Here is a 69,305-nt window from a genome sequence, read left to right as displayed (position 1 = left end):
TTTCGGGACCATTTTGTCTTGTTTTCTTTATTGGATTCCTTTTTTAATTTGGTATCCAATGCTCTTGTGTCTTTTTCCACCGATTATTGGTGGTCCTTGAAATCCACTCACATGATTTTTCACATGGTGGTCCTTCTTTTATTGGTGGGATGCTCACATGTTCCTTTTAACTTTGTCGAGGAATCTTTGGCTTTCGACTTCCTCGAAGAAAACGTGAATGTGGTCCATCCCCACTTGTACTTGTATCGATAAAGTGTTTTCGATCAGATCTCGGCTTGAATCCTTTACCGAATCCGGTTCTTTCTGGTTTTGGCATTCTGGACAGATGTTTGCAGACCATCTTCCTACATGTGCCATGTTACAGAATTTTCGACGAGTTTCTTTACTTGCCGGCAGCTTGCTGTTCCACAAAAGATTTCTCTTTTTCTCGAATAAATCTTCTGCAAAACTGGTGGTTTTCCCTGTCATGGTATTTAACAGGAATGATCCGTTCACTGAATGGTTATAAAATTTGAACGGAAACTTGACTTTGTCCATCTCAGTGAGACAGACCCATAAACCCCAAGCTCTTCTGGTAGACGTATCATCTTCAGAGATTGAAGCAACCAGGGGTGTTTCTTCTGTTGGAGGATCTTTGATAAATTTTTGAACATTAGTATCTGGCTTCCTTAGCTTGATGAAATGAAAGGCTTCGTGAAAACCTTTCCCTGCTGGTTCTGGTGCTGCACTGAAAAAGTATAGCTCCAAAACATCTCCTCTGGACAAATAATCATTATTCGCCTAAGTTTCGTGAACAGCTTCCTGGATCCACTTTGGTAGACCTGATATTTCCGGAAAGCTGGGTGATGTAGTATAAACTGAGGCAAGAGCCCCAAATTCATACCATGCTTTAACCTCCTTTGGATATGAATTCTGTTTCATCCATACCCTTGGATATTTCCCTGAAACATCAACCCTATTGGTAGCTGGGTTAATGCCAACTCTTGTTTTTAATTTCTCCCAATTCTGTTGGTAAACCTGAAATGGAGAAATTATACCTTCGTTATTACCAACCTTAGCTTTGCCTTTGTCAATACGAGGCCTAAGGTTGATCTCTCCCTCTTCAATCCCCGAGGTGAAGGGTTGACTTGAGGACTCAAGATAAGGATCAGGAGTCTCAATTTTTGTTTCAGCCGACTCATCTGGTGATGATCCCGACTTAACACTTGTGCAAGGGGTATTTGAATCCCCCGCTACAGGTATAGAGTCCTGTACTCGAAAACTCTCCATTTGGGAAACCAGTGGTTTCTCAATGCCTTGGAGGATAGGCCTTTGCATTACAGACCATAACTGAGTATATGCCTGTAAACAACCTGTAATTCGATCAGAGACAATTCTCTTATCAGCTTGTTGTAGCCTTCCCGCAACTTCTGCGTTAACGGCCAACTTGTTAAACTCGGTTTGAAGCATTTCAAGGTGTTCCCTCAAATGCCTCTGCATCTTGATAATAGCATCAATGTCAATGTTGTCCATCTCTTGTTAAAAAATCTGTAAGAATATTTTCATGAGATTTAATTATCACAATATCAAAAATATAATTCTGACATAGTGCTTGCCATCGTAATAATCTAGCCTTCTCAGGTTTAGACTCAATTCTATTCCTTAAAAAAGCTTTAACTTGTGTGTTATCAACTTTCAAAGTGAATTTCTTTGCAAGTAGAAATAATGGCCATTTTTCAAAAGCCCTCTTTACTGCATAAAGTTCCTTTTCGTTGATATGCCATCTTATGGCTTCTGCATCTGAGAATAACCCACTACAATATCTGCATGGTTGTTCTTCATCCGGTGTGAGCTTAGTAAGAACTGCTGCCCACCAATAATCACTGGCATCAGTATATAATACCAGATCATCTTCATCTTGAGGAATAGCCATTTTCCTGAAGATTTTTACAAACTTCCTTTAAATGGATAAGTCCTTCTGTGTGTTCTTTTGTCCATATAAACCTTGCATCTTTTTTCAATAATGGACTGAACACCTTCCTGTGTTTTGCTAGGTTTTTGATAAACATCCCAGCAAAATTAACAACTCCTAAAAAACTTTGAAGTTGTTTCTTGTCTTTGAGACTTTCTGGAAAATTCTGCACCTTTTCGACTATATGGTCTTGCAGAATTATGCCTGACTCATCGATTTCAATTCCAAGGAATTCAATCTTTCTTGTAGCGATGACTGCTTTCTTTTCAGATAAAACAAGTCCTTCTTTCTTGCAAACATTAAATCACCAAATGCTTGACATGTTCATTCATATCTTTAGATGCTATTAAAACATCATCAATATAAACAAACATAAACTTAAAATAATCTTTGAAAAGATTATCCATTTTCCTTTGAAATATCTGGGGTGAATTAGCAAATCCCATTGGTAATACTTCCCAAATATAATGTCCTTGAGGTGTGGAGAAAGCTGTGAATTTCTTGCTTCCTTCCTCCATCCGAATCTGATAAAATCCGGACTTACAATCAAATTTAGAGAATATCTTTGCGTTACGTATGAAACTGATTAGATGTTCTCTGCTTGGTATAAAATACCCATCAAACTCCAGAATTTTATTAATTTCTTGATAATTAATAACTAATCTGGGTTTACCTCGTTTAATCTCACCATGATTTCTTACCAGAAAACCTGGACTGCTATATGGTGACATACCTGCTTTGATCAAACCAAGATCCAAATGTTCCTTGATTATAATCTGCATATCCCTCTGATCAATGATGTTCATTGGGATGGGTTTACAACGGACAAATTCATACTCTTTGCCTTCCTTAATCTTAAGGCAAGCCCTGAGTTGATTTCTGTCCCACCATGCCAAGGGATCTTCATTGTAATTTTCTCTGATCCTTTTCTTGACATCTTCCAATGATACCTTAGATTCGAACTCTACTTCATTTTCTTGTAGAGTTATCTTAAGGCATTCTATATCTTCTGGTTGGAGTTCCTTATCTGTTCTTAACTGGAGCATTGTTTCCCCAAACCTTTTAGAATCCTTCATTTTTGGGTTCAGAAGTTTTCCTGAATTACCAAGCTTGCTGCGAAACTGAATTGGCAATTTTCTGTAAAATGCCTCTCTAAGTCTCTGGACTATGATTTTGTGAGCACATGGTGTTGTGAACACTAATCTTCTAGTCTCATTTTCTTGTGTATAGGACTTGAACATTTGTAGGAAATTATTTCTTAACAATATGTCAGCTCCTGTATCATGAAAATAAATTGGTGGTGTCTTTATCTTGTACCAAGGTGTTTGTCCAGCACCGCCAATCATGATTTCAGTCATCTTAATCCCTTTACATAAGATTAAGATTCTTCTGGAAAAATCTCTTCCAGCAATCTTGGGTAATTCTTCTTCCAAATTATTTGGAAAAACTCCTCGTTTTGCTGTACAGATTCCAGCACCTGAATCAATATAAGCTGCAAAATATTCTGCTTTATATTGTTCATATAACATTCCTACTGGAATGTATATGGAGAATGGACTTGTGGTCATTGGATTTTCCATATTTTATCCTCTGCCATAAACTCCATTCCATACTCCAGACGTTTCCAAGGTTTATGTTCCTCAAGAAACTCTAGTCCAAGAATCAGTCGATCTGATTCTTTCCCTGGAATACCTTGGATATAGACTTCCAATTCCCCGATATTAATCAGTCCTTGGTAAGTTCCTATCGTAGGTTGTTCCAAATAGTATATGTTATTACAAGGAAATTGATTCCTTTGATTCGTAATATCAAATACTATTTCTACTTCTTTCCACCCTTCTGGGCATCTAAGTTTTCCTATTGTAGAAAAACTTTTTAGCTCCTGTTGGGTTTCTATGACATGCTTTTTATCCCATATGTAACTTGTAATTCTATCTCCTTGAAAAGATATTCTTCTTGATTCCAATCTAAGACTTTGATTCCTCTGTAGAATCGGTTTGTCTTGGATTTGTATATCTGTTTCCTGTATTAAAGGAAACTCGACTCTTTCTGGATATATTGCCTGAGCAACTTTTCCGAATATCTCAGGGATTTCAATAAACTCATTTCTAATAAACAATTCAGAATGATGTGTATTAGATAGAGCATATGAAATTTGATAGGTAATAGAATATGGCCTATTACTTTCTTTCATCAACCTTTTTTCCTTGAAATTCTGATGCAATGTCAAGGCTCGGCTGAAATCTCGATCTGCCAGGTTGTAGGCTATTCTCGGATAGATTACTCCTACAATCTTTCCTGCACAGAGATTTCCTGAGATTGTTCCCAGTACTGAATCTTGTAGATTCCCCATTCTTTTATCGCATATAGCAATATCAATTGGTGAATCTATCCCTTCTTTGAAAGTAGCCTTTATCATAATTTGGATTGCTCCAATATGAATCCAGGACATGGTCCTTGCTACCTCTATCTTGAGTTTTTGTAATTCTTCCTTAATTTCTTCGGAAGGAATTAACTGCATCTCCATTCTATTTCCTATAAGTTCCATCGGGATTGCCATTTCCCTTCTAGAAACCTTATAGATTAGATGATGCTTTCTGTTTCTTAGGCCAAGACTTCCTAAGAACTTTTCTACCTGTCCTGCAGAGAAACCTTGATATCTCTGTAGACTCGGATTTTCTCTCATGATTCTTTGAACCATGTTATGAGATATTGTAGTCTGGCTGAAAAACCCAGACAGATCTTCATGTGTTTCGTGTCGAAACACCTCGTCTTCAGTCAGATTCCGATTCTGTTCCATCAGATTCTTCCTGAAAAACTTCCTCTTCTTCATATATACTTTCATCTGAGGCGATGTCCTCAAATTGGTATACTTGAATAAGATCTTGGTAGTAAACTGCTTCTTCAATATTCGGGGTAGGATCAAAGCGTTTAATACCTCTTTTTTCATTTTCTGGACAGTTGGTTGAGATATGACCTCTTGCTCCACATGTCCAGCAATTGCAATCCTTGAAACTTTCATTGGCTCGAGTATGAGCTCTTCTGAAAGTTTTCTTTGTAGGTGTTCTTCCTGTGCTTCGAGATGAACCCGATGCTTGGGATGATATCCTACTCCTTGATGGTCCGCTTCTTTGTCCAGATTTATAAGATCTGGCTTTCTGTCTAGACCATACAGTTCTTGGTTTCCAAGAACTTCTTCCACTTCGTACATAAGGATGAGTCCTAAAACTTTTCCTTTTATGCTTCTGTGGTTTACTCCCAATAATTGTTGGAAGATCATTTTCCTTGCAACACAAAGGAGTTCTTTTATTGATACCCCTTAGTCTTTTGTAATTCTTTTGTAATGCTGCCATGTGACACCATTCTGCCAATTTTCCTTTAAGGAAAGAGGCTCTTCTTGCCAACGTATCTGGATTTCCAGGTACGTATTCCCTTATGAGCATTTCTCTCCAGGGGCTTGGCATTTTTGCGAAGAAAAACTGCATAGCTATATCTTCTTCGACTTCTGAATTCCATCTATATTTAGTGAATAACATAATGTATTCATCTATCAAACATATATCGTGTAATTCAAGACTATACAGAGCTTGAGTATATTTTTTCTTCTTCTCTGTATCTTGACTGTTGAAATAGTCTACCCCTATAAAGTGTGCTTTGAATAGGGTAGCCATCTTTCCAGCGATCTCACTAAGAGATTCCCCAACTAGGACTGACTCTTTCATGTCTGATGAAGTCATGTCCCAAGCAATTTTCACTGATCCCATAAGACTCATTTCCAAAAGTTTAATGAATCCTTCTTTGTTGAGATCAAGTGTTCCTGCTGCAATTCTCATAGCAGATGTCCAATCGTCTATGAGTTCTTCTCTGTTTTTGAAGTCTAATACATCAAGGTTAAGCATAACCCCTGTAAGGATGTATAGGATCCAAAACAGTTTTCCCATAGGGTGTTTGGTGAAAAGGAATTTGATTTCTCCTTGCCCTTGTCCCTGCTGGGTGTGATCTTCCACCAGTATGGAAATCAGATTGAGCTTCTCTCATGTTTACATTCTGAGATCCCACACTTTCTCTGGGTGGTTCTTGAGAAGATGACCAGGTTATAGCAGGTGGTGTTTCACCTACTGCAGTGTTCATCTTTAGATCTACAACTTTGAGATTTGCGAAAGATTCCGCAAGCTCTTGTAGATCCTCCAGACCAATCCTTTCTAAAGTTGTCATCAGATAAATTTCTTTTCTGAGACTGATTTGATTAGATTGATCATCTTTTCTTCTTCAGTCAAAGGTTTTGACACCACTCTGGCCTTCCCTTGTTGATGTAACAAAGGTTCAGTACCAAAAGATGGTGGTAACCAACCTCCTGAAGTTCTTCTACTAGAACTTGGTAGTTGTTCCAGTTTCTGAATTCTTGTTTGAATATTCTTTAATATTCCAAGAATTTCTTCTTGGGTTTCAAGGATTTTCTCAACTCGTTGTGGTACAAAATATAGCATATTGCCATAATTTTGGACTGTTTTCTGAATCTCTCTAAGATCTAAAGAGAGCTTAGAGGAATCTGGAACTATCTCCAGAAACTTATTCTTTTGAATCATAAGTTTACTTGAGATTTTACCTGAGGGTGCTGTAGCTTCCCTGTCTGTTTCTGATATCTAACAATAGTTAGATGACCTTGTTTATATTCCAAAATATTGGAATATTCCTTGTAAATCATTTTTCTCGAACCGTAGTTCGGATTCATAATTTTTTCGAAATTCTCCTTCTCATACAATTAGTTACTAGTAATAATAAATTTTGTGTTTGAAATAAATCAACCTAAGACTCTGATACCATTTTCGGGGGAGCGCGGGGATCAATTAAAATCAATTAGACTTAACTGGGAGGAAAGGGTATTTTTGGTATATATTTAAAATTTTTCTCTTACCAAGGTACTAGAACCAAAGTTCTTTTTCAAAAGGTACTGATACACAATTTACCCATAAAATAATTAAACATATATTTTGTAAACCCTAAATTGTATAAAGTCAAAGTATATAATAAATGAAAAATAAAACAGATGTTCATGTATTAATCATGTAATAAAATAATTAAACATATATTTTGTAATACCCTAAATTCTATAAAGTCAAATTATATACTTCGAATTTCTTAGACTTTTCATGTATTTTACCTATATGATTGCACATTACACGTATACATACACAAAGCAGTTCGATCCTGGGTGTGGGGGCAGTGCTCACACCCAGGATCAAGGGTTGAGATTCATATCATGGGAAATAAAAAAATTTAAAAAAAAAAAATTGGGCCAGAAAAAATTCTGACCCTTGGATGTGCCTGCAGGGATAGGTTGAAATAATCCCACAAAGCACCAGCACCTGCCTTCCAGCCTCCAGGCAGAGTCACAAGGACATTTTGGTAAATCTCGCGCACTTGACAGTTCCGCAGTCTGGTTGCTCCCATATAGTAGGATTTGGATCCAAATCCCATATGGTATTTCCTTTGTCTGCATTGCATTCTTTTCCACTGTAACTCTCCTCCGTCCACTTTTCACACACTATCACGCAGTAATTACATATTATCGTATCAAACACATTAATAACCAGTGATATGCTTACACACTACTATATGTATATATACATGTATATGTGGAGAGAGAGTGAGTTAGAGGGGGTCCGGTGAAAGGTAAAAGAGTTGTGTACGTTCTTTCAAAGTTTGGTCGGAGATGGCGACTAAATGGATGAAATCTTTGCATTGCAAATCGAAAGCGTTAGACGACGTCGTCCACCACCGCAGTTCCAGCACCAAAACACACCCCCATTTGTTGTCCAACTCTTCCAGTTGCAAAAACAGCGTTCAGAATCTCAGAGACGTTGTCGAAATCACCAAACAATCAAAATCCAAGATGCTCAAGCGACAGAAGATACGACCTCAGACACCGCCATCGAGAAGACCCGTCGTGAGAAATCCCGAACCCGGTTTACATCCCCCTGATAGGACGCGTCCCAGCAGCACCGAGTCATCGTTTTTTCCTTCTCTCACCGAGCTACCTGAAGGCCACGCCTCGCGTAATGTGGTGGAGATAATATTCCACACCAGCTGGGGGGACAAGCATTTCTCAAGTCGGGTCGAAATGGTGTTCAAGATCCACAATTTGACACGTACTATAGCCCGGTTCGAGGAATACAGAGAGGTGGTGAAACGCAGGGCAAGCTGCAGCACCGTGGGCGGCGACGGGCGTGAGGACCACGCGCGATCCGTAGCCGATGGGAATGAAATGATGAGATTTTACTGCCTGGGCGCAACGGCTCCCGGCGGCACGTGCGTGGGCGGAAGCGACATTTTATGGGCTTTCCACGGTGGCAAAGGGGCTGCTGCCGTTTGCACATTTTCTGGCAGCGGAGTGGCTCATGAGAGTGCGGGAGGCGGAGGGGGGAGGCGGGCCATGCTTGTATGCCGAGTCATAGCGGGTCGGGTCCGCAAGCAACTGGATTATGAGTCTCTGATCGACGGGGGAAACAGATTCGATTCGGTAAGTGGGGAAACCGGTGGATTACTTGTATTTGATTCACGCGCCTTGTTACCCTGCTTTCTTATCATCTACAAATTGTAAAAAAAAAAAAAAAAAAAACTAACTTCATTTGTAAGTTCAGTTCTCACTTTGCTCCGTTTCCGATCAATTCTTGCGGTGAGAGAAAGATTGTATTTTGAAGAAATTAATATAAAGTTTGATTTTTTATTTTAATTTTTGCCAGATTATATTCTGTGTGGTATATTGTACATATTTTCTTGTCAACCCCGTAAAAATTTAACGTCTGTAATAAAGCCAAATATTAGCAATTATTGCATCCAAATTTAACTTTCTGGATTATCTGTTACAATTGATGAAGGGATTACCATACAATGGAGTAGATTTTTCGTTTTTATTTTACAGTGAAATGATCTGCCATTCATTTTATTCAAATACATCTAGATTATAACTCGGTTCACTTACAACAGAATCTCCATAGTTCTGCCCGCCATTATTTGCCATGTGCATCGAAATCTGTATGAATAGGTCTTTTATGATATGGTTAGACGGGTCAACCGTATCGATATTCACCATAAAAAATAACATTTTTTCATGGATGAGTCAAATAAGAGATTTGTTTCACAAAATTCGATCCGTGAAACCATCTCACACAAATTTTTGTCAATTTTTAGACTAGAATATCGATTTGCAAGTGGTTGAGTTTTTTTGGTCTCCGAGTTGTTCAAATTTTATTTTTATACTGTTGGAACAGCCCTATGAAACATCCATTGGGATTATTTTATATGATATTGTATATGGTAAACATACCAAATTAATTAACTAAGTTGTAAAATAACAACTTAATATCTAGATATGCATGAATAATAGTTGACAATTATCTTATTTTCTTGTGGATATTGATCGAAATATAAAGTGTGGGGTGTATTCTGATTTTTTTTAATTTTTTAAAAAAATTAAGTTATATTCATATAACTATTGTAATTTTTATTATAATAGTTCAATACAATAATAATTTTCAGACTCCTTATTTTGTCCGATTGAATTATTCGTGGTCGTTGACCAGCTAATAATTCGAATTTTATTTTATCGACGAAGAAGTTACGAATTTATTTTTATATAGTTATGTCCTGTTAATTATATATAATATAGTATTGTAACAAAAGAGAGTTTTACTTACATTTATGTTCACAACACTCTCTTATCTAATTAACAATTATTAGGTAAATTTGCCCTTCCATTAACTTTTTTTATGTTGTAGAATGATTTATTTTAAAAATATAGATTTAGAACATTTTTTTTTTTTACATAAACTAATTTTTTTAAAAAAAAACAACTAAAAATTTAATATTTTAAAATTTTACCATAATATTTTTGCCATACAAATCTAAATATAAAATGACGAAATATTTTTCCCAAGTTTTAACAGAAAATATAAAATAGCAATGTGGAGTTATTGTCATGAAATGGACATTTCTTCTTACCGGACATGTGATAAAATAGTAGTACAATGCTAGATTTGGTATCTTTCGAGCACGGAATGTGGTGCGCCGATGCATATGCTTGAAAATACAAACAAGACATTTCACCCCATCCGAACCTATTTTTTTACAACACAGGTATTTCTTCAGTATCATGATCATCTAACTAATAATACTTTTGCTCCGTCTAGGCAGACAATCTTTTAAATTTCTTTGATCTGAGCAAACAGATCACAATTTAATATAGTGCTTATTTCACTTGTGTGAAACTCTTAAAAATAAGTCTCTTGTGAGACGGTCTCAAGAATATTTATCTGTGAGACGAGTCAACTTTACCGATATTCACAATAAAAAGTTATACTCTTAACAAAAATAATAATATTTTTTAATAGATGACTCAAATAAGATATTAGTATCACAAAATACGACCCATGAGACTGTCTCACACAAGTTTTTGCCAACTCCCAATACATTTTAGCATACAGCTATATACAAATAGGAACAGTGTTGGAAACAAGAAATGATTGGACTTGAACCTCATATTTGAGACATATGCCTCAGAATAAAAGAACATGGTTGTATCATTAATACATAAGCAGCATTTCAAACAAACATTTTACCCACAAATTCCTACTCTGACATATGAATAACCATGGAGAAATGAAATGGGGAAAGGGAAGATTTCCAAGTGACAGCCCAATCAATAGAGCAGAGGAAAAAGTTCTATTGTGACTCCACAAGGACATAAACCGGCTTCCCATTTAACCGCTCCCGTCCCTGAAATAGACATTCAAGGAATGAATAACATGAACGATGCATAACATATATCGATATGATATAACTTTCAAATTTAAGTTGTTATCATAAATTTTTTATAGTTGTGAAATTTTATTCAATTTTAAAATTTCTGGTTAATTTTTTTTTTAATAAAATTCGAAATTATTATCATTTTTTTAAAAAACAGTAAGGGTCAAACATGAACAAGAACTAACCGAACATTCGATCAGGGGCATCGATTAGTAACCAACTTGCTGGATACAGTAGAAGAAAACTCAATCTGCTCGGAAACAGCAGTAAATAAACAATGCTCTGGTGTATGTAAAATGTCCCATTTTCGCAAGAGTAGTGGTGATACCCGGGGAGGCCTGGGTCATGGGTATTAGCCATTAGGTGATCCCGGGTCATGGATCATGTTATGATTTGTTTTGGGCCAATCAGACAAATAGTCAGGCAAGTGAATGTCCGAGACATCATCCCGGGATTCTAGACGAGTTCTCGGATGATGGCTTTCTACCAGGGTTACCTCGATAATAGCCACTCGCTCGAGTGCACAAGTATGAGATACCTTATCTTGACATTATTACAAAATCGCATGGATTTGACAAGGAGATAGTATGTGCAACCATCTTGCCATAATGAAGTAAGTGAGCATTGAAAACAATATCATCATTGACTTTCTATCTATAACTATCAGGTTTGTTTAAACATTAAAGCATTCACGGACATATATCTTGCTCATATCATTTAACCTCTAGAATAGACATCACTTGTACACCATTCTCTTTGCTAAAATAGTTCTTTTCATTCACATTTGACGTAATTTTATATGCAACTTTGATTTGATATCGCAAAATTGTGTGCATGTGTGCGTATATAAGGTGTTGCTATCTTCGTCAGTGTTCTAAATAGCGGTCGAGGGCCGCCTACCGCCTAGAGGTGGCTGCCTAGGCACCCTAGGCGGTAGGCGGCCCTCGACCGCACAACTTATGCATGAGGCGGGTGTTTTAGGCGGCCCAAGCTATACGGCGTTGGGGAGGTGAGTCAAGGCGGGTCGAGGCGGCGAGCAGGCGACGGGCGAGGCAGTCAAGATTTTAAGTTGTAGTCAACAATTTTAAAAACCTAGTCAACAATTTTAAAAACTTAGTCAACATTTTTAAAATTTTTGTCAATTCAACTAATTTTAAATATCAAAACCATTGCACACCTCACTTTCTTTATTTTATTTTTAGTTTTCACTCTCAAATCTCAAGTCTCAACAACCACACATAGTCTGCCGCCCGCCATCACCAGTCAGGATATTTAGGTTAGGCATTACATATTTATTATTTATCATACTTTTTTTTTATAATATTTCAGATTTTGTGATTTCCAAATTCAATTTTTTTTTCGTATTATTTTATTATTGATTTATTGTTGAAGATTAATATGATGATGAATCTTTAATAATTACACATTATCTAGATGAGATATTATATTATATGAAAATTCTTTGTGCTTAAACATTATTTAATTGCATATTTTACATAAAAAATGATGATTATTTGTGAATATATTGCATTATTATCTATAAAAAAATTAATTAAAAAAAATTCAACCGCCTGGGCGGCCGAGGCGGTAGGCGGTCACCGACCGGCCCGCCACCGCCTTCCGCCATTTACAACCTTGATCTTCGCACAACAAACTTGAAACTTTAAAAGCTAGCGCTGTTTTCAGTCAGAAATAAATCCCGACGTTGAAAATGTTTGCTGTAGGAGTTGCACATTACCATTACGAATTGGATGACATAAGAGGACAAGGAAGTAAAATGCCCAATTTCCCAACATTAGGGACCAAAACTCCTGAACCTCAAAGTAAGAATCTGGGATGGAATATTGAACCAGCATAGTTTGAGTGAGAAAGTAGAAGAATTACCTTGAGACCTGGTATTTCAATGACACAGGCACATTCAAGCACTTCAGCTCCAGCGCGTTCTGATGAACAAGAATTTCACAACTCAAATCAATCCAAGCATGATTCATGCAAAGAGATAAATGTTATCATGTTCGAGAATGGTAAGATCCAGACAAACTGAATGTTCATCACACACACAGGTTGACAGCAGCGACCACAACATTATGCTAATTAGACAACACCATTAGTCGATACATACAAAGAATGTGTTCTCCAGGACTAAGTGTACAACTCAAATCAAACCAGCCTGAGTTCAGAGCTAAATCGACTCAGTGAAACGCAAATGCTTGTGTTTAAATGTTACTTTCTTGTCATGGCATAGAACGTGATTGAACACACTTCATGCATGACCTTTTCTTCAGAAATTGTAAATAATATATTAAAATTTCAAAAGAACAAAGGTTGTGCTCGGATATCAAATCCATGATTTCAAATTACTTGACCTGTTTGGATGAACAAAATTCAAATTAATGTTAAATACACACTACATCAAGTTAATAGATTTCAAATACACCCTTGATAGGTAGCATTTGAAATACATTCCTTAAATTCTTCCCCGGATCAAATATATTGGACTCGAGCTGAAATTTAACTTGGCATGCATAGGACCTGGCTTATAAAAATTATGCCCGGTTCATAGGCATCACATGGTTTGACTTCTATAAACCATATCTAGTTTGTTTTGAGCCAAAACGAAGACCTGACCCTATTACATGGGAGTTGATCTTTTTATACACAAAAACGATAAAATATACGTTTCGGAAAACATTCTTCTATTATAACCAGGTAACTCAGAATCTGACATGGATTCTTATGTTTTAACTAAAAGAAAAACAGAAAGAGGACAAACTGACCCTCATGCCCAATACACTAGCCAAAACTCTCAGGTCACCCTAGATTGAATACTTCAATATCTACTGAATAACAATGAAGCAAGGATTGGGCATATACATTGAGTTAAAGTAAGTGGACACATGGGAACGTTGAAATTTACTTGTCGATGTCTTAAATACAAAATAATGTCAAATCCACAAATAAGCATGATCAAGATAGCAGAGTACCTAATAAGTTCATGGCTGCACAAAGTGTGCCACCTGTTGCAATTAGATCGTCGACTACTATGGCAAGCTCACCGGGCTCCACTGCTCCAACATGCATCTCAAGACAATCGCTTCCATATTCCAAGTCGTACTCTTGCCTGAAAACTTTACCTGTAATAAAAAATAATGATAATACAGTGGAAATTGAAGCTACTATTATGATAAGATCCAAAACTTACAAATATTATTGTGTGTTACAAGTACACAGTAAGTTTGAAGTATGAAGTAAGTTAACAAAATATGGTTTTAAATCTAAAAGGCACTAAGCCACCCAAAATTATGCACTTTATCAGTGGGGATTCAGATGTTCAAGCGAGAAAACATCTAAAAATAACATCAGGTCCATTATTTCATTAACCAGATAATCTAACAATTCCATGGAATATGCCACAGTAAAGTAGTTCTGCTAACACAAGGAAACTATATTGGAAATATTACCTGGCAGTTTCTTTGGCTTTCTCAATGGGACAAACTTTGCTCCAATTGCTAAAGCAATAGGAGGACCAAATATAAATCCTCGTGCCTCGATCCCTGAGTGGTAAAAACTTACATGAAAAAGGAGACAAAAAAGATGCGCCACCATTGTCAGTGCAGAGAGACATGGCAGTGATATCAAGATCGAAAAAATAGAAGAATATGGATAGCAAATTGGAACTTTATAAAAAAAACTTCACATTTTAATACATTAATTTGGCAGGTTAACCATTTAAGATCCTTCATCAGCTAGAATAATTAAGTAAATGCAGGATTGTAAATATTATCATCAAATATATAAAACTCACGAGAGAAAAAAAAAAGGAAGAGTTTTGCAGACAGGGCATCAATGATAGTAGACAGTTTTATAACAATACAGAACTTACTAGCCTGCATCACTTAGTTATATTAACAAGTCCACTTGATTTATTAACAAAGCTAAAAAGTCCAAAAAAATGAACATGTTTACTTAATCCAAAAATATTATTTGTAATTCCCCCTAGTGCGCAGCTTAAAATAACATGCTTTTCTTTATTATTTCATGCTTTTGCTTCTGACAAGATACTATACACATTCAACTAACAGAAGCCTATACAATATACAACCAACTAGTAGTATCTTTTGAGTACAACACTACTAAATTTTCTGTCCAGTTCACATAAAGTTGGTGAGTTAAGATTCCTACATGACTGAAACTTTCACAAATGCAAGAAGCTGACAATAACAGTAGATGCACGTAAAGACGAAAGGAGGAGCAGGCATAGGTGTAGATCGGCCTTAATTAAAATCTATAGGGTACAACACGGAAGGGTCTACCAACCGACCGAACAAAACACCAACAAACATAAAATGTTCTCAGAGTATTATATAAAATAATGCATGGTAAGTGGACGGTTTTCATATAATAACATTATGACAAAGGTAACAGATAGTCAATGAAAACACCCTTAAAATAATACGGGTGTGAGAATCTTAATTACATCATAACACCATACTTTTTCACTTGAATCCACATAGACAACATCGCGAAAAACGGAAAAAGATAAAACCAAGAAATGTAGCATCACTCTTTGATGCTTTTAAAAAGTTAACACATAAAAGTTTCATCAACCATTGTATAACAGTGGAACCATTACCAGTGGAAAGAGACAAAGGGGCAACTAAATAAAGTGGACTTTGGACATCCTGAACAATCTTTCCACCAATAATTGATCATCATTGTTTCTAAGTAAAACACAATGCCACTCAAATATAATCATACTTCACAATCATGATATTGTATTCCCATGTATTGAATACACCCAACAGTGCATCCCCATTACCACACCAAGATAATGCAAGAGTTAATCAACAATACATTAGATAGAATATAACAAAATAGAATAAAATAAAATATGATCCCATCATTGCCGGGACCTACACCCTTATTACAAAATTTTGGGTTGTGGAAACCCACACTACAGCAACAACCACCACCATATAATCGTTAATCTCCAAATAAGATTGAGGCGGTACATGCCCCATTTCATCACTCTGAACCTCTCATATTTATTGTTCATGAAAATAAATAAATAAATATTCATCAAAACAGCCCCATTGTAGTCAACAATTGAACTTCCCCTACCAATACCCAGTTCCACAACTATTTACTGCAGAAGTTTACTGTCATTTATCAGGGAAAAAGATACAGACATTAGCCTTCCAAAAATAACTTCCAATAAGGTATCTTTCTACTCCAATCCATTCATGTAGCGAAACTATAATGAACAAGACCTACAGCTAGAGTGGATTGACTCGATGACAAACAAAAACCAGAAAGAAATTTCTGCCCGCCGTGGATGAAACTGCAAAATTTTAGTTCTAAACGGGACCACACAGAAAAAACAACAGTAAGAGAAGCGAAAGGAATGTAAAATTCGCAGGTAATAAATGAAAGAAGACAAAAATCAAACATGTACCAGCGACGACAGAAATGTTCTTGCTTTTATAGCGCTCAACGAACAAATCAACAGTGTCTTTGAAGGACTTCGGGTCGAGCAAAAGCGTAGTAATATCCTGAAACATTATCCCTGGCAGAACCCCATTAGAAAAACATCATCAGAAAACACGCCACGAAAGGGGTGAAAAATGGAATCTTGAACCGGAAAAGCTCTCGGACAACACCAAGAAAACAAACCCATTCGAATAAACAACAGAACCGCACGAATGATGCGTAAACCTGGCTTCGGGAAGTTGGGTACAACGCGGATTGTCGATTGAATGGCAGGAACACGTGGATCATCGGCTTTGAGAGCTGACATTGTGCCCTGAAACAACAATAATCAACCCACAACTATGAATGTGTGGGCGTATTTTGTTTTTATCTCAGTCTCCTGGCTGTTGTGGGTATTTTAAGAGTGGGAACTGAGGGAAGAGAGTGAGAATGACAGGCGAGAGCAAAAGCTCAAGCCTTTCCATTATTATTTATAGAGAAGCGAGGGTGAAAAATGTAGAGTTTATTTCACTTTCCCCCTTCAACTTTAGATTAATATCCTACTGCCCCCTTCACCTACATATTATACCTTTTTTGCACCCTGCAACGAAACTAAAAATGAGTTCATTGCCACCATGAATTAAGTAAAGAAATAACAGAGGGATTGGTGTCCTGCTGTATATTGTTTTTATTATCTTTGTACTGAAAGCTACCATCTGATTAAAAAAATAATGGAAAACGTTGTCCTCCACAGCCTGCATGTCCTTTTCTTCTCTTCTCTATTACATCTTATATGACATAACAAGTAACAAATGTTAAGTCACTAGATGTTCTTCGACACCGGATGTTTTATCGTTAAGATTGGAACTTAGACTCAACTCAATCCCAAAAATTAGCTCAAGAAAAGAGGATTTTCCAAGCTCACATATGCAACTCTCATGTTATTTATTCAACAGATGTGAGATAATTAACACACCCCTCTCACGCTCAGTAATGAACATCTGAAGCGTGAAGTTTACAAATGACCCAATTATGAGCAAAACGGGTGGCCTAATTATAGGCAGTCCAACACATAACGGTGGAACCCGGGCTCTGATACCATGTTAAGATTGGCAATTGGACCTAACTCAACCCCAAACTCAAGAAGGGAGGATTGTCTAAGCCTATAAATACAACTCTCAGGTTATTTATCCAACCGACCTGAGACAATTAACAGTTATGTCATACTTTATAACTTTGATTTTTTTTAAAATATATATATATATATATATATATATATATATATATATATATATATATATATATAAATGAAAAAAAGAAAGAAAATGAATGGTGTGGCATACAAGTGGGAATCAACGCATAGGAAATCTTGGAAGATTTCTCTTTGCCTATTTTAGTTTTTGCTTAACGTGGCTATCTCTTTCTTGGTATGTCACAAGTTGCTTTCAGAAAATCTAAACAATATTCTGTTGCCAATTCAATCCTTTTTAAATGATAGGTACGTAATATTTGATAATCCATCCTTCATTAGGCTCTAATTTAATGACTTTGTGATACTAGGAAAAAAAAGTAATTAATTTAGTTTTCACGTTTTAAATTTGATTTCCACCTTCGAATTTAAGTGAGCTGACACCTTTCAAATCAAGTCTTTGTCTTTTTTACTCTTTCCCCGTTTGAGTGGATTTTTCAAAGTCTTGATTTTGCTCTTAGAATGTAGCTCAATTTGTCCAATGTATTTATGGTTATTATTTTTGTAAAACGACGATGAAAAAAAAAAGTTAATTACTACAAGATCTTGCTGTGTAATCGCATTATGCAGTTGTTTTATACATGGTAATGGCTAGCACGCAACTTGTTGCTTGTATATCATTTTCCTATTCGTAATAATTTGGTTTTGAAAGGAATATTGTCACTACGAAAAAATTAGGTGATCGCAAAATTTTGCGACGGTTTTTATTAAACCATTGTAATTTAAAAATTTGTGATAGTTTAGTCAAAAACCGTAGCTACACATGTTACGTTGCTAATTGACGACAATTTATATAAAAAATCATCGCTAATTAATGACAGTTTATCTACTCAAAATCGTAGTTAATTACGAAGACGACGGTGACTTTAGCGACGGTTTTAAGTTTCATTGCTAAAACCGTCGCTAATCAAAACTGTCGCTATTAGAATATTTTTTTGTAGTGTGTATTTGAATTAATTTTGTTATTTTATAATATGGAAATACTATATTTAAAAGTTTTGTAATTCTGAATTAATTTGACTTGATCAAATAATGAGTTATAATTTTTCGTCCAATTTTATAATATGGAAATACTATACTATAATTTTTTTCGTCCTATTTGATATAATTAATAGAATATATTACGAAGGTTTTTTTTTTTTGTCAGTTACGATGTGGCCTAAATCATTTAATGTTTATGTATTAAACGTCGGAGTGGTCCTGAACTATGGAGGTTGAATGAAAAAAAAAAGTTGTTGACCAAAACAGATTAGATGCCAAAAAGGAAAATAAAAAAAATTGATATAACATAAATCTATATAGTCTTACATTTTTAAGTAATTGTTTGAAATAAGTTTAATGCTTATATGAAAATTAAATGATAATGTATTATTATTGGTTTTATTTTATACCAAGATGTTTCTCGAATAAAATTTTCATGTATAAATTGTATGATTTTCTTTCTTTCTTTCTTTTTTTTCAGGAAATTTGTACGGATATTTTACGTTTTAATAAAACCATATATTTGTTTTGTGCTTAAGATTAATGGGAGAAAATTATTTTTTGTAGTCTATTAAATTGTTCATTTTTTGGTTTTGATAATTCATCATTTACCGAAGTCACATCTACATTTTCTGGTGTTACGTCAGTATTTTTTGTTGTTTTTTCAACAATTGGTCCGAAATATCTAAAAATTAAAAGTAGTCTATCAATAAAAAATTTGAAAATTTAGTGTATCAAAACACAAAAATAAACAAGTTAGTGGACTAAAAAACAATTTTTTCTATTAAGGAAGCATAATTTCAGCTATTTTTTTTAACATTTTCACATTTTAAATTATCAACAATGGAATGGATCCAATTTTATTAGCTTTCGTTATTTAGCTAAGTGACATTTTTTTCCTTCCAACTTCATACGGTCTCATCAATATATCGACACCCATGTTTAATTTACAGTTGAAAGATTAGATACACAATAAAACATTTTATTTTATTCAAATTTAATGCCAAACTAATTGAGGTCATATTAAAACTTTTATTTTCTATGAAGCTAATATCGATTTAATTGCTCCAAAATGTGAAATCGCTCACCTTAGGCGTCCCTCACCCCCGGGCCGACAGGATTGTGAGAGGAGGTAAATCACGATGACTCAGCCAACCAGCAGCAGCTAGACCTTATGCTACGCCGCGCACAAGGAGCTCCCCCTCATTGGAGGGAATTTAACTCCCACACTGCCGCTTGCGAGACTCGATCCCTGATCATTGCTCCAAGATTCGCTACTGCTGACCAACTGAGCTAAGCCCATGCGGGCAGGGCCGGTCTTAGACTTTGAAGGGTCCGGTGCAAAAAGAAAAAAAAAACTCTTTGAAAGGTAAGGGCTTTTTTAAATGTAAGGGTGAAATTTGAAGTGTCAAATAAATAAGCCCATTATCCACTATTAAATTTTAGAAAATTTGAAAATAAAATCCAAAGCTCATATATCCAACTCCATATACCTTTGACCCCATTTTAATTGGGGCCTTATCCAGTTGGAGGCCCTGTGCGGTGGCCCCATGTTGACCACCCCAGGGCCGCCTCTGCATGTGGGCTCTAATATCGATTTAATGAACAGAGAAAGGCGACACGAAATGGAATGCGGTTGGATCTCAAATGGTTTAGATTTTAAGACAATCAAAGGTTGACATGTTTTTTTTAAGGAGAAAAAGATTTAATCATTAGATAAATCCAACAAAGCTATATCCATTAGCCAAAATGGGTACAAAACATCAAACCAACACGAAGGTGAAGGGTGAGACAAGGCAAAATACGTGAGACTATGCGCTACTCGATTAGCACAGCTGCTAACGTGACTAATCCTATTAAATCTACAAGAATCAAGAAGATCCAATATGTTGGAAACTATTACTCCTTGATATTTTAGACAAACAGTATGTGATGTCGTCTCCTTGACAGCTAGAAAAAGCACAATAATCAAGACAAGCTTTCTGAAATTGTTCAAGGTAAGAGAAGACCCAATTTACCTTAATTTCTTTGTTAGGAATCTGAACATTGTGCTTTACCTTGCATAATTATGTCCATATAGCCCAAGCTAGCATGGCAAACTGCTCAAACTAAGATTTAAAAAAACAGTTCTTTAAGCTAAGGTCACAATAAATGAACGGCAGTAGCTTGCCTTTCTTTAGGCAAGGCCATAAGTGATGATGGATCACAGATTATCCTCCAAACTTGTTTCGCCAAAAGAGCCTGATTGAAACCATAGAGGCTCCTGAATCCCATATCACCATAATGCTTTGATCTACACATTTTCCTCCACAAACCCAATGCAAGCTCCCACCTGATGATTTAGAGTTCCACCAGAATTTAGAGCAACATTGTTCCAACTCATTACACAACGAAATAAACAAGACATTGCATACGATGGAATATCCTGTAATACCGATTCGATGAGAGTTTCTTTACCACATGCAGAAAATAATTTAGAAGCCCATCCATTGATTTTTTTTAGCAATCTTTCTCGTAACCCAGCAAATTGAATCCTTTTACTCCTCAAAGATAAGGTTGGTAGCCCGAATATAGCTCGTCCCTTTATACCACTTCGATGGACAAATTCTTTGGATTGCATTGATAGTATTGGATGAAGCACTTGGGCTGAATGTGAGTGCTGATTTTTCATAATTCTCCAGTTGGCCAGACGCTTTTTTGTAGATTTGCAAACATTTTCTAATATGAAAGCACTATGTATCCATAGCACGAGAAAATATAAGACTGTCATCTGCAAAGAATAAATATGAAATAGAAAGGCGTTGAGATGCAACCTTTACTCCCTGAAACCATTTATCATGCTCTGCTTGAGATAGAATAGTCGAGAGCCCTTGAACACATATAGTAAACAAACACGGCGATAAAGGATCCCCATGACGTAAACCACGCTGAGGGATAATCTTACCATAAATAGCATGATTAATTCGAATCGATTAAGCCACTGATGAGGTACATCTGATAATTAGCTCCACCTTTAAAAAATTATCATCACCTGCAAGTAAACTTAACGAAATACGAAAAACTTGAAAATAGTGCAACTATAAATATGTATATAGCTGGGGTGAGTAGGTTTTATAAAGCTTAAGGCAAGTGTATGAATTATAGGGTGGTTGTAAATTGGATGGATTTGCACATTGATTAATCATGTTTTTTTTTATACAAACAAAGTTGGTAATGTAAAATTAAGAAATCATCACAAAATACAAATTAAGTTGATATACTACAAGGACTCGAAAATTTCAAATAAAGGCTAAATTAAACTATAGATATCGAGATATCAGATAAAAAATCATCAGAAAATATCGTGCATGAAAAGTTACTTATAGAATTGAAACAATTAGTGAAGTAGCAGCGTGAGTTGCGAGATCTGGAGCTCAGCAACACCAAACAAAATTAACGGCGAGCCGATAATTTTGAAAAATGACATTTCCTCAATATGTATATAAAAAACGGCCTATGTTTGTTAAAATAGCATAACACAGCTGAGTTGCATTATTACATATTTACAGCAAATGGAGGATATTTTAAACAAACTATAGAAATAAGCTAAACCGGTAGAGACAAAGGCAACAAAACATGATTTAGGTCACATCAGGGTTGTTGGAAGATACGAAAGCCCGATCAGAAAAATGAATTGGTTTTTCGACAAGAAATTGAGCCAAAGGTATCGGACTTTGCACGCACCCCTCGACGAGGCAACAGTTTTTCTTATGCTCTGCCTCAAATCTTTACAGATTTTAAGAAGAATCAATATATATGTATTTTGAAAAGGAAGCAAAAACATGAAAGGAATGTTTCTTTTTTCCTTTATATTCTTTTCTTTTTTCATGGTCTAATTTGTTCAAGCAGTATCTTATTATCTATAGAAAAATAAATGTAAAAGTGTTTATTTTGACGATCAAACTAGATTTGATAAAAACAAGTGATTGTTTACGAGTTAATTTTTTTTTTTTTTTTGTAATAAAGAAATGAAACAAGCGTCTAATGGGAGAACTAGGGGGAAAAAATTCTTATTAAAATGGCTAAACATTAAAAATCAGTAGTAGATAATATTTCTGTTATATTATTTTCAAGTTAAATTAAATACAAAATAACATATTTAACAATCAAATTGTAACATTTTTATTAATAAAGAATGGATTTAAATTGTAATGGAATTAAAGAAATATATTAAGTTTGGGAAAAAAATAATTTAAGAAATATTTGCCATAATATAGTTTATTATAAACTATGACAGAAGAAAAATGATGTGAAATAAATGACACAAGTGAAAAAAGGATGGAATTTTGGTGCAGAAATAACTGTTCTTATCATATGGCACACTTCAAACAGGTGCAAGTGTGCAACTCCTAAGACTAGTCTCACGCATTACAAATCAAAGTAAAAACAGCGTCTAAGAGTAACGTCGTCGCCTTCCACGACTATGCCCCGATCCCTTACTCTTAAAGGGAGAAAAGCGATCACTTATTACTCTCATCTTGGATCGATTCTTGTATTCTAGCGATTTAATAGCTCCGCGCATGATCCTTACGTCTTCACATATCTCTTGTCTTGAAAGGGAAGCTAATCCAGGCAGAATCTCCTTTCGAAAATCTTTCATTCTCCTGCCTCTTTTCAACTTTGTTCCATAATCCTTTTCATTTGAGAAGTTCACTTCAGATGGAGTAGATGTCACACTATACGCGTCTAAGCTGATCTCCGGTTGCTTCAGCACCATTGACTCGTATGACTCAGATGAACATTGTGGCACGTCCCTTACAACATTTGAGATTTCTCTTCTTCGAATGGAAGTAGGAACATATTCTTGATCCTTGGCTGAACAAGCAGACGAGAGATATAAAAGTGAGACAGCTCCATTTTTTACCGAATTATCAACTTCTGGCAACTCGTTATTCTTTTGATTGGAGGCCTGAAATTTCCTTTTGGGTTTAGCTGAAGGGATAGTACTCTGCTGACATAATTTCTTGGCAGGAATAGAGGACTCGTGATCATGGAATGTGGTAGATGATCTATCCATAGGAACACCACATTGCCCCTTCTTTATGTTGCTAGATATGTCCTCCGGTGTCATATCAGACTTGCTTGAGATGGGAAACTTATTGCTCCCTGCGCCTTCAGCTAATCCTTGACTCGATTCACGGCGTTTCTCTGCATTCACTTCATGCATAGATATCTTCTGACAGCTTCTTTGGGGTAACTTTAGCTTGAATGCTGTATTGTCACTGCAGCTGCCGGGTTTTTTAGATGTGGATGGTGGTCCACAAATTGAGGAAAGTTCAACACGATTAACTTTACTGGTATCTTTGCTTGGAGACGTTGCCAATGTTGAATCCATCATCTCTTGCTGATCTGAATTAGAAGAATCATTCGAGCATTTTATCTCTTGTTCGTTTCTGTTGAGGCTCGAAAAGGTACACTTTGACGTATAGGATAGCAAGGGATCAATTGAGTTGAAAGGCAACTCTTCCGGAAGAGCCCTGTTAAGGTCCAATTCAACCACTTCATGAGAAGTAAATACCTTTCTCCTCGTTGACTTAACTTTGCATGTGAGATCGTCATGGCATTGTTCAACCCCTGCAGAAGTAGAACACAAATTAAAATCGAACTAAATAAAATTATCACGATGTTCTATCCTCGATTGAGGAGCCGCAGAAAATCTTGGAGTAAAGGACACACCTTGGATTGCCGGTTTCTTATCCTGAAAATTTGTTCTGAAATCTGCCAGCGGATTGATTCTTGCATTCCAGTAAAAACCATCATTTTTCCTACTGGATTCAAGGTTGAGCTTATAATCAGAGAAAGTAGAATATTCTGGCGATGTAATGGTAACTAAATTGCCCTCAGATGTTTCAATAGAATTCTTTGGAATCGTGTAGTGTTGGGAAGGTGAACAAATAATCTGATCCTCCCGAGATTTTTCAGCAAAACATGCTTTCCAAGTTTCTGTATTCATACTCAGAGAGAGCTCAAGTTCTGCTGTGGGAGATACTCCAATATTATCGAATTCACACTTCATTTGAACAAATGCTCCAGTAGCAACACGCCCACACTTCTCATATAGAATGTCTCCACTGAGATTAGTGTTGAAACTGAAAGGACGTTCCAGATCAGGTCTTTGCTCGGGTTTCAAGCACGTGCTGGCATGGTCTGGCAAAAAAATGTCCTTCATATGTCTTGGCATGCAAATCTGAGGAACATGTCCGTATTCGAAATAAGTATTGTGACAACTTAGACATACATACGAATATATATATATATATATATATATATATATATATATATATATATATATATATATGTTAATTGTATAATTTCTTTTCCATGCCAAAATTTTGAGTTACAAAAGGACTAACAAAAGAATTTGAGCATTCTTCACGGAGATGAAACTGACTGCTGACTCTTTGGTCCATTTCTTGCATGTGTATCTTTTGAACTTGATATAGCCGATGGAGCTCAGTAACCTAAAAATCATGAATAAATCAAGAAATTCAGTGAAGCAAAAATTTCAAGATTTCTCAAACGTGAACAAGATGTGTGACATTTCGATCTAAACAATATTGTTAGAGCCAATTAAACTACCTGCTTCCTAAATATGTTATCCTGCCCGACCATAGTTTGAGCTAGAACATTTTGCGATGATTTGTCAAATCCTTGCAGCAAATTCAGTTCAAAATCACCTTCTCTTATCAACATCCTCACCTTGGATCCTCCAGGCTTTCAAGAAGGAAATTTATGAGAATCTTCTAATATGTAATATAAACTTGTGGTCATAGCTTCTCATACCAACATAAAATACAATGGCAGAACCAGCAAAAGGATGACAGCAAATATAGCACATATTATTATCATTTTATGCAATTAACGATCAAAATTCTTGGGAAAAACATGAGAAATTAAATTGTTGAAGTCATTCTATAAAACAGAACAGAATGCATTTTTATGTCATCTACATGCCTATTCTGAGAACAGGACTAGATGAGTGCGAAGGAAAAGAAATTGTCGATGGCTAATTTATTTAACAGTTTACCAAATAAAAAAACACCACCAAGGCAGCCCGGATATTCAAAGTGCAATGGCTGATTTTACAATATAACTCAAATATTGAACCTTGCAAAACGCATACAAAACTGATCAAGACTGGAAAGATAACAATGGCTCAGGATTTTGAAAACGGAAACCGAGGATTGACAAGGGAGGACTTGGAGTTTTAGAAAATTCGTAGATAAATTATTTTTTTTTTCATATTGAACGGGTAACAGACTAGCTCCTGTTAAGTCCCCCTTTCCAAAAGACTTCACCTTCAGCCCCCATCAGTTCACAATATGTGATTCGTTATTCAATCCACCAAACAAGATTAATTAACTCGAAATTAACGACTGTTTTTTTTTTCCTTTTCATTTTTATTCTACAAAACTTTCTTGCATTTCAAACTATAGTTCAAGAAAATCATAGTAGTCTCCTTAGGTACAGGCAAAGAGATATCTCAGCTGGCCAAACAGTTCCAAGTTGGTACCGAACATAAAACAAAACAAAAAAAGGGATAAAAAGCAAAATAAAATAAAGGTTGACAAAGACCAAGACGATTTCCAGTTATTCACAATAATATATAACTAGGCAAGGCTTCCTTTATCCACTACTGCAAATATACAAATAAAGTCAACGCAGAAAAACGAAAGGAACATGCAATTTGCTGTAAGACCCTGTTTGGTTGGATATCAAATACTCCGATCAAAAATAACATTTCGACAAATTCTTGATTTTGCTTCCTGGGTGTGTCAAAGATCAAAGCAATATGCACAACACCGGAAACAGAAGATGAAAACAAGAGCCAAATCACTCAAAACTTGTTAATAAATTTTCCCATCTTCTAAAATTCTGAAGAACCATCTAATTTTATCCCAATAGAATGTGAAACCATGGAAAGATATTTCCGCCGTTTCCCGGATTTTACCAAGTTATATACAGGCAGTGTTCTACAATATATATATAGATAAAGAAAAAGAAAGAGATTGGACTTACAGAAGAGAAGAGGAGATCGAGAAACAGGGAGCGCTAAAAACAACACAAGGCGGAGACTTTAGCCATTGAGAGTGTAAAGCGCACCAAACAAACCATATTAAGAGATTCTACATCATAGAAATAAATGCTCTACGCAAACACGCACGCGTCCTTCACGCATGGGGAAGAGAAAATAGGTTCAATTTTTTTTTTAGAAAGAAATGAAAGATCGTGGGATGGATTCACAAAACCAGCGATAGGGGAGGATGGGAAGAAAAATTCCTTCTTTATGGGCTCTGTGAAGTGATTTTATGTGATTGCGATCTACGCATATTTCATATCATTTTGTGCTCCTGGGATTCTCTCTCTCTGTGTTTCGGGTTGGTGTCTTTATATATATATATATATATATATATATATATATATATATATATATATATATATAGGGAGCTTGCACTTTATTGGATTTGCTGGAGTGACCACTCTTGGATTTGCTGCGACAGTTACTACTGAAAAAAGGACAAAAGCGTGAATTCATTTCATACAATAAATTATTAAAAATAAGTAAACAATGAGATATATCAATTCTATTCATTTTTATAAACTTTATAATAAAAAATAATTATACTTTATAGATGTTTCAAATAAAATAGATATTTTACAAAATTGATTTATTAGACCGTCTCAAAGATTTTTGTGAATTATTATATCATTAATTGAATAATGAGTAGATCACATCTGAAACGATTTGAACATTTCTGTCTATCTATTAATAAGTAAATTGTGTCAATATCTCTGTAAAAAAATTTGTTAAGCTAACACCCTTATGAAAAAATTTGAACATTTTAGTCTATCAGTTATATTTTTTGAGCATGCAGACCTCTGTCTCTATTAAAAAATTATGTCAAATATCCATCAACTTTTTTTTTTTTGTATTTGATTCTTTCTTTGGCATTCAATATAGGATTTTTGTTGTTGTAATTAAATCTAAACAATTGTGGTAAGCTTTAATTTGTGGTAGAAAAAAAGAAATTTGTGAATTAATTGGCTAAGATGTTGAACTATTTCAAATTTTCGTTGAGTTAATACCATTATAAATAAGGGTATTGGTTTAATATCTTAGCCAATTAAATACAAAAAAATTCATCTTCTATTACAAATAAGAGTTTCTCACAATTGTTTCGATTTAATTGCATCAATTAATCTTATATTGAATGCGAAAAAAGAATTTAAAAAGTTGTAAGGCATTGATAGGTATTTGACGTAATTTTATTATAGAGACATTGTCTGTATGAAAAAAAACATATGGACTAAAATATTCAAATCCGTTACAAAGTATGTATTAGCTCAAAAAGAATTTTCACATGAGTATTAGCACAATTTACATATTAATAGAGAAACTAAAATGCTCAAATCCATTGCACATTGTATATTAGTTTAACTTTCATGCAATTATCTCCAGGTGAGAAAATATTTATTTACGTAAGATGAGTTGACTGAATCTATATTTGGAGTGAAAAAAATGAATTTGATATAGTAAATCATAACATTTTTCATGGATCAAAATGAATAAAAGATCATTATCTCAAAATTAACCCGTCAAAAGGTAAAAGCTTTTTTCGTTGAATAATTAACTAATCATTTGTGATATCATGTTTTGAAATATTGTATTTTGAAGCTAATATAAAACGAAGTTCAATATTAAGGACATTTACACACAAATAAATACAATTGCAATTGAAAAAGGTTATTTGGATAGGAAGTGAATTTCGGATGTGTACCAATCTATATTTCTCTACATAATAAATGATTTTCCTATATGTTAATTGAGTTAAAAAGCAGAAAAATCGACTGGACGTTTTGTGTATGTGTGGGTTAGTTTAGATAATGAATTTACATTTCATTACTTGAAATTAATAATTCCGAATTATTCTGAAAGTTTATTCTAATAAAATTATAATAAAATTAAACAAAATACTCTATATCCTATGATTAATAATAAAAAAAAACGTTTTTTTTTCCTTACTTGGTAGCCCAGGTGAGGTGCTTGGTCAAATAAAACTTTCGAAAAATTTAAAACAATCGAATAAAATTTTATAAACTCAAAGTTTATTGAAAGAAAAGGAAGGAACTAACAGAATTTAGTATATTTGATTAATTTATCTGGATTGAATAATATTCAAAACCCAACTCAATTGTTTTTATTTTGTAACAATTTTGGATACGTTAGTCCTTTTCCATTCAAATAAACGAAAATTTTGACAATATAAATCCACACGCACTAAGCCTCTCCAACCAAAATTCTATTTTAAAGCAATTTTATTTTAAAATAGTACAATTTATGTAACAAATATAATATTCATCTTTAACCCATCTACTTTCAAATCTTACTCTAAAAAATAATACTCTCGAAATATTCTTCTTTATTTGATTTATTAACTTTATTTTATTTTTTTAACCGAATGTGGACATTCTTCAACCCATCTATTTGATTTATTTTAATTTTTATGTTTAAATATCTAATTATTAAAATAATATAATAATATTATTTTGCAAAATAGTACAGCTCTGTTGAACAAGAAACCTGCGTCAAAATGACGTACCCCAAGGAGCTTTGAGAGAGGAAGGCAAAATGGATCTTATACTTTGCTTGTTTCACAATCCAAATAATGATTAAAAGCAAAACAAAACAAATATATTATTGAAAAGTAAGAGAGTATTCGAAGGTGTGTTAAGTTTCATTTTTTTAAATGGGCTTTTCTGATTATTTATTATATATTTGTCGAATATTTGGTTAGAGAAGTTAATTGACCAAAAAGCATATTGTTTGATTATTCAAATTATTTTAAAAAAAGCACTTTTATCTGGAAATTTTTTTAGTTTTATTTAAAAATAAAAACAACTTTTAACATTTATATTAACGTGAAAATGTCTTCTATTTATTTATTTAAAAACGCTTTGAATGGACTTTAAGTGGAGAGGCGGCCGCAACGCCTGCCTAGGTTTACTTATATTGAATAAACTGCATTAATTAGGTTTTAGCTGGTATTTAACCTCTTTAATTATCATTATACAATAAGAGTATGTCTCATGTGAGACCGTCTCACGGATCTTAATCTGTGAGACGGGTCAACTCTATGGATATTCACAATAAAAAGTAATACTTTTAGCATAAAAAGTAATACTTTTTTATGGATGACCCGAATAAGAGATTCGTCTCACAAATAGGACCCGTGAGACCGTCTCACACAAGTTTTTGCCATACAATAATATGAAAATTTAAAAAATTTGGAAAGCAAAAAGCTGATTGCACCAGCCGGGAATCGAACCCGGGTCTGTACCGTGGCAGGGTACTATTCTACCACTAGACCACTGGTGCTTGTTGGGGATTGGATGAATAGGTTTTCGTATTTCAAATATAACGTGTTTAATTAGGGGTGCACAACAAACCGTCTGGTCCGGTTTTACTCTACAACGGTTCGGTTTCTCGGTTTTCAGTTTTGAATATCCCTAGTACAAAATCAAACCATTTTATTACGGTTTGGTTCGATTTTTTTGTAATACAATTCGATTTATACAGCCGATTATATACTGTTAGCTAAAATTTGTTAAGAAATAAAAATATACGTCACTTTATGCCATTAAATCTAAATCACAGTATTTTTCAAAGATTTAATTTGTGGGATTTCAGCTTTTATATGTGTGTGTATAAATTGTGTTGTGTACAAAATTTTATACGAATATAATAACAATATATAACTAATTAACCATGTAAACACGGAAAATGCATGAATCCAACGGAATATTCAGTAATAAGAATGATAACAATGTGTCAACCAGCTCGAATGGAACACCAATGATCTTACGAAAAAATTAAAGAAATATATACAAAAAAGAAAAAAAAAACGTCGACTGGTGAGTGATGAAAAAGAAGAGAAAACAATCGGATTGAAAATTGAGGGTTAATGTTACTAAGTTCCTAAATCTTAATAGGTCAATTATATATATAAAGTCTTATACTTGACAATAATATATCCTATTATACATAAAAACTCTATACTTAACAATAATATTGCTGATTCGATTATTTGGTTTTTTGGGGTATTAAAACTGAAAATCGAATTTCATAAATTTTAAAACTATAACCTTACCGAAAAATGATAAAACCGAACCATTTAAACCGAATTATTCGGTTAGATCGGTTTTTGCGGTTAAAATATGCTGCTTAAAAAAAATATCTTCAGAAATTAATTGTCTATTCACTTATCCTGACTCAATATCAGGCCAGTTGGGTTTCTTTACTGCAAATCATCTTATCGCTTGTTCGATTCCATATAAGCTAATTAATTGTGTATTCTCCATTTCTTCTCCTTTTAATTTGCTTCCTTTAAGGTCTTGATGTGTTGTTGTATAAGAGGGAGTGAAACAATGAATTTTTTCTGTGGGTAAAAAAAGTGTACAATGCCAAATCAACTTAAAACTGTTCAAAGACATCCTATCAAATTTTATTCATTAACAGCTATTTAAATTAAGCAATCTCATATTTGCAAAATACCTAAAATTTGAGTGATATTGTGGCAAACAAATGTCTTGAACTTTAGGTGTTTTTCGCTAGATTAATCATCTAACCATGTTTGAATTTGTTATGGTTTGAAATCTATTGAGAAATATTGTTGTCAATATCTAACATATATTTTGGTTATGTTTTCTTATATTGAAAAAATCGTTTACGAAATAAAAATCAAAAGTTTTTACTATTTTCTGACGCAGTTTCTAAGCTAAAAAATAGCCAAAATATCATCATACATCCTCTCTTGACAATATAATTTAATACAAAAAGAAGAAAAACAATCTACAATTACATGGAAATAAAAAAAAAAAGTCATTGATCCGCAAATTCTTCAATTCTTGATTTGATCCTCTGCAAAGTCCCCTCGACTGCAATGTCAAACGCATCTTTCTTACTTCTCAACCCCAACGAACTCCCATGTTTTATATACATTAGTCTGGGAATCATTTCGACTAATTTTTCCCTCATTCTCCTAACTTCACTTCTTGGTATACTAATCAATACATCAGTAATTTTCAAGCCTTTAAACACAACATCTTCCTTTGATATAAACACAGAGAATTCATTGTACTCCTCCTCTGCTAAGTGCCACCCGTACTGCTTTTTCGCGGACAAATCCTCGAAAAAAACCGGTATACAACCGGCGAGAATGCCATCAAAAGTCGAACGCCTAGTCGGCGTATCCCCCGGAGGCTGCAGGCAGAAAATAGCCTGCAGCATTGGCTTCATCACCATTATAGGATCATGTTCACATACCCCATTTGAACAGTCCACAAATTCGCAGAACTTACCGTATGATCCAGTGCCATTAGCATTCATATTAGTGCTATTATCACATTCAAGCCTAATGCTTCTTCTGATATTGGGATTGGCGGAAATCCCACCTCCAGCAGCGAATAACATCAACGTGTTTCTCCTAGATTTCCGCACCCTATTGATCCACGACTCTAGATAAGCTAAATTTGGAGGGTGAAACGAGGTCGGGTATGGGATTGCTTTTTCTTGCCACGGGTAAGCCCTCGATTCAAGTGTCAACGCCGTGACATTGAAAAATTCAGGCAATTCAAGAAATGAGGTCCCGAAAATGGGCGGATCGTTTGATAATGGCTGGCTGAAATCCCACGCTGGGCGTGCCATGACCAAGAAATGATCGTGGCCCTGATTCTTTCTCCATACCGAAGGGTTGTCTACATGTACTAAATAATGAAATAAATCCAAGCCATGGTTGAAGCTGGAATTGACTTCAGGGCCGAAAAGGTATTTCAAGCTATCGATCCCAGCATAATAAGGGATGTAAACTGCGTTTGCGAGATTCGGATCAGAGGTCAAACAAGGGTATTCAAGCATACGGCGGTGGAAGACGAGTTCAAGCATAAAAGGGTCGGTTCTGTACCAGCTGTGGGATTTGTTGTGCGTCTTCTGGCCGAGACCATGGTTGGAGAGATAAGGGCAGAAATCGTCGAACAGAGGATATTGGGAGCAGTTGGCGAGGAGGTGGAGGTTGAATTGGGGAGGGAGGTGGCGGATGTGGATCCATTTGTTTGTGCAGTCAGATTCGGGATCGGGGTCTTGGGATTTGGCGGCGGCGGCAAGGAGGAGGAAGATGGTGGTGGTGAGTACCAGGAAGAGAGACGGCGGGGGCTGAGGAGGTGGTGGTCGTGGCATGGTGGTTATTTATGGTTGGTGGAGACGATTTGTTGGATTAATGAAATTGAATTCTACGTGGTCCCATTTTTACCGCGGATAGATCTGTCGGAGATTATTGTAACTTTGTAAGTGGTCTCATCACCGAATCTAACGGCTATAATTACACTCTTCAGATTATTTATTATTACTACGTAAATAAAAGCAAAGTTTTTTCATATTTAATTTTTTTCACAAAAAAATAATACGAAAAATTATTTATTAATATTAATGTATTCATTTATATTAATTATTTTAAAAACAAATAAAAAATAAATACATATTCTTTTAATTTTTTTAATATTCAAATATGAATTTAATGTTATTTGAAATCAGTTGAGCTTGAAAGCTTGAATATTTAACCTTATTTGATAAATCCAGATAACCTTGATGATTTATAAATTCATTTATTTATAGATTTAGATCCAATTGGCAGGAAAATCAAATATTATTTCTCACTGTTCTTTTGAGATTGGATTCAACGATAAGTAAAATCAAATAATGTTATTTGAAATCAGTTGAGTTATTTCTCGCTGTCCTTTCTAACAAATCATACTATGTAGATAGTGCTCGCGGATTTTTTTTTTTGACAATTCATAAACTGTTTGTACGGAAGACTTTATCAATTAATTCAGCTTTAGAACCCTGAGTAGTATAAGTGATTTTTCAGATAATGTCTTTCCAGTTTAGCTCAACTATCTTTTAGTCTAGTTGGTTTTCAACTGTAAGCTCGGTAGACTTAGATATCAGTTAAACTTCAAACGATCTATCTTACAAAACTTTCAGTATAGCACATGTCTAATTCAATTTAGTTCAGTTTAGCTCATTTTCAGTTTAGCTCAATTTGATAAATTAATAAAACTTAATTATATTGATCCAATAGTGAATAACATCACCTTATAGTTCTAAAAATCATCTTATAGTTCTGCTTGCTCTGATTGAATGATGTTATTGAGATGATGTTAAATTCTGATTTTTTAAATTTAATAATTTTTTATTTTTAAAAATAATTAAAAAATACAATTATAGATAAATAAAGTTTAAAACATAAGTAAAAATTACACATAATTAAAAAAACTAAAATACACTTAATTAAAAATTATACATGATTAAAAATATAGTCCGTCGAGATTTATAAACTCAAAATATAGTTTGTCGAGATTTATAAAAATTACGGTCTCGATCCCTCTCGCGATATTAACACGGTCAGAAAAACATCAGGTTGAGATTTTTTCATGACATAAATAAGACGAGATTGGGGATAAGTCATGATTTTGGAAAATTTTGCCACCCTAGTCCCGACCACTAATAATTATTCTTTAAATTTTTAATTCTTTTTAAAACAACAAGATAAATCTTGAAGTTGGATCAAACTAAAAAAACAAATTTTTTTTAAAAAATTGGGCACTTCACTGCCTGAAGAGTCTCTGCGAAAGGCCATCTACTTCCTCCCATGCGGAAATAAGGTCCTCACACCTTGGAATACCATGAATTCCATGGAGATGAAGCCGCACGATGACATGCTCATATTAAACTGTGACAAATAAAATAAGACAAAAACTTGTGTGAGATGGTCTCACAAATCGTACTTGTGAGACAGATCTCTTATTTAGGTCACTCATAGAAAAATTATTACTTTTTATGCTAAAAGTATGACTTTTTATTGTGAATATGAGTAGAGTTGACACGTCTCACAGATTGGGATCCGTGAGACTATCTCACATGAAACCTACTCTTAACATATACGTTTTTTTATTTACTTTTCACCGAAATGCATGTTTACAAGATATTGGGTGCGTCAGCTAAATATGTTGTTATGTCAACAACTTTTAATGAAACGTAATCATTTCTCTATGAGTGAGTCTCATGTGAGATCGTCTTACGGATCTTAATCTGTGAGACGGGTAAACCCTACCCATATTCACAATAAAAAGTAATACTCTTAGCATAAAAAGTAATACTTTTTCATGGATGACCCAAATAAAAGATCCGTCTCACAAATATGACTCGTGAGATCGTCTCACATAAATTTTTGTCCTGAAGTCTCATTATTTTTTATATTACGTCACTCATATGATTAAAAAATGATTAAAATTACTTTTGTGTGATAAATAAATTATAACTAATAATTTATCTCTAATGCTTCTATTTGGATGAACCCCATAAAACAGGATTATTCCATCCTACTCTTGTAGGCAGTGTCTGCATGGGTACATCTAAGGATCAGAATTTTTTTTGATCTAATTTTTTTTAATTTTTTTTCCTAAAGTTGAATCCTGACCTTTTATATGGGGTGTGGGCACTGCCCCCACACCCAAATCGAACCTTCCCATAAAACGTCTATCGCCACCCCTCCCTCTTCTTTCCTTCTCACGCCCAAAAATACAGAATCCATTTCTACCTCTTTCCCAAAGATGTTGAAATCAGCTCTCTTCAAAAGCAAGAAAACCGCCACTTCAAAACCCTTCAAGATTTTCTACGACGAGTGGTTCGCCACCCTCGCGGGCACACTCCTCCCCCAGCTTCGCCGTGCTCTCTCATCTGTTTCCACATCCCCAGCCCTTCTCACTGCCCAAGTCGACGACATGCACCACCACCTCCGCTCCTACTACGAAACTATGGACCTCGCCGCCGTTGAAGACGTGGCACAATGCCTTTACCCCGAGTGGCGCAACTCTCTCGAGAAACCATTCCTCTGGCTCGCCGACCTGCACCCTTACCTCTTCACGAATCTCCTCAGATCATTTCTTGACGATCAAGAATCCGGAGATGGCGACGTTCTTGATACAATTCAGGAGATTCGAGAATCTCGCGAGTTTCTTGACAAGCGGTGGCACGTAGCGGTGGCTTGGAGGAGCCCATCGAAGGCTTTGACGACAAGGGTCGATCAGATTGAATGTGGGTTAAGGCTCATGGTGCCCGCCCTTGCGGCTCGTGCGCGCCACGCACAGATGAAGCTGGTGAGGAGCGTGGGGGCGGAATGGAGGAGGATGGATGGAGTGAAGGTTGCGGTTGAAGAGGCATTGGCGGCGGAGATGGAGGAGCTTGTGGGGGTGGTTGTGGATGCCAACAGGCTGAGGAAGAGCGTTTTAGCCGATATATTGAGCGTAACAAGTGTATACCAGGCTGCTTTATTTCTTGAAGCACTTGCTGAATTCTTGGTTGGATTTAGAGATGACAAATTGCTCAAAGAATTTGACAAGTGCAAAATGGTCATAAATTGATTCAAGAAAATGGGCATTTTACGTACTTGAGAAATGGACATTATATTGACATCGGCATGCAGCTTAATTATAGTAGTGTTTCTTTCATGAGCTGTTAAAAATGATGTGATTTCTGTGCAAAATTTTAGATTCTTCGTCGTGTTAGCAGAAAATTTGAATTCGACATTTTCGGGTATATCAAACAAGTGAACAGAGTTTCCCATTTTGTATGTTGTGAGTGTCTGTTTTCCTTGATTTGTAACTACCAGTTTATGGTAAGTAGCTAAAGAGTCGTTTACAAAATCCTTTGGCTTATTTGGATTGGAAAGAATAACTTAATTTCGACAATTAGAAAGTTTGGGGCGAAGTTTTCGATTATTTTAACTATTCCATTTTTTTTATAAAATGTATGTATTTTTATTTTACCTTTGATTTTTTTTGAAATAATTAAATTATAAGTAAATTTATCTGGCTGTGGAGTTAATTAGAAGTGAAGATAAATGTAATAGTTTTCGGTTCCTTTTTATTCGTTTCCATTTTATTCATTGCGGTACTTATCTTATATTGAACTTAATATAAATTTTTTAAAAGGTATAATTTATACATTTCTTTATCTATACTATATTATTAAATGCGAGACACTTAGAGTGACTAGCATAGAATACACCAAAAATTCTAATTTCATAATTGCCCATCTTACGCTACTAAACCTCCTCAAGTCACTCTATATTTTATATAAAAAAAATCTAAATAAAACTTGCCCTTTAAATCGAACAATTTTTGTAAATTGAAAATAATTTTTATTAATAGTTTAATATTATTTGATCAAATTAAAAATAATAATAATACATGCAACTCGTATGAATCTTTTACTATTATATATAATATATCACAATCATATGTTAGTTCTTCGACGTGATCGGACATGTAAAAATATTTGAGCTATGAAATGTATTACATTTTTGAGTTGGTCTCTTGTGAGACGGTCTCACGAACTTTATCTATGAGATATGTCAATCTTATCGATATTCATAATAAAAAGCCATACTCTTAGCATAAAAAATAATACTTCTTCATGGATGACTCAAATAAGAGATCTGTCTCACAAAATATGACCCGTAAGACCGTCTTACACAAATTTTTATGTCCAAAAATAACTGAAAAATTGTACATTTGGCATCATTTAATATTTTTTTCACATCCACACTTTAGTAGGAACGAACAAAATTAGTTTTGCTATAGCTTATTAATTTCATTTCATTTTAAAAAAAAAATCATTTCAAGTCGGGCGTAACAAATACAATTTGATAAAGAAATATATATTATATTAATTTACTATACAAGATTCAATTAATTCCCAACTGATCTCTTCATCTATTTAAAACTAAAATAACATATTAATAAATAAAAATTAGTTATAATCTGTAAGACGGGTCAAGCCTACCCATATTCACAATAAAAAGTAATACTCTTAGCATAAAAAGTAATACTTTTTCATGGGTGACCCAAATAAGAGATCCGTCTCACAAATACGACCCGTGAGACCGTCTCACACAAGTTTTTGCCTTATGAAAATTCAGGTACCGAGTCACAAGTAAACATTATATATTAGCTCAAGACAAACTACTCTCCATAACCACGCCCTTCTCGAGAAGTCGTGTACAATTAACGTTTTCTTATTCAGATGCGATATGAATTATGATATTCCTGATAAATCTCTGGGGTCTCACAAGGTCTAACCCATGTAAGCAGGTCGAGAAAAAAGCGATGGGCCTGGCTGAAGTAGGGCTAGGATGTTAGTCGGGGATGATTTGAATGGAAGGAACTTGTGTGAAGGAACGACGTGAACTATATCGTTCGACCTGTAAAACCAAACGTAGTTCAAAGGGATGGAAGGGGTAAGGGCGAGAGCAGGATTATACGAGGTCCAAACAAGTTGTCCTTGGTGGGGTGATGATGCTTGGATCGATTGAGTGAACTTGGTGGACAATCTACCGAGTAGAGATGTGTATATGAAGATTTTTGACCTGATGGGATGAGCTCGGGTCAGATAATATGTAAACGATCAACAAAAAAAATGTCACTCGACACCAGAAGGGTTTCCTGCATGGTCACTCCAATGTTAAAATCAGTACATGACACACTAAGTGGAGAGAAAAATTATTGAATGCAATAGAATACAATATCTCATGTCTCAAATGAATTAGCAAACCTTCGTATTTATAGAGGAGAAAATGACCTTGTTTGCAGCACCTGGACACTCTTCCTAATTAGATATCTACCCACGCCTACTATATTCTGACTTTAGAGATGACGACTCATATCGTCCTTGGTTTTGTCACGGGCACTGATTTGTCTTGTTAATTATTACGAGGTATAGCTAGTGACCGATGATTATGGACCTCGCTCCCATCTCCTCATGGTTGTTCTGAGTAGGAAGGAACCGACTTGGACGGTCTTCCTGGTGACCGGGTAAGGTGAGTCACGATCGGATTGCCTGAAACGTGGAGGCGCACAAACACCTCGATATCGGTGGACAAGGTTTACGATCATTTAACTTGATCTTCTCGGGCACCCTGCCTTGCTTGGTCAATGAAGACTCAAAAGTGCTTCAAGTGCCAGGATGCCAAGGGCTTCCCAGCCTGGCCAGACAACTTTTCCACTTGGCAGTATCATTCAACTATGTCATGCCCGACCAAAAATATGAGCCATTGCTTGTGTGAGTATATATTGGTCTGATATGCTTCCCGTGTTGCTGCATGCTTGTGGTTGTTTAAACATGTTACTCTTTATTTATCCAGATTGACTTCCACCAGTCTCTCTTGACTTCCCGAGACCAACTCTAGACTGGTCCTGCATTGGTTCTCCTTTCTTGTCCGAGTTCAAAGATGACCCGGAGTCCGGACTCTTTCCAAGGCATTATCACTATCAGGCAACACATGGAGGAAGTTGGGAGATAAATCTAGGCTCGTGAATGATTGCCCGAGGTGAGGGACCAAGGCGAAGGTCCTAGCTAGGAGGCCGAGCTCCCAGGCGAGATTTGGTGTGGGCTCAGTGAGTTGAGCTCGGGAGGTGTCCCGACCTCCTTTGTCAAGTGGCCGAGGTCGAAAAGGGAGGGAGTGCAGTGTTGGAGATATATCTTATATTTTCGAATGTCTGGAAGTAGAGAGGACATCTAGAAGGATTGTACGATTTTTTGGATAAACTGCTGTCAAATATTTTCTTAGATATTATCATATCTAGTCAAGAAAAGAATCCTTGATAAAAAAGGGATTCTAATTCAAACAGGTAAGGTTAGCTTAGAAATACAAAGTTTGCCTTACACTTTTATTTATTTATTATTATTATATTCATCATATTTGCATTCTTAATCCACGCTCGAAAACCCTTTCGACTTTCTTTCACGTGTATAGGATCTCGGCCACTTCTGGTAACTATTTCAGGTATTATATCACCATAACAATCATAGTTACAGAATTTTATTTGTTCATAATAAAAAAGTTAAAAATCCAATCGGAAAAAATAAAAAATGTAGAGATAGGTCGTACTTGAGTGGTGAGCAATTGTTTAAGCACAAACTAATTTATTTTTGAAAGCAGGTTAATTTTGAGTTTGACTACAGCTTCGACGAGCTCCATCTATTTTCCCGAGAGATTACAAGAATTAACTTCCTTCCAAAATTTTGTGGATTATTTAATCCCCAAAAAATAATAAGAATCAAATCACAACCTACTAAATACTTAAAATAGTTATAAAATAACTCAAAAATTTGCACCACTAATGAGATACATCTTAAAACTAGTGCTATGGTTATATCTATTTAAAAATTCAAACGTTTGGATAAGTATTAAAGAAATTATTTTAATAGTTTTACAAAATTTGAAAAGTGGTTAATGATAAATAAATAAATACATAAATTTATTAAAATGGATTTTTATAATTTTTTTAAAATAAAATACAATACTTTTAAGGAGATATTGTTGATATTTTAAAAAATTCCATCGTGAAACCAAAATTAATTATTCTATATATTTCAAACTCAATAATATTTTATAGACACAAGTACATTATATTTCTCAAAATATTTTTAAATTTATTTGGCTCTATATTATCGAACTGTATGTTTCCCACAAAATTTTGTAATCTCTTTCAACATAGCTAACTTAGCTTTTTTAAATTTTCTTCCTCTAGCTATTTTTCATTTATATATACATACGTTGTTTTTTGTTTTTTTGTGTGAACTTCTAAAACGACGTAACTACGTACATCGATCAATAAAATGTACATTCCTTGATTATCTCCTATCTCCTCTCTCAACTTTTGTGTACGTATAGATAATATACATACATTCTCCTCGTCAGGGCATATAAAATGGCATTCGTGTCATGAAAAAGTTCTGTTCATGAACCAAAAGAAGTGCCTTACATACATAACATGTCTCATCCTAACCCATTCCGTGAATTCTGCAACTCGGAAATCCCATCCGACGATTCTGTCTCATCATGTCCCTACACTCCCTTGCTTGGCTCCTCCGCTGCCCCGTTGTCGTCGCCGAAGCACCAACGCAGGCCCTCCACGGTTATCCTCCTCCTGATTTTGGGGATGTTGGGGGTTGCGTTACTTGTAGTAGTGGCAGTGAGAAATGGAAATGCACCTAATGAGGTGGTTTCAAAGCCATCGGATTATGATTGGACGCGGCGGTCGGAGAAGATGAGGCCGGTGGCGCGTGGGGTGGCAGAGGGGGTGTCCGCCAAGAGCTTTTGGCCATTGTTACAGGTTGGGCCTGCATATCCATGGACTGCTAAATTATTGGCTTGGCAAAGAACTGCTTTTCATTTCCAGCCTATAAAGAATTGGATGAATGGTTTGATACTCTCTCTCTCAACCTTTTAATTTTTTCATTCTTCGACAATGTCAAATTACAAATCATTTCTAAGGATTTTAAGATTTTATCCTACAGTCCACATATTATACTAAGGCATGTTTCTTCTTTGTTTCTTGGTGGTTTTCCGGATGCTTCGGCTGGCATTGGTTTTGTTGGGAAATATATTGGATCGTCACGTTTCAGATCCCAATGGTAAGTACATTGTATTTATTTAGGAGAAAGGCATTAATTACGTAAAGGTACATAGGATTTGTATAACCAATGGTAAATAATGTTTAGGAAATATTTCTTTTTTTTCCCCAGAAATTAATGGTATTTCGCCATCGTGATTCGTTAGAATCTTTAATCCATGTAATTATTGCTAAAAATGACCTCCAACTCGTTAATTGATATCAGGTCCATTGCTGTACAAGGGATGGTACCACTTGTTCTATCAATACAACCCATACGGTGCAGTATGGGGCAACATTGTTTGGGGTCATGCAGTTTCAAAGGACCTCATACATTGGCGCCACCTCCCGCTCGCCATGGTCCCCGACCACTGGTACGATATTAATGGTGTGTGGACAGGTTCCGCCACAGTGCTTGAAGATGGCCAGCTTGTCATGCTCTATACGGGATCGACAAATGAGTCGGTTCAAGTTCAAAATCTTGCATACCCTGCTGACACGAGGGATCCTCTTCTCATCGATTGGGTCAAGTATTCAGGTAACCCTGTCTTAGTCCCTCCACCAGGGATTGAAGCTAAGGACTTCCGTGACCCAACCACTGCATGGTTGACACCTGAAGGGATGTGGCGCATAGCCATTGGCTCTAAGGTTAACAAGACTGGGATTTCATTGATCTATGACACCAAGGACTTTAAAACCTTTTAAGCCTCTCGAGGGGGTGCTCCGGGCGGTTCCAGGTACGGGTATGTGGGAATGCGTGGATTTCTACCCTGTTTCGAAGATCATGGAAAACGGGCTGGGCACATCGGTTAATGGTCCTGGAGTTAAACACGTTTTGAAGACTAGTCTTGATGATGACAGAAATGACTACTACGCTCTTGGAAGTTATGATAGTGATGCTGGAATATGGATCCCGGATGATCCAAAAATAGATGTTGGTATTGGGTTAAGATATGACTACGGGATTTTCTACGCGTCAAAGACGTTTTACGATTAAGCAAATAATAGAAGAATCTTGTGGGGATGGATCAAAGAGACAGACAGTGAAAAGGCTGATGTACAAAAGGGTTGGTCATCACTTCAGGTATATTAGCTTCTTCAGTTATTACATCATATTTAATATGAAACTTAAAAGGCTGTTGGAAGGATCAATAAGTAAGGCATAAACGTCTTCTTTTATTAAAAGCTTTTAAGTTTCTGAAAAAAATGATAATAATACAACCTGAAAGTCTTCCGGAATATATAAAATATTTCTATAACTAATGATAAGATAGTAATATAAATTAAATAACAAGATGAAGCATTTTACTTATCCTAACAACCTTATCGACACTTATCAACACTATCCTAACAACTTTATCGACACTTATCAACACTCCCCCTCAAGCTGGAATGTACAAACTATACATTCCTAGCTTGTCAACTATTGTTCCAAACAATGGCCTAAATAGGCCTTTTGTTAGGATATCGACAGTTTGTTCCGAAGTTGGAATATATGTTATGTTGATTGTTCCTTCATCGATCTTCTCTTTAATAAAGTGTCGGTCAACTTCAACGTGTTTAGTTCGATCATGATGCAACAGATTGTGACAAATGTTTATTGCAGCCTTGTTATCACAAAATAGTTTCAATGGCATCCTTACATTCATTTTCAGTTTTCCGAGCAACATTTTCAGCCGCAAGGCTTCACACATACCATGAGCAACTTATCTTAATTTAGCTTCTGCGCTGCTCCTTGCTACTACTGGTTGTTTTTTACTCTTCCAAGTTACCAAATTCCCTAGACAAAGGAACAATATCCTGACGTGGATCTTTTATCACTCACTGATCCGCCCAATCTGCATCAATGAATATTTCAACATTTCTTGCTTCTGTTTTCTTGAAGAAAAGTCCCTTTATTGGTGTCCCCTTGAGGTACCTTAATATTCGATAGACGGATCTCATGTGGTCTTCAGACGGGGCATGCATAAATTGTCTTACACAACTCACTGAAAAAGCTATGTCTGGTCTACTATGAGCAAGATAAATTAGTCTCCCTACCAAACATTGATTTCTCCTTTCTCCATAGGGGAACATCCTAGCATTCCCATCTCATTCAGAAAATCAATCACATACTTCCACTGAGACACTGAGATTCCAGTTTTGTTCCTCTCCACTTCCATGCCAAGAAAGTACCTCAGTTTTCTCAGATCTTTCATTTCAAACTCAGCTGCCAGCTTCAGTTTCAGCCTATCAATGTGTCTAGATCATCTCCAGTAAGAAAAATTTCATCTACATAAATAATAAGAATCGTTATTTTTCCATCCTTATGTCTGTAAAATAGGGTATAATCAGTATAAGCCTGTAGAAATTCAAGTTTTAGGATCACTTTAGTGAGCTTGTCAAACCAAGCTCGTGGAGATTGCTTAAGGACGTACAATGGCTTTTTAACCTGCAAACTTTACCACTCTTCCTCTCCTCATCAAAACTAGGAAGTAGTTCCATGTATAACTCTTCTTCTAGATATCTATTCAAAAAAGCATTCTTTACATCCAGTTGATATAGTGGCCAATCTAGATTTGTTGCTAAGGATAATAAAACTCGTATTGTATTGATCTTTGTCATTGGTGCAAAGGTTTCTTGATAATCCACACCATATGTCTTTGTGTATCCCTTCACAACCAATCTTGCTTTATAACGTTCAATTGAGCCATTAGCCTTGACATGAATTTTATCCTTGTGTTTTTGAACAATTTCCGAAGTTTCAATCATTTCAAGTGCCCGCATTTCTTCTAGGATAGCTTGTTTCCATCTGAAATTGTTCCAAGCCTCTTGTGTTGTGGTTGGGCACTTGATAGATTGGAGATTATTGCCTGAACCAGAGCTTATAAATTTTCATGTGCCACATACTTAGCCACTGGTGATATTGTGTGCAGGACCTGGTTCTCTTTCACAATGCAATTGTGACATCTAAGTCTGGGCAAGAGACATCATTCTGTAGACCATATAAATCTGGACCAGAGACATTCTACAGACCATCTATAGTATCAGTAGACTGAAATTCCGAGTTGGAGACTTGGATTCCAAGAGTCTTTGGTTCTACCACAGTATCTGAATGTTTCTTTTGTGAGAAGAGCAAAGAAAATGACTGTAGTAATTCTCCCCCTGCCGTTGACAGACTTGGAGTAGGAGAAGGAGTATGATGAGTAGGTGGATTCCAATGATATTCCCAAGCATTTGGAAGGACTAGATCTAAATTTTTTTTCTCTTCATCATGGAAAGGGGTATGGAAAGAATGCTTGTGTTTCGAAGAAGGTAACATCTCGAGAAACAAAATATCTTTTTGTATCAACCGAATAACACAGATAACCCTTTTGGGTTGAAGAGTATCCTAAAAATATGCACTTATGAGACCGAGTATCTAGTTTACACAGATTTTGATCATGGATATGTACAAAGGTGGTGCAACCAAATACTTTGAGGTCTAAGGAAGATGACACCCTATGTTCATGAGGATATGATTGATGAAGACGATCAAGGGGAGATTGAAACTCTAAGACACATGAACGCATTTTATTTATCAAATAGAATGATGTGAGAATGGCCCCCCCAAAAAAAAATCAGGGACATGTGATGCGAACAAGAGAGCGTGCGCTACTTCTAATAAATGACAAATTTTTTTTTCTGAAATTCCGTTCTGTTGGGGTGTATTAACACAAGAACTTTGGTGAATGAGACCATTCTCACTAAAAAACTTGTCAAGTATGGAGTTAAAAAATTTTGTTCCATTATCTGAACGCAATATTGGAATAGTTGCATTTAATTGCATTTTGATCATGGAATAAAAATTTCGAAAGGTTTGTTCAAACTCCGATTTTTCCCGTAAAAGATACACCCAACAGATACGAGTATGATCATCAGTAAAAGTAATAAACCATCGTCGATTGGAAGTAACCATAATCGAGAAGGTCCCCAAATATCGCTATGAATTAGAGCAAATGATCTAGATGATTTATATGAACGAGGAGAAAAAAGAACACGTGTATGTTTTGCCAATTGACAAATTTCACATTGAAACGAATCATTATTTCGCAATAGATAAGGAAATAAATGTCTTAAATACAAGAAATTTGGATGCCTTAGTTTGGAATGCAACAATAATATGTGTTGTTTGCGAGAAAGGGGAGAATTCCCAATGGCTGTTTGAACATGGTGACTCACGATAGATTCATACCGAAAGTAGTAGAGGCCAGAGCTTGCATTAGCACTGCCAATCCTCTTCCCCGAGATCAGGTCCAGAAAAATACAAGTAGATGATGTGAAAGTAACAACAAAATTCAAACCCTTCGTAAGTTTGTTGATGGAGAGCAAATTACAAGAGAAATTAGGAACATGCAAAACATCCTTAAGAACAATCGAATGTCTGAGTAAAATAGTGCCTACACTATGGACATGAGTATACGACCCATCAACAATTTTAACCTTTTGGAGATTTGTACTGGGAATATATGATAAAAACAAATTCTTACTAGATGACATATGATCTGAAACCACAAAATTTATGATTCAAGTCTCACCTCTTGCAGTTAGGTCACTGAGGGATGTGAATTTCGTACCTTTCTCAGCCAAGTTGGAAGATCCAGCAGTACCAATAAAGAATTTACAAATTTTCTCCATTTGTGTCTTCGAGAAGCCTGCTGCATGTTGGTTTTCATCTACGTCTGAGTTGGCTGAAGCTTGAAGCCCCGTTTTTTTCTTGGTTTCTGAATTTGTTCGGGACCCAATTCGCCGGCTCACCATGTATTTTCTAGTAAGTTTCAAAAGTGTGATATGGGTTTTCACAACGTTCACACCAAGGTTTTCCGTTCTTTATATGAGGATCGATACTATTCTCTGGAGTACGTGTGGCGAGTGCCGAGTTTTCTGTAAAAGGTAAGGTATGAAACATCACCCTCTTTCGGTTTTCCTCTCTTCGAACCTCCGCGAAAACCTCATCCATTGATGGTAACGTCTTCATCCTTAGAATACGTCCAGGAACCTCGTCCAAACTTTGATCTAGCTCAGCGAGAAAGTCATAAACTCGTTCTTTTGCCATCATCTCGCGATATAAGATCCCATCGGATGGATCTTTCCATTCACAAACAATGAACAAATCCATTTCATGCCACAATTTCTTGAGCACATTGAAGTATTGAGCGACAATACCATCTTCTTGTTTCAAGTTTCGAATCTGATTACGTATTTCAAACACTTGAGAGGAATCTTCAAGATTAGAGTATGCTAAAGTCACAGCATCCAAATATCCTTAGCAGTGAGATGGAAGAGATATGTTTCACTGATACTTTCTTCCATTGAGTTTATAAGCCACGTCATTACCATTGAATTTTGAGTGTCCCAGTTTTGATAAGTGGGATCAGTGCTAGAAGGTGGTGAAACTGACCCATCAAGATATCCAAATCTTCCTTTGACCCGAATCACCAATTGGATAGAATGAGACCATTGAAGGAAATTTTTTCCTTTGAGTTTTTGATTCGTAATTTGAAGAGGTATAGATTCAAGGAAGGAGGGGAATGAATTGTGTTCAGTCCAGAGATCTTGGAGGAATTTTCTTATCCGGATGTCTCATGGCTCCCGGAATACGCCATTTTGACCATCGGTTGAAGCCTTTAAATTTGCTCTGATACCATAAAGGCTGATGAAAGGATCAATAAGTAAAGCATAAACACTTTTTTTTTATTCAAAGCTTTTATGTTTCTGAAAAAAATGATAATCAACCTCAAAGTCTTCCGGAATATATAAAATATTTCTACCACTAATGATAAGATACCAATATAATTTAAATAACAAGATCGAACATTTTACTTATCTTAATAACCTTATCGACACTTATCAACACTATCCTTCCAACCTTGTCGACTCTTATCAAAATAACTCATTATGATCAAATGTATATTTTGTAATTTAAAAATCAGGCTACTCCAAGGACAATATTGTTTGACAAAAAGACTGGCAGCAACATTCTCCAGTGGCCAGTGAAAGAGGTAGAAAAATTGAGACTAAACAAGAAGGTTTTGGACAAGGTGGAGGCAAAATCTGGTTCTATTGTACACCTTGATATTGGCTCTACTTCTCAGGTTTGAATACACAAAAAAATTGATATTTTTTGAGTTTCTTTTTGTTGGTGGTTTCCTCATAGCATGATCATTAATATTTTGCAGCTCGATATCGTGGCCGAGTTTGAAGTGGATCAGGAGGCTTTGAACAGCTTAAATGGAACAGATATGACCTACAGTTGCTCCAGCAGCGCTACTAGAGGTGGATTAGGACCATTTGGTTTGCTTGTACTGGCCGATGATGCCCTGTCAGAGCAAACTCCAGTTTACTTCTATATTTCTAAGGATACAAAAGGAAATTTCAAGACATTCTTCTGTGCTGATCACTCAAGGTAAATTTCAAACTTACGGGGATGGATTACTACCAAGTAATTTCAAAATCTCTCCATCTGATCACCCACCATCAACTGTTGGATTTCCTCTCGCTGCTCATTTAGTCCATAATCGAATCGAGTTCGCAAGTTCATAGATATTCGACACATGAACTGATTTCCTTATCACATGTTCTGTTCGTAGGTCTTCTGAGGCAACTGATGTGGACAAGAAGATCTATGGAAGCACAACACCAGTACTAGAAGGCGAAAAACTATCCATGAGAATACTTGTAAGTTTGACCTGTTGGTCATTTAGTTGTTGCAAATTTAACTAGGGAAACAAACGCGTAAAAGTTGAAACAAATCTGGTTCCGTGTAGGTGGATCACTCGATTGTCGAGAGCTTTGCTCAAGGCGGGAGGACATGCATCACGTCACGCATTTATCCCACAAAAGCCATATACGAAGATGCTAAAATCTTCTTGTTCAACAATGCTACTGATGCAGGGATCACTGCATCACTACAGATATGGCAAATGAGTAATGTGCCCATTGAATTTACCTTTCCACCCTAATCTTTGTTCATTTTTAGAATGTATTGAGTTAAGCCATTCTTTTTTATCGAGTTATTATTTTTGTTCCTATTAGTAACACGAGGGATGTTTCTTAGTTTCTATATGATCAATGGATTACGGTAAAGATAAGCGCATTGCCAATTTGTTTTTTAAAACTGAAAATTCCTCCGTGATTAAATCTTATTCTACGACTTCAATTTCTTTCCTTCAACCTAACTTTGACGGACTTTGGTTATACCGAAAAAATAGAAATCCAAAAAAAAAAAATAGTAAACCTAATCGTAAATTGATTTTTTTTATTAAAAAAAGGTTTTAATATAAACATTAAAACCAAAATTTATATGATTCGGTTTGGATTATATATGTCCAAATCAAACCGAATAAAAAAAACTAAAAATTTATTAGGGTAATAATTTTTTTATATTTTTATTTTAAATTTATATTTTATAAAACTATATTTAATTTATAATTATTTAAACTTTATATTTAAAAATTTTATTAAAAAAAATTAAATCCTTATTCTAAAATACACGAGGCTAATTGTAAAGTCGGCCTTCAAGATCTGACAAAAGAACATCAGCCCTAGCTAAAGCAGGAGCAACGTGATTTGCTGATCTCTTGACAAAAACAAATCATAAAGATTGAAAACCGAATGCTTATATTTTGCAATCTTCCAAAATAATCTCAATTGAATGGGAATCCGGAATTGAAGAATTTAATCTATGAACAATTGATAGAGCATCAGATTCAATTATGACATGAGAGAGCCAAATCTTTGATCCAACTGAGAGCTTTCCTAATTCCTAGTGCTTCGGCTACTGAAGGATTTCGAATATTTGGCAAAATCTCATGAATAGTTCCAAGAACAGATCCGAGATAATTTCTTATAATACAACCATATCCAACATGATCCGGCATGGAAAAAATTGCTGTATCAACATTACATTTCAATTAATGCTCTGGAGGTTGAGTCCACCTAATAATATTGAGCTGAATAGAAATAATAGGCAAGTTCAAAGAGATCTAATATCCAAAGCCGACGTATTTTGATTGCCGTTGCGCTCATTTGTATTAATTGTTTTATTTGGAATATTTCTTGATATCAATACTAGGATATTGCAGAGCCTAAGAAGTGGCGATCGACATCTTGTTTTAACAGGTTCGGCGGCGGCGGCGGCATTTAGCTTTAACATACCAGCTATTGCCGATCTTAATAAATTCGAAGCCGAAACTCGAGGTGAATTCGGGATTGGATCAGCTGCTCAATATGGTTCCGCAGACCTCAAGTTTGTCGCCGTCAAGATTCTTGTACTGTATTTTAACGATTTGCTTGTGTTCAAGAGAATTAACAACCATGTTCCGTGTTTATTTGTTGTTTGTGTTCATCTGAATGAGAATTTCAGGTAATTTTCTTGACATCAGATGAACATGTATTTTAGAGAGTCAAAATTGAGCTTGAAAACTATTGAATGCAGCTTTCCGGAATTCAAATGTTTTACGCACAGCTCGATATTCAATGGCAACGATGAGTTCCTTAGCCTAACATTGCATTTCCACAATATTTCCTTTTCACATGTAATTTTTAGTTGCCTTGTATTCACATAAGTTAATATGGCTGATACAGAAGAGCCAATTTAACATCTGCTGATATGAGGTAATCGGAATTCAGTGGTTCAACGTTCAATGGTACATATCTTGAGAAAACTTGCATATAAAGTTAATTTCACGGGTACTTTTATATTTCTTCCCAAAACAATGAGGAAAAAGTTGATTCCCGATTCCATTAGTTTATACATTTATGCCATAGTGTGTGGAGCACTGAAGGACGTTTTTGGTATGAAACATTCATATGCCTTCTCAAAATTTGGATAGTCTAACGAGAATAAGCAACAACGTGCTGATATTGTCTGCAACAACCAAATTATACACAGTTTGTTATAAAAACGACTACCTAGTGATCATCTGACGTTGAAGAAAGTTAGGATTTTTTTTCAGCCTCTGGACTAGGCACAGCTCAATGAGCAGTTGAAGAATCTTGTAAGTGTTTAATAGCTGGTATTTGATTTTTGTCTTTGGGACATCTTGTGATCCCTGACCATGTAACCAACCTTTACTTATGGAACTTGTTTCCTTACACGGAGTGATCTTGGGGGTGTCGTAATTGAACGTGATTTCAGTGATGCAGTAATAGACATTCTCCAGAAACAGGTACATATTAACTTATAGCATGGTTTGTAGTGTCTTTATAGGACCTGAATTGTTGTGTATTCACAAGGTTAGAACGACAATACTTACATTGTTTGGGTTTTTATGCTGTCACTTTGCGAGTATGCGAGTGGCACCAATCCTGTAACAGGAATAAGCACCAGAAAATGTCTCGGCTGTGGGAATACCCGGAGAAATGCATATGGTTCTCCATCTTCTCTTCTCAGTGCTCCTCCATCCAAATTCCTTGATCGTGACGGCTTTTTTTTATTCAGACACTGAACTATGTGATGTTAGCTGAATCATATTTGTTTATGTGTATGTACATGAGGTAGATGAAAATATGAGGTAACAATATTAGTTTTTTTGGGCCTAGAAACAGTCGGTAGCCGAGTAAATGGGTGATGTACGTAAATTTTATCAAGAATTTTTTGTGTTCCTTTTCAATCAGTAAGCCAGCTATTTCACGTCTGATTGTAACTATCTTGTATCCATTACTTTATGAAAACACGATCAATTCAAATGTTCGAAGAATCCATTGTAATTTTTTATTAAATCAATATTGCACCCCTCGGACATGCATCAAATGATACTTCTTTTCTCTACGTTGTTGAAGCTTGAAAGTAACTCACATCTCAAGCAAACAAATAGATATTTGCATTAAAGAGCACTCAACAATGTCAGTTCTGGGCAGTACCATACATTCTTATTAGAAAGCTCCAGCAATATATATTATCCTGTAGTGTACGTATACTCCATACATGTTTGGATACCAGTTTCTTTACTATTTCTTGATCAATTTGGGAAGCTTGCTGATTCAAAAACCTGATCAGAAGCCCCATTGGAGTTATTAACCCTTTCTTGACTCAGTTGAGATGCGACAAACTTGTCGAGAAATCTCCAGTCGGTCACTTGCTCAAGTACATCTTGGTCGTTGTATAGTGCGTTAACGTCCATTTGAATAGTATTGCTTTCTTGAAGTCGTTCTTCTTGGAAACCATATGGGACGTCTATCGAGCTGCTACAGTGAGCATTATTCACTGTGGATGGTGGTTGTATTTTTGGACTTTCTAGATAAGGAAGCTTGTGAAATGCTGCACCATGATCAGGAATGTTGTAATGCGATTCGAGTTCTTGTTTGCAGGTATAGTGAGGATGAGATCTTAACTTAGTTGGGTCGAAATATTTCATGAAGGAAACTTGATCGTCGCAGTTATACCAACGTACCGAGTCTTGTTCTTCCTCATATCGTATAGTGGCAGCAATTCTTTTCTTGAATACCCTACATACTGCCCATCCTTCTTCCTGGTAAAATCAATTGATGGGGATCGTTGTATTATTTCAATTCAAGAAAATCAAAAGACCGTACCCTACATCACATTTAAGTTAGACAGTGAAATTTATCTGATGTGAAATTTGTATTCTTTAAATAATGAGGTATAAAACTTTATCTTTTTAAATTTGACAGGAGATGATAATCAAACATGTAAGACATGCACTCGCCTGGGGAGTTCCATTTTCATTCGTTTCGAGTCGATATTCATGCATGATCCAGTCAGATTTTAGGCCGTTCGGGGCTCGACCTTTGTAAAATACCAACGTTTTTCTCATGCCAATCAAATCATGCTTAGAATAAATAGCCTTATCTCTTCCTGTAGCTTTCCAGAATCCAACTTTAGTAGCTCGATTAGTGCGAGTCCCCGTCGGATATTTCTTATCCTTGTGGCTGAAGAAGTAATAATCATCCTGTCCTTCTGTTCCCATCCTGCACAGTTCTGGTTTTCATTCAAGGATTAAAATGAAGTCGAATATGATCTAACCATGAACACTGAAAGGCGCTAATCAATCAAGCCGGTTCGCAACCCTTTTTGATTGACATGAACACGACATATTTCATTTATATTCTACAATCAAAATCGAGGAGACCCTGAAATGTAATTTTACAAAGTCGAGCTTGATGAGGTATAGTTTGATAATACTGAAGTCTACTACGTACCTTGAAGATCCCATGGCTCTATTTTGTATAAATCAACATCTTTTATGACATCTAAATCAATTTTTATCGAAGCAATCTTTTTTCTGAGATAGTAATCAACTAATTCTTCATCAGTGGGGTGAAATCTAAATCCAGGAGGAACATTTGAAAAAGAAGTCATATTCTTTCAATGTTTCAGGTTCCACGCCTGCAACATGATCAGTTACGAACATTGTGATGCTAAAGTTATCAAAATTGCTAGCAAGAAAATAACACGCACGTATGCGTGTATAGAATACTTTTCTTGAAACACGACCCCATGCACATACTATTTGTGTTTTTCATACTGATTTAATTAAAACATGTGGCTTGTCATAATATTTAATAAGTCGTTCCTATTAATATAAAACTCAAGATTTGTCCAATGAGACAGCATGTGACGTAATGCAAGTTTTAATTTATGGATGATTTGATTTTTTTTATGTAAAAAAACATTGGAGCCATGTTGGAAAAATAATTAAAATCATAAAAAAATAAAGATAGCAGACTAATATTAAAATTTAACGGCATACAGAAGACCAAAATCATTCTTTGATTAATGAATTCTTTGATTAATGATGAAAAATGGATAGGTCCAAGATATATATATATATGCCACCCTGATCATGGGGGAAATGCATGCAGCCTTTAATCAATGGATGATCACATATAGGTGTAGGTAAAAACAACTCGAGTTTGCTTTTGCTTGAGGCAAGAAAAATTAATAAAAACTTTTTTTTTTAATTTTTTAAACACAAAATATATTTGGATCAGCAGAAAATATTTACAATGATTCTGTAAGAATCATCCAGCAAGCTAAAAGATCATTCAAGAATTAAAAGTACATTCGCAGTTCAAGGGGATTTGTTTTATTTGCATTTAGTATGAAAAATATCGGTATTACCGGAAACAAATGCTTTATAAGTAGAATAATTCGTGAATAATTAAATAGGTCAAAACACAGAGAAAAGGCAGAAGGGAACTGATCAAAATTTCAAACTGGAGAACCCATGATGAAGAATTTTCAGTTCAAAATATTTAATAAAATTATCATTTATAGTTGGAGAATAAGATGAAAATCTTTGGAACTACTTTCGGAAATGAAAATACATTGCAGATCTGGCTCAATATTTCCTCCTCGTTTTCTACTAAATCAGGCCTAAATAAAGAACTGGGAATAATATTGTCTAGAAGGCAGCTCGAATTATTTATATATATGCAGCGACACTGTGGAATCAATTTAAGCAAACGAAAAGAAATGGTGAGGAATAAAAATCAAAACCTTTTCATCTGGAATTGAACTGACCCTTGTGATTTTTTCAAGGAATGATCAGATCCCGAGGAAGTTAAGAGGAAAGGGGAAGGTTTTTTTTTTCTTCCTTTTATGATCCAATGAAATAAAGAAAGATACATATGACTATAGTCTATATATACAATTATTATCTTAGTTTTTCATTAACCGAGTTTATTAATTAATTTATAAATATATTGCTTTGCATAGCGAGTGTTTAGTGTATGATTAATAAAATAGTTGGAAAGAGGAAACACATGTAGTAGTGTATATTATTTTACCAAAAATTATAACTGATGATATTAGTAATAGTCAAAACATTCATGTTCTATGGTTGTCATAATAGAGATAGCTATTGTGTTCCAACAATCTTCACAAAATAATTACGCTCATTGCAATCAATTGGAATCGAATGTGTGACATTAACTATGATATTAATTGTAGGACCGATTGCTTGTCCCTTTACGAAAAATTATAGCTTGTGTTGATGATATAACTCAAATATTTTAAACTATATAGCTTTTTAAACTGTATAGCTTCTAAACATCACTATTCGATCAATATCTCAACATAAATAATTATTGTATCTCAAGACTATGCATACAAAAAACCATGAAATCTTAATTTAATTACTATGAATGATGATTACCTTATAATGTTTTGGAGTGTGGGAAAAGCTAGCTCAGCGGGGAAAACGGGAGGCGGTGGCAGGTGAAGCTCAAATATATAATATATTACTCCACCAGCAATTGATATACGTACACTAACAATACTAGTACTACATACATACTGTGCTCTTTATTTTGAGAGAGTGATTATGAATTGAATAATTGAATAAAAGAGTATTAATTTGATTTAAAAACGAATATATGAATAAAAGTATCTAAAAGTATTGTATAATTGTTTAGTGATAAATGAATCCGTAGATATCATACTATATATAGAGATGTAATCGAGCCGAGCCGAACTCTTGAATGTTTGAGATTGGTTCATTTATAATCGAGCCGAGCTTGAGCTTTATTTAACGAATATATGCATGACTCACGAACTTATTCAAGTCTTTATCGAGCCTAAACAAGCTTAATAAATATGACTTATACATTTAAATTTTCATTAAATTAAATAAAAAATAAATTATATATTTAAAGAAAAATATATTATTCTTATTAAAATTTGTAAATTTATTATAATAAATAAATTTAATAGATTTTTCTATATATTTCATAAATAATATGTAAAATCAATAAATCAAATATCAAAACTATCATTTTTCATCTAAAAAATTAGTCATGAACTTACCAACAAACATGTTCACGAGCTAACGAGCCGAATACTTTAAAGCTTGAGTTTGGTTTGTTTATCTTAACGATCCTCATTAAATGAGCTCAAACGAGCTTTTATCGAATCGAGCTTCGAATAGCTCACAAACGGTTTGGTTCGTTTACATCCCTGACTATACACACACAGACATGCATATATGTATTTAATATGTAAGCAAATAATAGTATTGAAAAATTCATGTGTAGACTAACGAGCTTGAAAACGATCATGTAAGCATATTTTTTCTTTATCAGTTCTTAATTCCGATTTTAAAAGTTCTCTTCCGTGAGGATTAAATAGTGTTTGCAACTTCTAAAAAAAGTGATTTCGCCAATAAATACTTTAAAAATCAATTTTTATGTTCATTAAAATCATATTTTGTAATAATAGTTTCTGCTTAATTTAAGCAAAGTGATCTCTTAGTTGGTCTCATGGTGATTTGATTTTTAAAAAATGATTATGATATTTTGGTAAATAAATGAAAATCTATTTGAACACTCTATTTTTTTATTATTTTGAAGAGATAGATGTGTTCTCCAATTCAAGATTTTTTTTGATATTTTAATAAAAAAAACTAATATTAGAATAATTTATTTATCAAATAATCTAACTAAAAATTTAACTTTTCATTTTTATTTTCAAACAATACATTCTTTTGAATTTTTAAAATTCTTCACAATTTATTTGGTTTGGACTTCTCCTCGGTGGCTGTAGGTAGCCTGGTCTGACGTGGGTTTCATATTTTTGAGTTAATTGTGTCACATTTTATTCGAATTTTTGCAAGATCCAATATACATGCATGGATTGTGTATTATCAAATTTATTTAAGATCTACAAACCATCAAAATCAATATCACTGGCGATATATGTTCGTATTGTATGCTTACATAATCGTTTTATATGTTTATATTTTTAGTGAAATAATTTGGAATTTGACGTGGTCTTCTTTTTTTTATGTATTTTATTTTTATTGTTCCTTGTTATATTGGGGATCGACTTCTTATTTTTTTTCTTAATTTTTTTCCAAGCTATTCTTTATAGTTATCTAAAAAAAAAGCATTACTTAATTGATTAAAAAATATTGTGTACTTTTGTGAGTAATTTTCATTCTTGTTCGATAAGTTATCAAATAAATAATTAGTAAATTAATTAAAAATAAAAGTGATAATTGTAATTTTGAAGTGGTCATACCAAGATAATTATTGTTGGTGATGGAATAGGTGCAAATCTAAAATTGTACGAAAGTTTTCGCAACAAGCGCTGGAATAAGAAAGAAACAGAAAGTAAGTCGATACTAGAGTCGAACTCTATATCTTTAACACGAATTTATCACACACATATGGTCCTTATGTAATGTAGAAACCGTCTTTTAAATATAAACCAAATACATTATAAAAAATATTATACAAGTACGCAACGCATGCGTCGGCACATTAGTTTTTATAATGTGTAAACCTCTTAGAATAACTATATGTGGTAATATTAATGAATTTTATTCCTATATTTTTTTACACAATAACTATGGATTGTAAAATGGGTCCACCTACTAAGTTATGAAGTTTTTTGGTGGCTTAGGCGTGCCGATATGTTAATATCTACCTTCACTTGATCTTCCTTCTTCCCCTACAATTTAGGGAAAAAATGCCCCTCGCCAGTATTATTGATTTGTTTTTGATAAGGGGAAAAAACTTTTACTACAAAGAATAGATTTTTATAGCTATATTACATGGAAATGATTTTCGACAATGTGGAATTTGCAAACAATAGAAATCGACTAAGGATATATGTGAAATAAGCAAAGCAGGCATAATATCGAAATTTATTTTTAGTAAAACGTAAAAGGTAATATTAATATAGTTCAGCAAGTAAATATATTGAATAAAAACATTCAAAAATGAAATATTACTTCGCAAACAAGATTACTATATTATTTTTTGTATTTATTTTTTATAGTTTTACAAAGAAAGCAATATACAATATATGTATCGTCCGCTGGTATAAAAGTAAAGCAACAGTTTAAAACCTGCGTCATTTGTCGTCTGTTTATTTGTCTGCAGACCCATTTTTCACATTTTAATTAATAATTACTTTTTTATTTATATATATTATTTTAATGGGATTTTTTACAAAAAGAGGTATGGAGTAAAGTTGAGGCAAACTCGAATAACAGTAGGCCATACGTAAATCAAACCAATATAATTAATATTTTTGAAATATTAATTTTATATCGATCGTATATGTACATCAAACTTTATAACAAACGTATATTGAGATGACAAAAAACTTATGTGAGATGATCTCACTAGTCGTATTTTGTCAGACTGATATTTTATTTGAGTCATCCATGAAAAAAATATTACTTTTTATGTTAAGAGTATTACTTTTTATTGTGAATATCGGTTATTTGGGTAATCTATGAAAAAGTATTACTTTTTATACTAAGAGTATTACTTTTATTGTGAATATCGCTAAGGTCGACTCATCTTACAGATAATGATTCTGAACCTTCTCATAAGAGATCTACGCTATTAAAATCAGGGAACTCTTCAACTTTTCCTATCAATATAAAATAAAATAATTATATATCTTTACCTTAATTTTATTTCTGAATCAGATGCAAGGCTACAACTCATCTGTACTTCAGGCCCATGAACCAAAATCAAAGTGGACTTAATACAAGACATCCTAGCCCAATGCCAAAACCCAGAGAAAAGAAAAGGGCATCCTTTTTGGTTGCTAAATAGATGAAAAATGTTTGTTCAAACAAAATGAAGAAACTAAAATAGAGAGAAAAGACGACGATGAAGAACAAGAGACGTGTTGGGAAAAATTGGAATCGGAATATTTTAATCAGATATAGTTTCTAATCATAATAAAAATAAATTTCATTACCATGCTTCATTGAATATTAAGTTTCTTTCAATAAATATACATTTTTGTCTTAAAAAATATACGTGATTGATGACGTAGAGACCGATAGGATAATTATGGTATTCTTTTTGGACAAAATATAGCTTTTGTCTCAAATCGGTTGAATTACGTTATTTTGAGTCGTACATATGAACTTAGACAATCAACCTATTGAGCTATCTTTTGGAATCATATTATTCTAAGTCACAAATCATAATCTTAAGATAATATCAACAAAAAAGTTAACCACTATAAGGACTGTTTCACACTTCAATTGTTCATTCTTAGACGTGACGAGTTTGTCATAATCGAATAAACTAGCAAGCGTTATATGGGATTATGAAGAACCTGTTACTTTTCTTTAGCATTTAAAAAAATCGCAGCATTTTGATTTATTTAAAATTCCAATTGAATATTAGGTAAGCTATATCATCAAATACACTCAACATCAAATATCTTTTGCTTGGCTAAGGGAAAAATACAATAACCTAATATTTTAAAAATATATTATTTGTTTTTAAATTTCAGTACATTATTATTTTTATATACAATAAATTACATAGGATCTGTTTCCAAGATATTATCAAAGAATTTTAACTATTGATTTTTATTTATGTCAAAATTAGTATATAGTAGAGTTTATTAATATATAGGGAATCGATTCTTGGCAACCATATTGTGCACATGTTAATAATTTACATACGATCAAATGTTAAAATTATGACAATCTTTTAAATTATGGGAATATAATTAACAAGGAAATATAAAAAAGTTTATAGTCAAGAATTTCAGAATATTACCAGTATCTTAATGTCCAAATCTAATATGGACCTAAAAGCATTCGATTCGATTAAGATTTAATTGGTGGACTTGCGATCTTCGAATTTATGTTTGAACAGCCTGTGTTCCACGCACAAACTTCGGATTTGATCTTATTTAAATGTTTGAGATTACAAAATACATAAAAGCCAGTATCATTTAATATTTGTCGTGCCACTCGAAAATTATATTATTTTACATCCTAAAAATATTTTAAAAATTATTTTATAATTTTTGAAAAAATTATACTACATCCAATTATTTTTTCTACTATTTTAAAATGTATCACTCTACATAAATATGTGAATTTTTTGAATAATTATATTGCATGCTCCTTTTAGTTTCCACGTTTTTTATTTGGGTTCATTTTCAACATTATTTATTAACCGAAATTCCAAACAGCCCCTTGTGAGTTTCACTTCTTCCACTCCAAGAATCTCCACCTCCACGCCAATGCGTCCTTAAATACACAACTCAGCATCCAACAATGGTGGCACTGAAAACAACGCACAACAGCGGAAATGTGCAAAAGCATACCGATTCTGATAAGTTTTCGTGGATTTTGAAGAAAGCTCATCCAAAACCATCATTGAGCCTTTTCGCTCGTATTCAAACATGGGAAAGACCAGGGGATTCAGGCTCGGAAGCAAGCTGGTCAAAGTCTTCAACTGGTTCATCCACCGTCGTGCGCGGCGGAGAACCGCCGCATACGAGCGCCTGGAACCGCCGACTGGATCTGTTTCCAAGCTCTGCAAGTGGGTCAAGTTCTTGAAATTGGGAACTAATGGCTTCTGCTCACGCAAAAGCAGTTCAGGTTATATTCGGGTTGGGCATCGACCAATTGGACGACCAAATTTACAGGCTGCGAGTGTACCGAAAGGGCACCTTGCGGTGTACGTGGGTGATAAGGAGGACGAAACTTCTCGAGTTCTGGTGCCTGTAATTTACTTTAATCATCCGTTGTTTGGTGAGCTGTTGAAGGAGGCTGAAAACCTTTACGGATTCAATCACCCTGGCGGGATTCAGATTCCTTGCCCGAAATCTCAGTTGGAGAATATTCAGATGAAGATCGCCGCCGCAAGAGGCGGTGGAAGCTGGCGGAAAAGGCGCAGCTAGTGGGACTTTTTTCTAAAATCTAGTTCGTGGCAAGTGTTTTTTTCCTTCCAACTTTTCATATTTATACTGGCCTATGGACCAGGGAGGTTGGCCGGTTTTGGTTAGATTGTAGAAAACTTACATGTAAAAATTTGTTGGCAACGCCTGGATTACATCCTCGAAGTTCTTAATCTTGAAAAAAAAAATGAAATCAATTTGTTCCGATTTTTAAAATGAAACTGGTGCAACTACTTGAAAAATCTCCGGTAAAAAGTACATGGCAAATTATGAAATATAGAGTTCCATGTTTGCACTCATCCATGTTCCATGAAAAAATGTATGTTGAAAAATATAAAGAGGAACAGAAATTCAATTCGAGGGATTCTGCATTAGCGGATCCTCATGCATCCCCTATTCGAGCAGAAGAAGGGCGGGGCGTCGTTTCTTTCAAATCATCGAGCTGTTCATAATGTTCAGAGATTTTTTCCTAGTCCATAGAAACGGACAATATTTTTGTTTACAAATAAAGACCACCATATTTTATGAGGCTAGAAAATTAGAAATAAACACGTGGGGTTATCAAATTTCATTCACAGAAGACATCTATGATTGTTGTTCTTCAATAGTGTTTGAACAACTGGCCTTCTCATTAATCGTCCATTTCTTTGCGAGTCTTCATCTTGTCCTACTCTTCGGGTTGCATATCTTTTCCACCTTGGGACATGAGAGTATCTTTTCATTCATTGTCTGATGGCATTTTTGTCAAAATTAACATTGATGTAGCCAAAAAATTGACGTTAACAGATTACAGAAAATTCGAATAGTCTGTGGAGATTAAGGTGGTAGATGATACTTGAATGAGTCTTATGAGTTAACTTAGTGGGTGTATCACAAAGCAAAGTCAGAGACATCGGGAGATTTCCGACGTAGACATTCTGACGTTCAATTCATTAGTTGTACATTAAAAGTCTTACAGAACTAGAGCATTTGACTAAAAAGAGAGTATAGCTTAAAAATGTGGCGAATTGATCTATTTATAGAGTTTCGAAGAGTTTTAAAAGGACTTTTATGGATCTAGTTGAAATTATGGACATTGATATTACCTCAATAATTAATTAAAAGGAGACTGAACCCAATTTAGTGAGCTGAATAATGAGCCAAAGTTAGTGGGATAAATAATAAGTGAGCTATAACTAATCATAAGACCTCCACTCTCGAGCAGTGCTAGCGACCTGGGAGTCTTCAAGGGTACAAGTTTCTGGAGGACTCTAATCGTGGAGTTCCATTATGATTTTAACAATATAATTTGAGAAAGAAGATCTAATAATAGAGTAAAAGGATAATCTAATAATAAAGTTTCAGGAAAATTGTGGTATCATAGATTCTGACACTACCTCAGATGGTGGTTCCTGTAGGGGGCATTGATAGTTGTAGATAAGAGAGGCAATGTCCCAGCGATATTAGTGTCGTGGACGATGATGCTTGGCGATTCAAAACTTTCCGGTGATGGGTCGCAAGTAGGCGATGTGGCAAGAGGCTCGTGGTGGTTGTTGGAAAATTGAACAAGTATGAGTCTGGGCTGCTGGAGGTGGCGCCAAGATGTGTCTGGCCGTGGGTGGCTGTGGGAGATTGTTTTGGTTGTGTGATGAACACAACAGAGATCCTGGCCATGGGTGGCAACACATGCGAGAGTTGGGCGGCAAGTTTGAGGCAGAGACGACATATTAAATTGTCAGATCGAGCTGAAATTTGGTTAGAAAGTTCACAAGGGAGAAAAATAAATTGTGAATGATGGAAATAGGGTTTGAGGTTGTTGAAAACAATTTCTGGACGGAGGACAAAAATATGGTTGTTTTCTCGCAATGTCTACCTAGTTTGCTTGCGAAGGTCGTTTATAGAAATCTAACCGTTGGATAAAGCTGAAATTTAGACATCATATTTAGGACATCATGTGGTACATTCGGAACAATGGTGATCATATTAGGATCTCTGTATTGACAAGAACAAGTTCTGTATAGCAAGCCTCAGGGTGAGATCTTTCTAATTTTCTCGTTATTTCAAGATTGTCATATTTTGATAGTGATTTGTGATTGTAAATTGGTTGATTTTGTCACGTCCCAAGCCCGAGCCCGAGTGACTGCACAATGAGCCTCTATAGCAACTACTTCGTATTTGTCCTCGTTTTACGAAAATGATTAACACAAGTTCATATATCTCATTATAAACTCATTTTAAATCCTCGTGTCTGGCATGCACCTGCGTGACTGCACAATGAGCCCCTATAGCAACAATTTCGTATTTGTCATAGCTTTATGAAAATGATAACTTAAGTCGCTATAGAAGTCCATATATTGTAGCCCATTATAAACTCGTTTTAGATCTTTAATTTTTACCATGTGGGACAAGAGGTATCACAATCACCCCTCCTTCAGAACGTGACGTTCTCGTAGCGGCCTGACCCCTCGATCCACCAGCACTGAGAATCTAAATGTGGCTCCTACATGTTCAAGAGGTGACTCCCGTCATGTAGCACTTCGCCCCACAAGTTCAAGAGGTGGCTCCCATGCACGTAGCACTTTGCCCTGCATAGAACTTATTTTCGGTGTTACTTGCCGGTGACCGTATCTGATATCATTCTATCACGATCGATTATGGGTCCGCGCCTGCGTGACTGCACAATGGGCCCCTATAGCAACTACTTCGTATTCGTCACCGCTCTACGAAAATGATTAACCCAAGTTGTTATAGAAGTCCATTGTAACCCATTATAAACTCATTTTAAATCTTAATTTTTACCATATGAGACAAGATGTATCACACATTTTCGTTGTGAACTAGTTGTACTCTTGTTATTATTTATATTGGAGATTATTTATGTGGACTCTGGTGCCTTGGTTTTTACTCATTGCAGCGAGGATGTTTGATCCATTAAAAATCGGCCGTCTTGTTTATTTTGCTTGATTGTGCTTGTGGAATTTTAGTCGTTCTATTTGAATTATTTTCCGCTAGTTTCATTCAAGAGATAAATAATTTTTTTCATTGCGTTATTGCTTATCTGTGTTTATCCCAACATATGGATAGCGACGTGCGAAAAGCAGCAATGCGATGGCGACGATGAAGTGGACTCACCGACTGTAAGAAGGTGACATATCTGGTATTTTTATAGCCACTAGGAATTGATGAATTTTTTACTCGTTGTTACTTGATGATTTTTTTTTATATTCGTTATGACTTTAAAAAAAAATTATACTCGTTATGATTGTTGCATTGTGACTTATTTGCTATGATTGTTGCTTTGTAAATTATTTAATTTATTTTTTTAGTCTCTAGGTTTCTTAGTTTTATTTTTTACAGTCACTGATGTGAATCTTTGTACGAATAAATAGCAAACACGATTAAAAAAATAAATCGTACCCTCTATTCAATTACGATAATAAGATTCGTATGTTTTTCCCGATCTTTTGAATCAAGTAAGGTTGTGTTATTCACCTCTAAACTATAAAAGTTTAGCAACAAATAAACACGAGAATAACAATCGAAATTTGATACGAACCTTCGAAGAACGACGTCTACGACAATCCGCACAAGCACGATCGACAAACGCCACAAAGTTATAAACTCTGATAAGTTTGATTTGATTTAACAAAGCTAAAGCCTTGAAAAGTTGAGAGAAAAATCTCACAAATTTGATAAACTCAAAATAATATGTGTATTGTGTTCTAAAAATTCGTTCAACATAGTCTATATATCAAAAGATATCATAAAATCTAGTTTCCTAACAAAATAAAACTCTAAAAAGGGTAATTTTGTCGCGCAGAAAACACTAGGCACGGACCCCGTGCAGACCTCCGTGTCTGGGTCCGTGTACATACTGTAACTCATCTTCAGTCGGGATCAAGGGACACGGACCCCGTGCTCACCTCCGTGTACGGGTCCGTGTAGGCACTGTCTTCGCCAAATACATAGGGCACGAACCCCGTGCCTGGGTCCGTCTTCAGGTCCGTGCAGGCACTGGAAAAGCTCATCTCAGGTTGTAAAGGACACGGACCCCGTGTGCAGGTCCGTGTGCTGGCCCGTGCAGACTCGGCCGATGAGAATAATGTTTGAATCATGTTCCTTTGGCCTTCCAACATACTCCCATGCATCACGACCCCTTCATCATTTTGCTCCTCGCACGTAAATCCATCTTCTTTGCTCATACTCCCGTGCCAGGCTACCACGATCGCATCATCCTCCCCTTCTTGAAAAGGATTTGTCCTCAAATCTTTCCCCCTTGCACAAAAACGAAGCAAGTTAGTAACAACAAGGAGGATATTATCAACATACTTACCTTTAAGCGCAAGTTTGTAGATGCCATTGCCCACACGCGCCATCAACGCCTTGATCCCTAACTCCATGGCAGCATTCACTATCAACTCACCAACATCAACATATACCAAATAATAAATGACATAAAATGATAGAATACCGTTAAGTATCACAAAAATCAAGTTCCTCCCCTTCTTAGACCTAGTCAACACAAAAATGAAATCCATACACGTGTACGACCATAGCTCACTAGGAATAAGAAAGGCTTCAAGCAACTTATAGAAATCAAGCTCAGGTGCCCTAGCCCTATAGGCAATGCATTCTTTGCTATTCCATTTAACATACCTCTTCATATGCAACCAACATAGAAATCCATGAATTTTGTCAATGATGACATCACAACAATACGCCTCACTAACGATTATTTCATAAAATGAGCATAACATGAACAATTTAATCTCCTTAAAATTATATTCATCATGAACAAAGAAATTATTATATTCATTTAACTCACCACATGAATTTAATTCTAATGCACATAGGTCATTGTCATGACAAAGTGTCAATTGGACAAACTTTGAACACTCAAAATCAATAACATTCGAATCTAATTCATGCAATACATCTCCCTCCTCATTTCTATGACACTTCGGCAACAAGATTAAATCACCTTCATATCTCCTAAACATCACATTTTCAAGTTGCTCCCATAATTCTTGAAGACAAGACAACAATGAATTAAGGTAAAGAAGAAAATCATACCTCATAGTTGTTGTAGTGGCAACTAACCTTACCTCGCCGTGATTGCACTTGCATTCTCTAGGCTCAAACTTTTGGGTTCTCCCTTCGACAGGATTCACTTGTCTCCTTGTCATGATAACTCCACGATCCTGCAAATAAGAAATAGCAATGCTCGGGATTGAACCGGCGATTTCATCACAATATGGGTAAACCACTTTGTACAAAGGTACATGTAATGGTTTATGTAATAATAAACAACTCTCAACCTCACTCTTTTCACTCCTTTGGGCCATCAGATTATTTTTCTTTTCTTTTTCTTTGGCCTCTTTTTCTCTCTCTTTTTTCTTTTCGATGGTCATCTCACTCTTTTGTTCACTCTTTCTTTCGACCATATATTTTTCTTTTTTTTTTCTAAAGCCATCTCACTCTTTTGGACACTCTTTTTTTCGGCCTCATCTCTTTTTTTCTTTTTCAATTGATCTTCAAGTATTTGTTTTGGTGACAAAGGTAGTAATACAATTGGTTCTTTGTTTAGGACAAATGAGTACCTATTCTTGAAACCATCATGTGTTACCTTCCTATCGAATTGCCAAGGTCTACCCAACAAGATATGACAAGCATGCATAGGCACTACGTCACACAAAACCTCATCCACATACTTCCCAATAGAAAAGGACACTAGAACTTGCCTATTTACTTTCACCTCCGCACAATCATTCAACCATTGAAGTCTATATGGTTGAGGGTGCTTTAGAGTAGGCAAACTCAACTTCTCCACCATCTCACAACTAGCTACGTTGGTGCAACTTCGCCCATCTACAATAACGTTGCAAACCTTTTCGTTCACAAAGCACCTAGTATGGAACAAGTTCCCCCTTTGATTTGTCTCCTCCTCCTCGACTTGGCCAATCATGATACGCCTAATCACCAATGATTCTCCTACAACCGCCTCATATCCCTCATCGGGATCCTCCAACGCAGGCATCTCATCATCATCACCCTCACTTTGGGACTCATACTTACCATAAGCATTCAAAACCATCACCCTCTTATTAGGACATTCGCTAGCAATATGACCCATCCCTTGACACCTAAAACATCTAACGTCCCTAGAACGATTAGAAGGAGTTTCAGATTTACCTTGGACTCCTTGCTTAGGTGCCTCTTGCTTAGTGTCAAATCTTGGCTTGGCCTCCACTTTATTTTTCTCATGCTTCACAACATTGGATTGCCAAGAAGATGATGCACCTCCGGTTTGATTGGTGCGGCCAACTCCTCGTCTCTTGAGTTGTTGCTCCACCTTTATGTCCATTTGCACCATCTCGTCTAGGTCTAAGTAGTGCCGAAGCTCCACTAGATCTTGGATCTCCCTGTTCAAACCACAAAGAAAACGAGCCATAGTTGCTTCATTATCCTCCTCAGTATTTGCCCTAATCATGAGTACTTCTGTAGTGACCCGTTCCAGAATCACCTACTAATCAAGAACTAAGCATGCGATTAACTTAATTAAAAACAATCAGAAATAAAGGCGGAAAACTGTCACCAAAAGATAGTTATACAACCCAATCGAAAATCCAGGACAACTCAACTAAAATGAAATATACGGTACAACCATATCGAATCAAAAAGATACCGAAGAACTAAACCAACCAGCTACTCAACGTCCTCCTCCTCCTCCTCCTGAGCTGTCCAACCTGAGGCCTGCCCCGTGGGAATGGGGTGTCCAAGATAAACAAAACCGAGGACATGAGCGATAAGAACGCCCAGTACAAAAACATGAGTATACAAACCTATATGAAATGCACATGCTATGATATGATACCAGGGTAGTCAAGAAACAGGAGTAACAAAGGATCTCAATATGCTCAGTCTAGAGGCGCCAAGTGGATAGTGCCGCGCGGTACTCCTCTGGGTCACTGCATCCACTACAAGAACAGACGTGGACCTAAAATGTCCCGGATCACCGAAGCCCTCCGGACCCGTCGGCCACTGTGTACTCTCGGTGTCCATGCGTCCACAACACAAGACAGGGCTGAGCGGCCCCACAAGATATAGCTTATCTCGAAAGAGATACAGCTCAACAGTAAAGGCTATCTCGAAGGAGATACGGCTCAACATGAAATGCAACATGCATCATACAGCGTGACATAATAGCATGCATCATATGACATATATCAATGCACCACATAATCATGCAACACATATAAGAATGTATACTCGACCAGGATATCTCGGATAGTACTTTCGTACCTCTATCACTGCAATCCTAATCCACTGGAAAACCAGACAAACAGGTCTATTCCAAGCCTATTCATCAAGTGAAAACCATCACTAAAACTTATCTACCAGACTTAACTAGATAATCCTGAAATAATAATGATACAATTCCAAACCTTCGTCCGTCGCTAGCCCGCTGATGCCGCTAGCTCCCAACTAGAGCACAGCTCCGCTACAAAGCCAGTAGCTCCCTGCTAGTGCCTGAACCTCGGGAAAGACTAGAAACCTCTCAGAAACGACTAAAACGCTCTGGAACGCTCTGAAATGGCGAGTAAGAAATGAAGCCTCGCGCCTCTATTTATAGCCAATGTTCGGACGATCCGATCCACTTCGGAAGCTCCGATCCGGTACATTCGGACGATCCGAACCCACTTCGGACGATCCGAACCTTGCATGCGTTCTACGTGTCCAGCCACCTGTCTCGGACGATCCGAATTCTGCATGTCTGCCACGGGTCCAGCCACCTGGCTCGGACGATCCGACATCTGGCTCGGACGATCCGAACCATGATCGGACGATCCGAACCCGGTTCGGTCCTTCCGATCCCACCGAAAATAATTAATCCAATAATTAACTCAAATTAGGAATCGGGATACTACATTCTCCCCCCCTTAAAAAGATTTCGTCCTCGAAATCAGGTTTATAGGATGAACAAAAAGGAGTAACAACATTGTTATTATATCTCAATTGTTGTTGAACACAACTGATCTTTGGATTACAGCGGAAAAACACACACACACATCCATAGTACAACTACAGTACAACTCAAAGGAGCTCTGGATGCTCCGAACGCATACGACTCTCTAGCTCCCAAGTGGCTTCTTCAGTGCCTCTGCGCTGCCACTGAACTAAGACAAGAGGAATGATCTTATTCCGCAATACCTTGTCTTTGCGATCGAGAATCCGCACTGGTCGTTCCACGTAAGACAAATCCGAATTTAGTTGAACTTCAGAGGGATGCAAGATGTGAGACTCATCTGCTACGTATCGTCTCAACAAAGATACGTGGAATACATCATGAATACTTGATAGGTATGGCGGCAATGCAAGTCTGTAAGCCAAATCTCCCACGCTTTCCAATATTTCAAATGGACCAATAAATCTCGGAGACAGCTTACCCTTGAGACCAAATCTCAAAATCCTGCGAAAAGGCGAAACTCGGAGAAACACTTTCTCACCTGGCTGAAAATAAAGAGGTCGCCGCTTGGTGTTCGCATAACTAGCCTGTCGATCCTGAGCGATCTTAATCCGTTTCTTGATTACTGCAACCTTATCAATAGCCTGCTGGACTAACTCCGGTCCCTCAACATGTCGTTCCCCAACTTCGTCCCAGAATAATGGAGTACGACAACGTCGCCCATACAACGCCTCAAATGGTGCCATACCAATACTACGATGATAGCTGTTGTTGTACGCGAACTCAATCAAAGGCAAATGATCCTGCCAAGCGGGTCCGAAATCCATAACACAAGCTCGCATCATATCCTCAAGTGTACGGATAGTCCTCTCTGTCTGACCGTCGGTCTCTGGATGATAAGCCGTACTCAAACTTAGTGAAGTGCCCAATGCTGACTGGAAACTACCCCAAAATCGTGAGGTAAAACGAGGATCTCTGTCACTAACAATACTGACTGGCACTCCATGCAGACGTAAAATCTCTTGAATATACAAGCGAGCCATACGATCGAAAGTGAAATCACGGTTATATGGCAGAAAATGAGCAGACTTGGTGAGTCGATCCACCACTACCCAAATAGCATCACTATTCCTCGAAGACAATGGTAAGTGAGTAATGAAGTCCATCGTGATATGCTCCCACTTCCATTCAGGAATAGGTAAGTTCAGCAATAATCCTCCCGGTCGACGGTGCTCTGCCTTAACCTGCTGACAAACAAGACACTTGGAAACAAACTGATAAACGCTGCGCTTCATCCCTTTCCACCAAAATCGTGTCCTCAAATCTTTATACATCTTATTGCTTCCCGGATGAACACTCAACTTGCTTCGATGGGCCTGAGATAAGATCTCTTCCCTCAAAGTATCATCCTCTGGTACTACAACCCGATTAGACAAACACAGAAGACCATTAGACTGATAATGGAAATTACTATCTCCACCAGCCAACCGAGCTAATCTCTGAGTCTTGAGATCAGACATCTGAGCATCTCGAATCCGAGCGAACAAAATTGGCTCAGATAAAATGGTAGCAACACGAATGCTCTCCATACCTTTCCGATGTTTGAAATTAATTCCCAACGAACAACAATCCTGGATAGTACTAATCATAGCACTGGTCTGAAGTGCAGAGGCTCTCACCTTGCGACTAAGAGCATCGGCTGTGA

The 69,305-nt window shown here is 35.7% G+C and overlaps 7 protein-coding genes, 1 non-coding gene and 1 pseudogene across 11 annotated transcripts; 4 read left to right on the top strand and 5 right to left on the bottom strand.

The window, feature by feature from the left end:
- The first annotated feature begins 7,336 nt into the window (after window positions 1-7,336).
- Window positions 7,337-8,684, top strand: LOC140829873 (uncharacterized). The gene has a single exon (XM_073193154.1). It carries the CDS (start codon window positions 7,665-7,667, stop codon window positions 8,550-8,552), a length of 888 nt encoding a protein of 295 aa, XP_073049255.1. The 5' UTR covers window positions 7,337-7,664; the 3' UTR covers window positions 8,553-8,684.
- Window positions 8,685-10,460: 1,776 nt separating this feature from the next.
- LOC140828878 (adenine phosphoribosyltransferase 4-like) lies at window positions 10,461-16,713 on the bottom strand. The gene is made up of 6 exons (XM_073191748.1): window positions 16,472-16,713; window positions 16,212-16,322; window positions 14,218-14,310; window positions 13,741-13,890; window positions 12,641-12,699; window positions 10,461-10,726 (listed from the first exon to the last, which is right to left on the bottom strand). Exons 1-6 carry the CDS (start codon window positions 16,551-16,553, stop codon window positions 10,673-10,675), a joined length of 549 nt encoding a protein of 182 aa, XP_073047849.1. The 5' UTR covers window positions 16,554-16,713; the 3' UTR covers window positions 10,461-10,672.
- A 6,079-nt stretch (window positions 16,714-22,792) lies between these two features.
- On the bottom strand, window positions 22,793-26,861 carry LOC140828876 (uncharacterized). 3 transcript variants are annotated; one of them, XM_073191745.1, is made up of 5 exons: window positions 26,514-26,861; window positions 25,074-25,237; window positions 24,848-24,955; window positions 24,171-24,681; window positions 22,793-24,068 (listed from the first exon to the last, which is right to left on the bottom strand). In XM_073191745.1, exons 2-5 carry the CDS (start codon window positions 25,185-25,187, stop codon window positions 22,888-22,890), a joined length of 1,914 nt encoding a protein of 637 aa, XP_073047846.1. In that variant the 5' UTR covers window positions 25,188-25,237; window positions 26,514-26,861; the 3' UTR covers window positions 22,793-22,887. The 3 variants fall into 3 exon arrangements, with proteins under 3 accessions (XP_073047846.1, XP_073047847.1, XP_073047845.1); XM_073191746.1 differs by having other exon boundaries at window positions 25,074-25,234; XM_073191744.1 differs by having other exon boundaries at window positions 25,074-25,208.
- A 2,939-nt stretch (window positions 26,862-29,800) lies between these two features.
- On the bottom strand, window positions 29,801-29,871 carry TRNAG-GCC (transfer RNA glycine (anticodon GCC)). Its single transcript has one exon. It is a non-coding gene; the product is annotated as a tRNA-Gly (tRNA).
- Window positions 29,872-31,289: 1,418 nt separating this feature from the next.
- LOC140828877 (probable xyloglucan galactosyltransferase GT19) lies at window positions 31,290-32,777 on the bottom strand. Its single transcript, XM_073191747.1, has one exon. It carries the CDS (start codon window positions 32,725-32,727, stop codon window positions 31,375-31,377), a length of 1,353 nt encoding a protein of 450 aa, XP_073047848.1. The 5' UTR covers window positions 32,728-32,777; the 3' UTR covers window positions 31,290-31,374.
- Window positions 32,778-35,159: 2,382 nt separating this feature from the next.
- Window positions 35,160-35,969, top strand: LOC140830293 (protein INAPERTURATE POLLEN1-like). Its single transcript, XM_073193579.1, has one exon. The coding sequence runs from the start codon at window positions 35,160-35,162 to the stop codon at window positions 35,967-35,969; it is 810 nt and encodes a 269-aa protein (XP_073049680.1).
- Window positions 35,970-40,293: 4,324 nt separating this feature from the next.
- LOC140828875 (acid beta-fructofuranosidase-like) lies at window positions 40,294-48,166 on the top strand (annotated as a pseudogene).
- A 2,669-nt stretch (window positions 48,167-50,835) lies between these two features.
- Window positions 50,836-53,584, bottom strand: LOC140829872 (NAC domain-containing protein 7-like). 2 transcript variants are annotated; one of them, XM_073193153.1, is made up of 4 exons: window positions 53,485-53,584; window positions 52,185-52,371; window positions 51,688-51,963; window positions 50,836-51,489 (listed from the first exon to the last, which is right to left on the bottom strand). In XM_073193153.1, the coding sequence occupies exons 2-4, from the start codon at window positions 52,342-52,344 to the stop codon at window positions 50,984-50,986; spliced, it is 942 nt and encodes a 313-aa protein (XP_073049254.1). In that variant the 5' UTR covers window positions 52,345-52,371; window positions 53,485-53,584; the 3' UTR covers window positions 50,836-50,983. The 2 variants fall into 2 exon arrangements, with proteins under 2 accessions (XP_073049254.1, XP_073049253.1); XM_073193152.1 differs by having other exon boundaries at window positions 53,313-53,572.
- Window positions 53,585-59,004: 5,420 nt separating this feature from the next.
- On the top strand, window positions 59,005-59,865 carry LOC140829871 (auxin-responsive protein SAUR29-like). The gene has a single exon (XM_073193151.1). The coding sequence runs from the start codon at window positions 59,158-59,160 to the stop codon at window positions 59,656-59,658; it is 501 nt and encodes a 166-aa protein (XP_073049252.1). The 5' UTR covers window positions 59,005-59,157; the 3' UTR covers window positions 59,659-59,865.
- Window positions 59,866-69,305: the final 9,440 nt, after the last annotated feature.

The sequence above is a fragment of the Primulina eburnea genome, chromosome 4, assembly GCF_022965805.1.
Source record: "Primulina eburnea isolate SZY01 chromosome 4, ASM2296580v1, whole genome shotgun sequence".
Taxonomy (NCBI): domain Eukaryota; kingdom Viridiplantae; phylum Streptophyta; class Magnoliopsida; order Lamiales; family Gesneriaceae; genus Primulina; species Primulina eburnea.
This window is presented reverse-complemented; position numbering and strand designations above follow the sequence as displayed.

Excerpts from the sequence above, each read along its gene's own strand:
- LOC140829873 (XM_073193154.1), top strand. The coding sequence starts at position 7,665 with ATGGCGACTAAATGGATGAAATCTTTGCATTGCAAATCGAAAGCGTTA.
- LOC140828878 (XM_073191748.1), bottom strand. The coding sequence starts at position 16,553 with ATGTCAGCTCTCAAAGCCGATGATCCACGTGTTCCTGCCATTCAATCG. Across the intron at positions 16,323-16,471 it reads ACCCAACTTCCCGAAGCCAG|GGATAATGTTTCAGGATATT; the intron begins GTTTACGCATCA and ends GGGTTCTGCCAG. Across the intron at positions 13,891-14,217 it reads AAAGCCAAAGAAACTGCCAG|GTAAAGTTTTCAGGCAAGAG; the intron begins GTAATATTTCCA and ends TTTTTATTACAG.
- LOC140828876 (XM_073191745.1), bottom strand. The coding sequence starts at position 25,187 with ATGTTGATAAGAGAAGGTGATTTTGAACTGAATTTGCTGCAAGGATTT. Across the intron at positions 24,956-25,073 it reads ATAACATATTTAGGAAGCAG|GTTACTGAGCTCCATCGGCT; the intron begins GTAGTTTAATTG and ends CATGATTTTTAG. Across the intron at positions 24,069-24,170 it reads TAAGAAACCGGCAATCCAAG|GGGTTGAACAATGCCATGAC; the intron begins GTGTGTCCTTTA and ends CTACTTCTGCAG.
- LOC140828877 (XM_073191747.1), bottom strand. The coding sequence starts at position 32,727 with ATGCCACGACCACCACCTCCTCAGCCCCCGCCGTCTCTCTTCCTGGTA.
- LOC140830293 (XM_073193579.1), top strand. The coding sequence starts at position 35,160 with ATGTTGAAATCAGCTCTCTTCAAAAGCAAGAAAACCGCCACTTCAAAA.
- LOC140829872 (XM_073193153.1), bottom strand. The coding sequence starts at position 52,344 with ATGACTTCTTTTTCAAATGTTCCTCCTGGATTTAGATTTCACCCCACT. Across the intron at positions 51,964-52,184 it reads AGAGCCATGGGATCTTCAAG|AACTGTGCAGGATGGGAACA; the intron begins GTACGTAGTAGA and ends AATGAAAACCAG. Across the intron at positions 51,490-51,687 it reads AAATGGAACTCCCCAGGCGA|AAGGATGGGCAGTATGTAGG; the intron begins GTGCATGTCTTA and ends TTTACCAGGAAG.
- LOC140829871 (XM_073193151.1), top strand. The coding sequence starts at position 59,158 with ATGGGAAAGACCAGGGGATTCAGGCTCGGAAGCAAGCTGGTCAAAGTC.